We start from the raw sequence: 72089 nt of genomic DNA, 5'->3' as shown, positions 1-72089 counted from the left end.
ATTAGCCTGGATAAGGCAACGAAATATGTTTTCTAATTGTCTTTATTTTTTTCATTCAGATGTAATTGACACAGTGTTATATTAGTTTCAGGTGTACAATATAATGATCCAATGTTCAACCTGATAAGGGTACTCTATATCCCCTTTATCTATATCACCCATCAATGTCCCTCCTCCCCACTGGCAACCACTTGTTTGTTCTCTATGTTTAAGTGTCTGTTTTTTTGTTTGTCTCTTTTTTGTTGTTCATTTGTTTTGTTTCTTCAATTTCACATATGAGTGAACTTATATGGTATTTGTCTTTCCTGCCTGACTTAGTTCACTTAGCATTACTCCCTCTAGATCTATCCACGTTTTCACCAATGACAAGGTTCTGTTCTTTTTATGGCTGAGTAATATTCCATTGTGTGTATACATACACCATATTTTCTTTATCTATTCATCTATAAATGGTCACTCATGTTGCTTCTATATTTTGGCTATTATAAGTAAGGCTGCAATAATTGTAAGGGTGCATATATCTTTTCAAGTTAGTTTTTATGCCTGTTTGCTTTCTTTGGGTAACCCAGCAGTGGAATTACTGGATCATATGGCAATTCTGTTTTTAACCTTTCAAGGAAACTCCATACTCTTTTCCACAATAATGCACCAATTTGTATCTCAACCACTGGTGCAAGAAAATAGTAATTTTTTTTATATCAGCCATAGATACATTTCTCTAAATATATCTCCTCGGACAAGGGAAACAAAGGAAAAATTGAACTATTAGGACTACACCAAAATAAAAAGGTTTTGCACAGGAAGGAAAACACCCACAAACAAAAACTCAGCCTACTGAATGGGAGAAGATGTTTGCAAATGACATACCCAAAAAGGGGCTCATATCCAAAATATATAAAGAACTTATACAACTCAACACCAAAAAAACCAAAAAATCCAATTTCAAAAATGGGTGAAGGATCTGAATATTTTTCCAAAGAAGATACAGATGGTCAATGAGTACAAGAAAGGATGCTAAAGATTACTAATCATCAGGGAAATGCAAATTAAAATACCCATAAGATATCACTTTTCATCTGTCAGAATGGCTAAAATCAAAAACAGAAGAAATAACAAGTGTTGGCAAGGATGTGGAGGAAAAGAAACCTTCGTGCACTATTGGTGTGAATCTGTCTTTAATTTCTAGTGAAGTAACCAATCCCTAGACCATAGACATAATTAATAGAATCGTTGCTGTATATGAACATTCTGTGAATGCAATACTTAGCTCTATTATGACTCTAAACATTGGCATAAATTCAGAGAAAATAGTCAATAGGAATTTGTAATTTTGTTTGTAATATAAAAAACACAAAGGGGATGTAAACATAAACCTGAATGCATTTAATTCATTCTAAAATCCCACAGAAACTGTTTTGATATCTAGTTTTGTATTTTCTATGCTAATGCTTGGATCTTCAGAAATATAGACTTGAATGAATGGATACATATACAATATGGTTTGTATATTAAATAATAACAAATATTGATCTTGTACATTAAATCTCTTGTGATGCCATACATTTATCAATATCATGAGTAAAGGATCTTTGTTATTTAAGTTATTTCTTCATTAATATTATACAAGGAAGTGAGAAGACATAAATTAGAGGGATTAAAAGGTGATAAAATAGTCTTATTCATTATGTATTCGTTCATGAAACATTTATTCCATGACTGTCTCAACCTCAATGGAAAAAATAATACAATTCCTTCGACATTAGTTAGGATTTGGCTTTGATCTTTCTATAGATCTTGGAATTTATGGAAATATTGAGAAATGTAGATTTGTATATTTTTATGTAGTGGAATTTCTTTTTGTTTCTTTTATTGTTGTTCTTTTTTTGTTTTTTGTTTTGTTTTGTTTTTATATTCCCAAAATGCCTTTATTTTTTTCCTAGGATACATAATTTTATCTATTACAAAGAATCTTTTTTTATTATGTTCAGTTACCCACTGTATAGTACATCATTAGTTTTTTATGTAGTGTTCAATGATTCATTAGTTACGTATAACACCCAGTGCTCATCACAGCACGTGCCTTCCTCAATACCCATCACCCTGTTACCCCATCCCCCTGCCCCCGCCCCTCTTGAACCCTCAGATTGTTTCCTGGGGTCCATAGTCTCTCATGGTTCATCTCCCTCTCTGATTTCTCCCTCTTTGGATTTCCCTCTCTTCCCCTACGGTCCTCTGAGCTATTGCTTATGTTCCACATATGAATGAAACCATATGATAATTGTCTTTCTCTGCGTGACTACTTCACTTAACATAATCCCCTCCAGTTCCATCTATGTTGATGCAAATAGTGGGTATTCATCCTTCCTGAGGGCTGAGTAATATTCCATTGTATATATGGACCACATCTTCTTTATCCATTCATCTGTTGAAGGGCATCTTGGCTCCTTCCATACTTTGGCTATTGTGGACATCACTGCTGTGAACCATTGGGGTGCATGTGCCCCTTCTTTTCACTACATGTGTATCTTTGGTGTAAATACCTAGTAGTGCAATTGCTGGGTCATAGGGTAGCTCTATTTTTAACTTTTTGAGGAACCTCCATAGTGTTTTCCAGAGTAGCTGTACCAGCTAGCATTCCCACCAACAGTGTAAGAGTGTTCCCCTTTCTCTACATCCTAGCCAATATTTGTTGTTCCTCTTTTGTTAATTTTTGCCATTCTAACTGGTGTGGGCTGGTATCTCATTGTGGTTTTGATTTGTATTTCCCTGATGGCTAGTGATATTGTACATATTTCATGTGTCTGTTAGGCATTTGTATGTCTTCTTTGTAGAAGTGTCTGTTCATGTCTTCTGCCCATTTATTGACTGGATTGTTTGCTTTTTGGAGTATTGAGTTTGAGAAGTTCTTTATAGATCTTGGATACCAGCCCTTTATCTGTAATGTATTTCCAAATATCTTCTCCAATTCCATGGGTTGCCTCTTGGTTAGTTAACTGTTTTCTTTGCTGTGCAAAAGTTTTTATATTGCTTTCTGGCTTGCCAGGTCTCTGTGGACAGGTCTGATGTTATTTTGATGTTCCTCTCTCCATACGTAAAAAATTTCTTCCTCCTAACTAATCTGATGATAGTTTCCTTGGCTGTAGGATTTGCAAGTTTCATTATTATAAGTCGGGGTGTTGGTCTATTGTTATTAATCTTGGGAGGGGTCCTCTCTGCCTCTTCCATATAAATACTTGTTTCCTTCCCCAGATTAGGGAAGTTCTCAGCTATGATTTGTTCAATTATACCTTCTAGTCCTCTCTAAAATACCATTGGCAGTTTTCAAAGAGCTGGAACAAATAATCCTAAAATTTGTGTGGAACCAGAAAACTACACAGATTGCCAAGGGAATGTTGAAAAAGATAAACAAAGCTGGGGGCATCACGTTGCCTGATTTCAAGCTATATTACAAAGGAGTGATCACCAAGACAGCATGGTACTGGAAGTAAAAAAGACACAAAGACCAATGGAAAAGAATAGAGAGCCCAGATATGGACCCTCAACTCTATGGTCAACCAATCTTTGAGAAATCAGAAAAAATAATCCAGTACTGGGAAAATTGGACGGCCATATACAGAAGAATGAAACCCGACCATTCTCTTACACCATACACAAAGATAAACTCACAATGGATGAAAGACCTCAATGTGAGAGAGGAATCAATAAAATCCTAGATGAGAACATAGGCAGTAACCTCTTCGACATAGGCCACAGCAACTTCTTTCAAGACACGTCTCCAAAGGCAAGGAAAACAAAAGTGAAAGTGAACTTTTGGGACTTCATCAAGATAAAAAGCTTCTGCAGAGCAAAGGAAACAGTCAACAAAACAAAGAGGCAACCCACAGAATGGGAGAAGATATTTGCAAATGACACTTACAGACAAAGGGCTGATATCCAAGATCTATAAAGAACTTCTCAAACTTAACACCCAAAAAACAAATAATCAAGTCAAAAAATGGGCAGAAGGATGTGAGGAGAAACGATGGCACAGGAGTAGGGGACCCTATTTGAACTGGTCCCCGGAATTGACCTGGATATCTACCAGACCATTCTGAGCACCCATGAAATCAGCCTGAGATGTAGAAAGATAGATCTGGATCTCTGCAAACAGAATATCACAGATGGTTGGTTTCAAGGAACCGGAGCAGAAGGAAACCTGGCTGTGGGGATCCTACACCACTGGTGAGCAATAGCTTCCCGCGCTTGAGACGGGACATAGGCTTGCAGACCGGTAGCGGGGGGGAAAGGACTTTACGGCACCACCCGGGACAGAAACCCAGAGCGGCAGGGTCCCACATGTGAACTGGGTGTGGCTGGCAGTTTTAGAAGCACAAAGGGCAGAGACGTGCCCCATCCTGGGGGCAGGACTAGGGGCGCTGCGGAGGGGCACACAACCCAGGATGCTGCACTTTATAACAGCACCTACAGAAACGGGGATAGTGTGGCCTGGAGAGCTCACTGAAGAACAGACTGTGATCTCTCTGCTCTGAGGCAGAGGGTTGGAAATGGTCTCTTCTGCTCAGACTCTCGGAAGAGACATGGAAAGCCACTAGAGAACAAATGCCCCAAACACTGGTTCCCACTGAGCTCATCCCCCACCACAGAGGGGCAGGGCAACTCTGCCCAAACAGGATTGCCTGAGTTACACTGAGGCAGGTCCTTCCCCCAGAGGACAGGCTGGGAGAACAAAAGGCCAGCAACCCTAAAGTACCTAGAAAACAGCTGCATCTTGCTTGCCTTCTGTCAATAATTTGGACTCTATACATTCCCTCATCCACCCATCAACAGAATGACTAGGAGGAGGAACATCCAAAATAGAAAAACTCAGAGATTATGACTTACACTGCAGATTTACAAATGGATGCAGATAAAACCAAGATGTCGGAGATGGAATTCAGGCTAGCAATTGTGAAGACAATGGCTAGAATGGAGAAATCAATTAATGGCAACATAGGGTCTCTAACAGCAGAAATGAAAGGTGAATTGGCAGAACTTAAAAATGCTATCAATGAGATCCAATCTAATCTGGATAATCTAACACATAGGGTAAGTGAGGCAGAAGAATGAATCAGTGACCTGGAAGACAAATTAATAGATAAAAAGGGAAAAGAGGAGGCCACGAAAAAACAACTCAGAATCCATGAAAATAGAATCAGAGAAATAAGTGACACCATGAAGCATTCCAATGTCAGAATTATTGGAATCCCAGAGGGAGTGGAGAGAGAGAGAGGACTAGAAGATATATTTGAGCAAATCGTAGCTGAGAACTTCCTTAATCTGGGGAATGAAACAAACATTCATGTCCTAGAGGCAGAGAGGACTGCTCCCAGATCAAGGAAAACACGCCAACACCCCGGCATGTAATAGTAAAACTCGCAAATATTAGAACAAAGGAAATCATCTTAAGGGCAGTTAGGGGGAAGAGATCCCTTACATACAGAGGGAGGAACATCAGAATAACGTCAGACCTATCCACAGACCTAGCAAGCCAGAAAGGCCTGGCAAGACATATTCAGGGTACTAAACAAGAATAACATGCAGCCAAGAGTTCTTTAGCCGGCGAGGCTGTCATTTAGAATGGATGGAGAGATGCAGAGCGTCCAAGACTGGCAGAAATTGAAAGAATATGTGACCACTAAGCCGGCCCTGCAAGAAATATTAAGGGGGGTTCTAAAAAAGAGAAAGATACCAAGACTGAACTACAACAGAAATTTACAGGGACAATCTATAAAAACAACACCTTCACAGGCAACATGATGACAATTAATTCATATCTTTCAATAATCACTCTCAACGTGAATGGCCTAAACTCTCCCATAAAACGGCACAGGGTTGCAGATTGGATAAAAAGACAGGACCCATCCATATGCTGTCTACAAGAGACTCATTTTGAACCTAAAGATACATCCAGACTGAAAGTGACGGGATGGAGATCCATCTTCCATGCCAGCGGACCTCAAAAGAAAGCTGGGGTAGTAATTCCTATATCTGACAAATTAGATTTTAAACTAAAGTCTGTAGTTAGAGACACAGAAGGACACTATATCATCCCTAAAGAGTCTATCCAACAAAAAGATCTAACAATTGTAAATATCTATGCCCCTAACATGGGCAGCCCCCAACACGGGCAGCCATTTAACCCACTGTAAAACCAAAATAAAGAGTCATATTGATAACAATACATTAATTGTAGGAGACCTCAATACTCCACTCTCAGCAATGGACAGATCATCTAAGCAGAAAATCAACAAGGAAACAAGAGCTTTGAATCATACACTGGACCAGATGGACCTCATAGATATTTACAGAAAATTCCACCCTAAAACAACAGAATACTCATTCTTCTCTAACGCACATGGAAATTTCTCCAGAATAGACCACATACTGGGTCACAAATCAGGTCTCAACCGATACCAAAAGATTGAGATTATTCCCTGCTTATTCTCAGACCACAATGCTCTAAAACTGGAACTCAATCACAAGAAAAAAATTGGCAGAAATTCAAACACTTGGAAGCTAAAGACCACTCTGCTCAAGAATGTTTGGGTCAACCAAGAAATCAAAGAACTTAAACAATTCATGGAAATCAATGAGAACGAAAACACATCGGTCCAAAACCTATGGGATACTGCAAAGGCGCTCCTAAGGGGGAAATACATAGCCATCCAAGCCTCACTCAAAAAAATAGAAAAACCCTGAATTCACCAACTAACTTTACACCTTAAAGAACTAGAGAAAAAGCAACAAGTCATGCCTAAGCCACGCATTAGAAGAGAAATAATTAAAATTAGAGCAGAAATCAATGAATTAGAAACCAGAAACACAGTAGACCAGATCAACGAAACTAGAAGTTGGTTCTTTGAAAGACTTAATAAGATTGATAAACCACTGGCCAGACTTATCCAAAAGAAAAGAGAAAGGACCCCGAATTAATAAAATTATGAATGAAAGGGGAGAGATCACGACTAATACCAAGGAAATAGAAACAATTATTAGAAATTATTATCAACAACTCTATGCCAATAAACAGAGCAATCTGGATGAAATGGAGGCCTTCCTGGAAATCTATAAGCTGCCAAGACTGAAACAGGAAGAAATTGACAACCTGAATAGGCCAATAACCAGTAACGAGATTGAAGCAGTGAGCAAAAACCTCCCAAAAAACAAGAGTCCAGGGCCTGATGGATTCCCTGGGGAATTCTACCAAACATTCAAAGAAGAAATAATACCTATTCTACTGAAGCTGTTTCAAAAAATAGAAACAGAAGGAAAACTTCCAAACTCATTATGAGGCCAGCATTACCTTAATCCCCAAACCAGGCAAAGACCCCATCAAAAAGGAGAATTTCAGACTGATATCCCTGATGAATATGGATTCCAAAATCCTCAAAAAAATCCTAGCTAATAGGATCCAACAATACATTAAAAGGATCATCCACCACGACCAAGTGGGATTTATCCTCGGGATGCAAGGGTGGTTCAACATTCGCAAAACACTCATGTGATAGAACACATTAATAAGAGGAGGGAGAAGAACCATATTGTCCTCTCAATTGATGCAGAGAAAGCATTTGACAAAATACAGCATCCTTTCCTGATTAAATCTCTTCACAGTATAGGGATAGGGATAGAGGGAACATTCCTCAAGTTCATAAAATCCATCTTTGAAAAACCCACAGCAAATATCATCCTAAATGGGGAAAAGCTGAGAGCCTTTCCCTTAAGATCAGAAACACGTCAAGGATGCCCACTCTCATCACTGTTGTTCAACATAGTACCAGAAGTCCTAGCAACAGCAATCACACAACAAAAAGAAATAAAATGTATTCAAATTGGCAAAGAAGAAGTCAAACTCTCTCTTTTCGCAGACGACATGATACTTTATGTGGAAAACCCAAAAGACTCCACCCCCCCAAATTACGAGAACTCATCCAGCAATTCAGTAATGTGGCAGGATACAAAATCAATGCACAGAAATCAGTTGCTCTCTTATACCCTAACAACACAACTGTAGAAAGAGAAATTAGAGAAATGATTCCATTTACAATAGCACCAAAAACCATTAGATACCTCGGAATAAACCTAACCAAAGAGGTAAAGGATCTATACTCTAGGAACTACAGAACACTCATGAAAGAAATTGAAGAAGACACAAAAAGATGGGAAAATATTCCATGCTCATGGATTGGAAGAATAAACATTGTTAAAACGTCTATGCTACCCAGAGCAATCTATACCTTCAATGCCATCCCGATCAAAACTCCAATGACATTTTTCAAAGTGCTGGAACAAACAATCCTAAAGTTTGTATGGAATCAGAAAAGACCCCGAATCACCAAGGAAATGTTGAAAAAGAAAAACAAAGTTGGAGGCATCACGTTGCCCAATTTCAAGCTATAGTACAAAGCAGTGATTACCAAGACAGCATGGTACTGGCACAAAAACACACATATAGACCAATGGAACAGAATAGAGAACTCAGATATGGACCCTCAACTCTATGGTCAAATAGTCTTTGACAAAGCAGGAAAAAACATGCAATGGAAAAAAGACACTCTCTTCAATAAATCATGCTGGGAAAATTGGACAGCCACATGCAGTAGAATGAAAATCGACCATTCTCTAACACCCTACACAAAGATAAACTCAAAGTGCATAAAAGACCTCAATGTGACACAGGAATCCATCAAAATCCAAGACGAGAACATAGGCAGTAACCTCTTTGATATCGCCCACAGCAACTTCTTTCAAGATACATCTCCAAAAGCTAGTGAAAGAAAAGCAAAAATGAACTTTTGGGACTTCATCAAGATAAAAAGTTTCTGCACAGCAAAGGAAACAGTCAACAAAACAAAGAGGCAACCCACAGAATGGGACAAGATATTTGCAAATGACACTACAGATAAAGGGCTGGTATTCAAGATCTATAAAGAACTTCTCAAGCTCAACGCCCAAAAAACAAATAATCAAGTCAAAAAGTGGGCAGAAGGCATGAAAAGACACTTCTCTGAAGAAAACATACAAATGGCTAACAGACACATGAAAAAATGTTCGTCATCATTAGTCATCAGGGAAATTCAAATCAAAACCACATTGAGATACCATCTTACACCAGTTAGAATGGCAAAAATGGACAGGGAAAGAAACAACAAATGTTGGAGAGGTTGTGGAGAAAGGGGAACCCTCTTACACTGCTAGTGGGAATGCAAGTTGGTGCAGCCACTTTAGAAAATAGTGTGGAGGTTCCTCAAGAAGTTAAAAATAGAGCTACCCTAGTGAGAGTAGGGAAAGATGGCGGAGGAGTAGGGGACCCTATTTCAACTGGTCCCCGGAATTGAGCTGGATATCTACCAGACCACTCTGAGCACCCACGAAACCAGCCTGAGATGTAAGAAGATCTGGATCTCTACAAACAGAATATCACAGGCAGTTGGTTTTGAGGTATGAAGCGGGAGCCGTGATTCTGCGGGCAGATATCGGAGGATAAGCGGTGGCGGGAGGGTGCCTGGACGTGGGGATCCTACACCGCTGGTGAGTGACATCCTCGCACGCTGCGGACGGGGCACAGACTCGCAGACCGGTAGCAATCGGAAAGGACTTTAAGGCAGCCCCCGGGGTGGAAACCCCAAGCGGCAGAGTCGCGCGTGCGAACTGGGAGCGGCTGGCATTTTTAGAAGCACAAAGGGCAGAGAAGTGCCCCAACCTGGAGGCAGGACTGGGAGCACTGCGGAGGGGCACACAACCCAGGACGCTGAAGTTTATAGCAGCACAGACAGAAATGGAGACAGTGTGGCCTGGAGAGCTCACTGAAGAACAGACTGCAATCTCTCTGCTCTGAGGCAGAGGGTTGGAAATGGTCTCTTCTGCTCTGACTCGCAGAAGAGACGCGGAAAGCCACCAGAGAAAGGCGCCAGAGAACAAAAGCGCCAAAGACTGATTCCCACTGGGCCCATCCCCCACCACAGGGGCGCAAGGCAACTCCGCCCAAACAGGGTTGCCTGAGTAACAGCTTGGCAGGCCCCTCCCCCAGAAGACAGCCTGGGAAAACAAGAGGCCAGCAACCCTAAGGTCCCAAGAAAACAGGTGCATCTTGCTTGGATTCTGGTCAATAATTTGGACTCTATACATTCCCTCAAACACCCATCAACAGAATGACTAGGAGGAGGAGCCCCCAAAACAGAAAAGACTCAGAGATTATGACTTATGCTGCAGATTTACAAATGGAGGCAGATATAACCAAGATGTCGGAGATGGAATTCAGGCTAGCAATTGTGAAGACAATGGCTAGAATGGAGAAATCAATTAATGGCAACATAGAGTCTCTAAGGGCAGAAATGAAAGGTGAATTGGCAGAACTTAAAAATGCTATCAATGAGATCCAATCCAATCTAGATAATCTAACAGCTAGGGTAACTGAGACAGAAGAGAGAATAAGCGATCTGGAAGACACTATAATAGATAAAAAGGGAAAAGAGGAGGCCAGGGAAAAACAACTCAGAATCCATGAAAATAGAGTCAGAGAAATGAGTGACACCATGAGGCGTTCCAATGTCAGAATAATTGAAATCCCAGAGGGAGTGGAGAGAAAGAGAGGACTAGATGTATTTGAGCAAATCATAGCTGAGAACTTCCCTAATCTGGGGAATGAAACAAATATTCAAGTCCTAGAAGCAGAGAGGACCCCTCCTAAGACCAAGGAAAACAGGCCAACACCCCGGCATGTAAGAGTAAAACTTTCAAATCTTAGAACCAAGGAAACCATCTTAAGGGGAGTTAGGGGGAAGAGATTCCTTATGTACAGAGGGAGGAACATCAGAATAACGTCAGACCTATCCACAGAGACCTGGCAAGCCAGAAAGGCCTGGCAAAACATATTCAGGGTACTAAATGAGAAGAACACGCAGCCAAGAATACTTTATCCGGCAAGGCTTAAATTTAGAATGGACGGAGAGATGCAGAGCTTCCAGGACTGGCAGAAGTTGAAAGAATATGTAACCACTAAGCCGGCCCTGCAAGAAATATTAAGGGGGGTTCTATAAAAGGAGGAAGACCCCAAGAGTGAACTACAACAGAAACTTACAGGGACAATCTATAAAAACAACATCTTCACAGGCAACATGATGACAATTAATTCATATCTTTCAATAATCACTCTCAACGTGAATGGCCTAAACTCTCCCATAAAACGGCACAGGGTTGCAGATTGGATAAAAAGACAGGACCCATCCATATGCTGTCTACAAGAGACTCATTTTGAACCTAAAGATACATCCAGACTGAAAGGGAAGGGATGGAGATCCATCTTCCATGCCAGCGGACCTCAAAAGAAAGCTGGGGTAGCAATTCTTATATCAGACAAATTAGATTTTAAACTAAAGTCTGTAGTCAGAGACACAGAAGGACACTATATCATTCCTAAAGGGTCTATCCAACAAGAAGATCTAACAATTATAAATATCTATGCCCCCAACATGGGAGCCGCCATCTACATAAGCCAACTGTTAACCAAAATAAAGAGTCATATTGATAACAATACATTAATTGTAGGAGACCTCAATACTCCACTCTCAGCAATGGACAGATCATCTAAGCAGAAAATCAACAAGGAAACAAGAGCTTTGAATGATACATTGGACCAGATGGACCTCATAGATATTTACAGAACATTCCACCCTAAAACAACAGAATACTCATTCTTCTCGAGCACACATGGGACATTCTCCAGAATAAACCATATACTGGGTCACAAATCAGGTCTCAACCGATACCAAAAGATTGAGATTATTCCCTGCATATTCTCAGACCACAATGCTCTAAAACTGGAACTCAATCACAAGAAAAAAATTGGCAGAAATCCAAACACTTGGAAGCTAAAGACCACTCTGCTCAAGAATGTTTGGGTCAACCAAGAAATCAAAGAAGAACTTAAACAATTCATGGAAATCAATGAGAACGAAAACACGTCGGTCCAAAACCTATGGGATACTGCAAAGGCGGTCCTAAGGGGGAAATACATAGCCATCCAAGCCTCACTCAAAAAAAATAGAAAAATCCCAAATTCACCAACTAACTTTACAACTTAAAGAACTAGAGAAAAAGCAACAAACGATGCCTAAGCCACGCATTAGAAGAGAAATAATTAAAATTAGAGCAGAAATCAATGAATTAGAAACCAGAAACACAGTAGATCAGATCAATGAAACTAGGGTTCTTTGAAAGACTTAATAAGATTGATAAACCACTGGCCAGACTTATCCAAAAGAAGAGAGAAAGGACCCGAATTAATAAAATTATGAATGAAAGGGGAGAGATCACGACTAACACCAAGGAAATAGAAACAATTATTAGAAATTATTATCAACAACTCTCTGCCAATAAACATGGCAATCTGGATGAAATGGAGGCCTTCCTGGAAATCTATAAGCTGCCAAGACTGAAACAGGAAGAAATTGACAACCTGAATAGGCCAATAACCAGTAACGAGATTGAAGCAGTGAGCAAAAACCTCCCAAAAAACAAGAGTCCAGGGCCTGATGGATTCCCTGGGGAATTCTACCAAACATTCAAAGAAGAAATAATACCTATTCTACTGAAGCTGTTTCAAAAAATAGAAACAGAAGGAAAACTTCCAAACTCATTCTATGAGGCCAGCATTACCTTAATCCCAAAACCAGGCAAAGACACCATCAAAAAGGAGAATTTCAGACCGATATCCCTGATGAATATGGATTCCAAAATCCTCAACAAAATCCTAGCTAATAGGATCCAACAATACATTAAAAGGATCATCCACCACGACCAAGTGGGATTTATCCCCGGAATGCAAGGGTGCTTCAACATTCGCAAATCAATCAATGTGATAGAACACATTAATAAGAGGAGGGAGAAGAACCATAGGGTCCTCTCAATTGATGCAGAAAAAGCATTTGACAAAATACAGCATCCTTTCCTGATTAAAACTCTACAGAGTATAGGAATAGAGGGAACATTCCTCAAGCTCATAAAATCCATCTACGAAAAACCCACAGCGAATATCATCTTAAATGGGGAAAAGCTGAGAGCCTTTCCCTTAAGATCAGGAACACGTCAAGGATGCCCACTCTCACCACTGTTGTTCAACATAGTACTAGAAGTCCTAGCAACAACAATCACACAACAAAAAGAAATAAAAGGTATTCAAGTTGGCAAAGAAGAAGTCAAACTCTCTCTTTTCGCAGATGACATGATACTTTATGTGGAAAACCCAAAAGACTCCACTCCCAAATTACTAGAACTCATCCAGCAATTCAGTAATGTGGCAGGATACAAACTCAAAGCACAGAAATCAGTTGCTTTCTTATACGCTAACAATGCAACTATAGAAAGAGAAATTAGAGAAATGATTCCATTTACAATAGCACCAAAAACCATAAGATACCTCGGAATAAACCTAACCAAAGAGGTAAAAGATCTATACTCTAGGAACTACAGAACACTCATGAAAGAAATTGAAGAAGACACAAAAAGATGGAAAAATATTCCATGCTCACGGATCGAAAGAATAAACATTGTTAAAATGTCTATGCTACCCAGAGCAATCTATACCTTCAATGCCATCCCGATCAAAATTCCAATGACATTTTTCAAAGTGCTGGAACAAACAATCCTAAAATTTGTATGGAATCAGAAAAGACCCTGAATCGCCAAGGAGATGTTGAAAAAGAAAAACAAAGCTGGAGGCATCACGTTGCCCAATTTCAAGCTATATTACAAAGGAGTGATTACCAAGACAGCATGGTACTGGCACAAAAACAGACATACATGGGCGCCTGGGTGGCTCAGTTGGTTAAGCAACTGCCTTCGACTCAGGTCATGATCCTGGAGTCCCTGGATCGAGTCCTGCATCGGGCTCCCTGCTCAGCAAGGAGCTTGCTTCTCCCTCTGACCCTCCCCCCCTCATGTGCTCTCTCTCTCTCTCATTCTCTCTGTCTCAAATAAATATATAAAATCTTTAAAAACAAAACAAAACAAAAACAGACATACAGACCAATGGAACAGAATAGAGAACCCAGATATGGACCCTCAACTCTATGGTCAAATAATCTTTGACAAAGCAGGAAAAAACATGCAATGGAAAAAAGACACTCTCTTCAGTAAATGGTGCTAGGAAAATTGGACAGCCATATGCAGAAGAATGAAACTTGACCATTCTCTAACACCATTCACAAAGATAAACTCAAAATGCATGAAAGACCTCAATGTGAGACAGGAATCCATCCAAATCCTAGAGGAGAACATAGGCAGTAACCTCTCTGACATCGGCCACAGCAACTTCTTTCAAGATACATCTCCAAAAGCTAGTGAAAGAAAAGCAAAAATGAACTTTTGGGACTTCATCAAGATAAAAAGCTTCTGCACAGCAAAGGAAACAGTCAACAAAACAAAGTCGCAACCCACAGAATGGGAGAAGATATTTGCAAATGACACTACAGACAAAGGGCTGGTATCCAAGATCTATAAAGAACTTCTCAAACTCAACACCCAAAAAACAAGTAATCAAGTCAAAAAGTGGGCAGAAGGCATGAAAAGACACTTCTCTGAAGAAAACATACAAATGGCTAACAGACACATGAAAAAATGTTCATCATCATTAGCCATCAGGGAAATCCAAATCAAAACCACATTGAGATACCACCTTATACCAGTTAGAATGGCAAAAATGGACAGGGAAAGAAACAACAAATGTTGGAGAGGTTGTGGAGAAAGGGGAACTGTTGGTGGGAATGCAAGTTGGTACAGCCACTTTGGAAAACAGTGTGGAGGTGCCTCAAAAATTTAAAAATAGAGCTACCCAATGACCCAGCAATTGCACTCCTGGGTATTTACCCCAAAGACACAGATGGAGTGAAAAGAAGGGCATATGCACCCCAATGTTCATAGCAGCAATGTCCGCAATAGCCAAACTGTGGAAAGAGCCGAGATGCCCTTCAACAGATGAATGGATAAAAATGATGTGGTCCATATATGCAATGGAATATTACTCAGCCATCAGAAAAGATGAATACCCAACTTTTACATCAACATGGATGGGACTGGAGGAGATTATGCTAAGTGAAATAAGTCAAGCAGAGAAAGTCAATTATCATATGGTTTCCCTTATTTGTGGAACATAAGGAATAACATGGAGGACATTAGGAGTAGGAAGGGAAAAATGGGCGGGGGGAATTGGAGGGAGAGATGAACCATGAGAGACTATGGACCTGAGAAACAAACAGGGTTTTAGAGGGGAGGGGGGAGGGGGGATTGGTTAGCCCGGTGATGGGTATTAAGGAGGGCACGTACTGCATGGAGCACTGGGTGTTATACGAAAACAATGGATCGTGGATCACTACATCAAAAACTAATGATGTATTTTATGGTGACTAACATAACATAATAAAATTTAAAAAAAAAAAAATAGAGCTACCCTATGTCCCAGGAATTGCACTACTAGGTATTTACCACAAAGATACAGATGTAGTGAAAAGAGGGGGCACATGCACTCCAATATTCATAGCAGCAATGTTCACAACAGCCAAACTGCGGAAGGAGCCAAGATGCCCTTCAACAGAAAAATGGATAAAGAAGATGTGGTACATATGTAGAATGGAATATTGCTCAGCCATCAGAAAGGAAGAATACCCATCATTTGCATCAACATGGATGGAATTGGAGGGAATTATGCCTAGTGAAATAAGTCAAGCAGAAAAAGACAATTATCATATGGTTTCACTCATATGCGGAACATAAGGAATAAGGCAGAGGACAATTGGGGGGAGGGAGAGAAACCGGAGGGGGGAGAAATCAGAGAGGGAGACAAACCATGAGAGACTCTGGACTCCATGAAACAAACTGAGGGTTTTAGAGGGGAAGGGGGCTGGAGGGATGGGGTAGCCAGGTGATGGGTATTAAGGAGGGCACACGTTGTAATAAGCACTGGGTGTTATACACAACTAAGGAATCATTGAACACTACTAAATAAATAAATAATAAATAAATAAATAAATACCATGTTCTAAATGGTAGGTCAGACACAGAGATAAGCCCACAGAAATTATGCATTTAATAGTCTCCCACTAATCTTGCAGGATCCTAGTGAATATTAAATATATACTGAAATGCTGATAGCTGATGTATTCATATTATGTTCAATCCTCTGAAAAACCAAGCGTATTACAAGAAAAGTATATATGTATGTGTGTGTGTATCACTCAGAATATATTTTCTAAATTCAATTAAATATAATTTTAATTACTTTTTAACAAAAAAAAGTAATTATTGATTGGTAGGTATTTATTGCCATTTAATTAAATGTTTTATCATTGTTTCTGGAGATTTTCTCTGATCCTTTATTGCCTTTGTCATTTTTTGGTCTCTCCTTTGCACTCAGAGTCCCCTTTAATATTTTTTGCAGGGCTAGTTTAGTGGTCACAAACTCCTTTAGTTTTGGTTTGCTGGGAAACTCTCCTATTCTGAATGATAGCCTTGCTGAGTAGACTTTTCTTAGTGGAAGATTTTTTCCCATTTGGCATTCTTTTTAGTATTTTTTTTTATTAGTTTCAGAGGTAGAATTCAGTGATTCATCAGTTGCATATAACACCCAGTGTTCATTACATCAAGTGCCCTCCTTAATGCCCATCACCCAGTTCCCCATCGCCCAACCCACTTCCCATCCAGCATTCTGAATATGTCATGCCACTCCATCTGTCTTGCCAATTATCAGTTGAGAAATCCCCAGCTACTATTATGGGTTTTCCCTTGTCTGTTAAGTTCTTTTGTTTGCTGTTTTCAAGATTTTTTCTTTATCACTATATTTTGTGCATTTGATTAGAATATGTCTTTGTGTTGGCCTGCTTTTGTTGATTTTGATGGAAGTTCTCTGTGCCTCCTGGATTTGAATATCTGTTTCTTTCCCCAGATTAGAGAGGTTTTCCACTATTATGTCTTGAAATAAATTTTCTGCTTCCCTTTGTCTCTCTTCTCCTAGGTCTCCTATAATATGAATATTATTACATTTGTTGGAGTCACTGAGTTCCCTAAGTCTATTGTCATCATCTGTAATTCTTCTTTCTCTCCTTTGTTCAGCTTCATTAATTTCCAGTATTTTATCTTCTGTATCACTCCTTCGTTTTCCTCTTCCTTCCAGAGTGCTGTTCATTTCATCAAGCCTGTTTCCAATCTAGTTTATTGCATTCTTCATCTTTGATTGATTCTTTTTTAACTCTTTTATGTCTGTGGTAAGGGTCTCCCCAATGTCTTCCATTTTTTTCTCAAGCCCAGTGTGTATCCTTATGATTGCAGCTTTAAATTCTCCATCAAGCATGTGACTTATATCTGTTTCACTTAGAATCCGGCCGTGACCTTATCTTGTTCTTTCATTTGGTATAAATTCCTGTCTTGGCGTTTTATCTGTCTCTGCTTTCTTTGGTGTGTTAGAAAAGCCAGTTGTGTCTCTTCCTCCCCAAAGTAATGGCCTTATGAAGAAGAGGTCAGGTAGTGCCTAGGGTCTGGGGCTTCAGGGAGGGTCTCCAGTGTGTGCTCCCTGTGCTCCACCACTGTGTTTTGGCTGCTCTGTCCTTCATGCCAGTCATCTGCAGAGGCTCTCCTTGCCTGCTATTGGCAGTATTTGGACCCTGGCCTGAATGTGGTCTGCTTTTGAAATGAGACCTGATACCAACTCCACCAGAACTGATGTCCTGTGGAATTCTCTGTTCTGGAGATGTGTTGTGGGCAGAAGGCTTTGCTGGTCTTCTGGGGGAGGGGGCCTGCCACGCTGGGGCTGAGGCATCCTTGACTGAGAAGGGCCATCCCCCCAGAGCACAGGGCGTGGGGTTTGGTGAGGTAAGTTAGGCAGCCAGTGTGGGTGCTGCCCTGCTTCCCACAGGTGACTCTGTGTTTATGCTGAGGGCTGGGGGAAGGAAGTGGCACTCGCCAGGTCCTTTGTTCCTGGAGAGGCATATCCTGAATTCTGCCTCTCAGGGAAGCACCCCTAGAATAGAGAATTATCTCCCCACTGTGTGCCCCAGATGATTTTCAGATTGCCATTTCCCTGCTGTCTGCACCCAGCTTATTTGACTGCCTTCTCTCCAGGAGCAGAACACTGCCCTCTTGGCTCTATCCCAGCCAAGCCTGCTGACCTTTAAAACTCCAGGCTTTAGAGACATGGCGTGCACAGAGGCCTTGGCTGATCTCAGGGGGAGGGGCCCACCACACTGGGACTGGGGTGAGCTTGTGGGATAAGGGCAGTCTTGCCAGAGTGCGGTGGGGGCGGGGGAGCGCAGGGGGCTGGTGGCTGGTGTAAGCAAGTGGGGCAGCCAGTGTCAGCACTGTGCTGCCTCCTGCAGATGGCTCTGTGTTTACGGGAGGTGTGGGGGAGGGGCGTGGCGCTGGTCAGCTCCCCTAATCCCAGAGTGGTGTCTCTGTGAATATTACCTCCCAGAGCAGAGCGAATCATCTCCCCACTGTGCCGCGGGCGTTTTTCAGACTACTTTTATCCCTGCCCTCTTCCCCAGGGTTGTCTGTCTGCCTTCTCTTCTTGCGCAGCACAGTGCCCTCAGGGCTCTATCTCAGCCAAGCCCATCCACCTTCAAAACTTCAGGCTTTAAGCCCCAGTGGTTGCAAGAACTCATGAACATTAGCCCTTCTCATTTTCCAAGCTATCCTTGGATAGCTATCCTTGTGCATTCCCCTGTGCTCCTCTCTCTCTTGCCCGTCACCATGACCAGGGCTCTCTGCCCTCTCCAGCACCCATGATCTGTTTCTCCCCCAAGTCACTCTCCACACTTCCTACCTTCCTTGATGTGGCCTTGCTCTCCCTCTAGTTGTGGAGTTTGTTCTCTCAGTCTGCAGGTAGATTTCTGAGGTATTTAGGTTGATGTGATAGTTACATAGCCGTGTTCATGAGACAAGGGGGAGGTAGAGTCCTCCTACTATGCTGCCATCTTCGATTCCTCTCTAATACTCAACTTAAACTTAAGATAACACAGATTTAGAAATATGAAGTGATTTTTTTCCTGGGTAAATTGAGATTCAAATTATGTTCCTCTAGGTCCCAGTCTAATGCATTGTTTTCTATATTAACCCTTTTATATGTCTTCACGAATACTGATGCTGTGCTTGAATGTTGATGTGAGACATCAGTCTGAAAAATAACCTCTCTTGAAAGAGAAAATTAGATTTAATTATTATTATTACTTATTATTATCACTTTTTCTTTTTTTTTTAATTTTATTATGTTATGTTAGTCACCATAAAATACATCATTAGTTTTTGATGTGGTGATCCATGATCCATTGTTTTCATATAACACCCAGTGTTCCATGCAGTACATGCCCTCCTTAATACCCATCACCAGGCTAACCAAAGTCATATATTGTCCCACCAGTGTGAGGTCAGGCTGACAGGCTTATAGAAGTACCCATTATTTTATAGAAGCTCAATATATTTGAAGGATTTATTGTAAGTTAACATATTGGTCTGAGTAAATACACTTATTTCAGATGAATAAGTAGGAGATTATTTAAAATGTTGGTGTAGGGCGCCTGGGTGGCTCAGTCAGTTAAGCGTCTGCCTTCGGCTCAGGTCATGATCCCGGGGTTCTGGGATCAAGTCCCACATCGGGCTCCTTGCTCTGTGGGGAGCCTGCTTCTCCCTCTCCTCCCTGCTTGTGCTCTCACTATCTCTGTCTCTCTCAAATAAATAAAATATAAATAAATAAATAAATAAATAAATAAATAAATAAATAAATAATAGTTGGTGTAATTTGCAACCCTAATGCAGAAAAAATTAAAGTCAAAGAAAAAATAGAACTAGACATACACATAAAAACAAACAATTATAGGTATAAAAGGTAATGTTTTCCTCAGTGTACATTGTTAGTATAGTATTGGCAGACTTACTGAAATCAGCAAATGACTTACTATATCTCCTAACATTATTAGTTGTAGATTCTTGCCAAGAGTAAGAAGAATCCTTCCAAATACAAGAGTAATGGGCATGGTGGCTAGACTGTGTTCACCAGGGCCACAGAACTTATATTCTCCCTGTGGTCATTTTTGTGGGCTGGTGAACACTTTCTGAAGGCAACTGTGAAGGAGAAATTGTGTGGATGGAAGGCCACTGACAATATGCTACATCACATTCAATATATATTATGTGAAGCATCTCTGTGTTGTTCTGAGTGGGAAAGTAAAAATTATCCAGTGACTCCCCCTCTTCACACCTCAAGAATTATGAAGTGACAGAGTGTGTCATGCTAAGTGAACTAAGTTAGTCAGGAAAGACAAATACTATGTGACTTCACTCATGTGGATTTTGGAAACAAAACAGATGAACAAACAAACAAAAGAGACAAACAAAAAATAGACAATTAAATATAGAGAAAAAACTAGTGGTTGCCAGAGGAGAGGAGGGTGGTGGATGGGTAAAAAGTACCCTTATCATGTTGAACATTGATAAATGTACAGAATTGCTGAATCATTATATTGTACACCTGAAACTAATATAACACTGTGTCAATTACATCTGAATGAAAAAAATAAAGACAATTAGAAAACATATTTCGTTGCCTTATCCAGGCTAATATTTTGCTATGACACCTGGTTCCTCTTCAATTTTGTAGATTCATGGTCAACTCTCACCAGCTTCCTCAGTGAATTCTTCATGTCCTTATTCCGTAGGGTATAAATGAGAGGGTTGAGACTTGGAGTGATGATTGTGTAAAAGAGGGTGAGGAACTTGCCCTGGTCTTGGGAGGCACTGTTGCCTGGTTGTAGGTACATGTAGATAATAGTTCCATAGAAGATGGACACAACAGTGAGATGAGATCCACAGGTATTAATTGCTTTGTGCTGGCCTGCTTTTGACTTTATTCTCAGCACAGCTTTGGCGATGTAGCCATAGGATATAAGAATAAGGCTGAGGGGTGTAAGGACAATGACAATGCCTAAAGCAAAAACAGACATTTCAACTGTTGTGGTGTCTATACAAGCTATTTTGACCATAGCTGGCAACTCACACAAGAAATGGTCCAGAAGGTTGTTTCCACATCGAGGCAAATTCAGGGTGAGTGTACATAGTACTACAGAATTGGCCAAACTAATGCTCCAGACTGTGATTGCCATCTTGAGACAGAGATGTGGGTTCATGATTACCAAATAATGCAAGGGCTTACAGATAGCTATGAAACGATCATAGGACATAACAGCAAGGAGGAGGCACTCAGTGGACCCCAACCACATATAAACGTAGAGTTGAGTGACACAGCCCACATAGCTGATGGTCTTGTCAGGTCCCCACAAGTTAACCAGCATTTGAGGGATGATGCTAGTCGTGAAGCATAGGTCCAGGAAAGATAAATTCCTGAGGAAAAAATACATTGGCGTGTGCAGATGGGGATCCAGGAGAGATGCAAGGATGATGGCTGTATTACCCACCCATGTAATGAAGTAGAAGATAGTGACAACTCCTGATAGGACCATCTCCAGTTTGGGATGGCCAGAGAAACCAAGCAGAACAAAACCGTGTAGAGAAGTGTAATTGCTTTTGTCCATAGTCCTTTAGTGACCAAGTCCTAGAATGAGAAGAATAGAAGGAGGTGAAGGAGGATGGGGATGAAGAGGAAGAGGAGCAGGAGGAATAAGAAGAAGAGAAGGAGGAGGAGAAGAAATCTGTCAATACAATCTATATAATTAAATGCGGAATTTAAAAAGGGAAATACTTTATGTTAATACTTAAAAATAATGGGTAAAAGTAAATATTAGAGCCAAGTAATCTGGTCTTTGTTTTAGATCCTTTTATGGATCTAAATTTATGTTTAATATTATATTTTTATCTAGGTGAGCTTGGCAAGGTTACTCTTAAAGTCAAGTTCTGAAATTTCTCACATTTAAGTTTGGAAGTTTGGAATAGATCTGGTTCTAAAGTGATGTGACCCTCCGATTCTGTACAAATCTTTTGGCTTGATATAGTGAACACACTCTTTTACTTGGTCAGCAAATTCACCTATGAAATGTAATTATTTTGTGGATGTCAGAACGAGGAAAAGAATGTTCCTCCTTTTTCATATCTTAGTGAGTAGCACTGTTGATATCCCAGTTTCTTATGTAGGAGATATGGCATTTATCTTTGGCACCGTTATCTCTCTCATCCTGGTACCTAACTTATCACCCAAACTGGTAAGTTTGAAAGCAAATTACATGTTAACTGTCCTCGCACTTTTAAAAAGCTTCCACAATCTCTACCCTAATCCAAACCACTATCGTCTCTTCTCTAGATTCTGGCAACTATCTTCATTCCTTATCCTGACTTTTTAAATTCTTTTAAAAAAATTTTTCATAGTTTAAAAAATATTAGTGAAAATACAGTGTAATATTCATTTCGGGTGTAGAATTTAGTGATTCAATCTTCCATAAAACACCCAGTGCTCATCAGAAATGCCTTCCTTAATCCCCATCACCTATTCAACCTATCCCCCTACCCACCTCCCTGCTGGTAACCATCAGTCTGTTCTCTTGATTTCCCTCTCTGTTTTTTTGTTTATCATGTTCATTTGTCTTTTGTTTCTTAAATTCCACATATGAATAAAATGATATGGTATTTGTCTTTCTCTGACTGACTTATTTTGCTTAGGATAATACTCTCTAGCTCCATCCATGTCATTGCAAATATATATACCACATCTTCTTTATCCTTTCACTAATCGATGGGCATTTAGTTTGTTTCCAAAATTTGGCTATCATTGATAATGCTGCTATCAACACCAGGGTGCATGTATTCCTTCATATTAGTGTTTTTGTATCTCTCTGGTAAACGCCTAGTAGTGCAAAATAGAAAACCCAGAGATAACCCACAACTACAGTGTCAATTAACCTCCAACAAAACAGGAAAGAATATCCAATGGAAACAAGAGAGTGTCTTCAACAACTGGTGTTGGGAGAACTGGACAGCAACATGCAAAAGAATGAAACTGGACCCGTTTCTTACATCAGACACAAAAATAAATTCAATACGGATCAAAGACCTAACTATGAGTCAGGAAACCATTAAAATCCTGGAGGAGAACACAGGCAGTAACCTCTTTGACATCGGCCATAGCATCTTCTTACTAGATGCGTCTCCCATGGCGAGGGAAACAAGAGCAAAAATAAACTATTGAGACGCCATCAAGATGAAAGGTTTCTGCATGGTGAAGGACACAATGAAGAAAATTAAAAAGCAACCTATGACATGAGAGAAGATATTTGCAAATGACATATCTGATAAGGGTTAGTATCCAAAATATATAAAGAACTTCTAAAACTCAACACCCAAAACACAAATAATTAAGGAAAAAATACATGGAAAACACGTATAGACATTTCTCCAAAGAAGACATCCAGATGGCTAACTAACACATGAAAAGATGCTCATCATCACTTATCATGAGGGAAATACAAATCAAAAGTACAATGAGATACCACCTCACATCGGTCAGAATGTGTAAAATTAACACACAGGAAACAACAGGTGTTGGGGAGGATTGGGAGAAAGGGAAAGCCTCTGACGCTGTTGGTGGGAATGCAAACTAGTGCAGCCACTCTGAAAAACAGTATGGAGGTTCCTCAAAATTTAAAAATAGAACCACCCTATGATCCAGCAATTGCACTAGGATGTATTTACCCAAAGGATACAGATATACTAATTTGAAGAGATATATGCACCCCGATGTTGATAGCAGCATTATCAACAATAGCCTAATTATGGAAAGTGCCCAATGTCCATCAGTTGATGAATGGATAATGAAAATATGGTATATATCTATATACATAAAGGACTACTACAATATATTCAAATATACTATTACATTATATATATTTACATAAATAATGTATATATATACTGATATGGTTTATATATATACTTTTGGCTTGATATAGTGAACACACTCTTTTACTTGTCAGCAAGTAAGTATATATATATACTTGTATGTATAAGAATGTATATATATTTATATATATAATGTAATATTACTCAGCCATAAAAAAGAATTGAGTCTTGCTATTTGCAAAGTTATGGATGGAACTAGGTAGTATTATGCTCAGCAAAATAAGTCAGTCAGAGAAAGACATATACCATATGATTTCAGTCATATGTAGAATTTAAGAAACAAAACAGATGAATACAGTGGGGCATCAGGGGGAAGAGAGGAAAACTAGGAAATAAACTCCTAAATAGAGAACAAATTGATGGTTACTAGAGGGGAAGTGGGTGGGTTGGGAGAAATAGCTTAAGGGGATTAAAGGGTGCACTTGTGATGAGCACCAAGTGGTGTACAGACGTTTTGAATCACTACATTGTACACCTGAAGCTCATATTACACTGTATGTTAACTAACTGAAATTTAAATAAAAGTTCAAAAAATGAAAAATGAAAGTAAACCAATTATAATCATGTATTCTTTAAAAAATTAACAGCCCTCCATGGTGCTATGTAAGTTTTAAGAAAGTGTCTAGCAAAAACAGACATATAGACCAATGGAACAGAATAGAGAACCCAGATATGGACCCTCAACTCTATGGTCAAATAATCTTTGACAAAGCAGGAAAAAATATGTAATGGAAAAAAAAAAAAAAACAGTCTCTTCAATAAATGGTGCTGGGAAAATTGGACAGCTATATACAGAAGAATGAAACTCGACCATTATCTAACACCATACACAAAGATAAACTCACAATGGATGAAAGACCTCAATGTGAGACAGGAATCCATCAAAATCCTAAAAGAGAACATAGGCAGTAGCCTCTTCGACATCGGCCACAGCAACTTCTTTCAAGATACATCTCCAAAGCCTAGTGAAACAAAAGCAAAAATGAACTTTTGGGACTTCATGAAGATAAAAAGCTTCTGCAGAGCAAAGGAAATAGTCAACAAAACAAAGAGGCAACCCACAGGATAGGAGAAGATATTTGCAAATGACACTACAGATAAAGGGCTGATATCCAAGATCTATAAAGAACTCAAACTCAACACCCAAAAAACAAATAATCTAGTCAAAAAATGGGCAGAAGACATGAACAGACACTTCTCTGAAGAGGACATACAAATGGCTAACAGACACATGAAAAAATGTTCATCATCAGCCATCAAGGAAATTCAAATTAAAACCACATTGAGATACCACCTTACACCAGTTAGAATGGCAAAAATTGACAAGGTAAGAAGCAACAAATGTTGGAGAGGGTGTGGAGAAAGGGGACCCTCTTACACTGTTAGGGGGAATGCAAGTTGGTACAGCCACTTTGAAAAACAGTGTGGAGGTGCCTCAAAAATTTAAAACTAGAGCTACCCAATGACCCAGCAATTGCACTCCTGGGTATTTACCCCAAAGACACAGATGGAGTGAAAAGAAGGGCCATATGCACCCCAATGTTCATAGCAGCAATGTCCACAATAGCCAAACTGTGGAAAGAGCCGAGATGCCCTTCAACAGATGAATGGATAAAAAAGATGTGGTCCATATATGCAATGGAATATTACTCAGCCATCAGAAAAGATGAATACCCAACTTTTACATCAACATGGATGGGACTGGAGGAGATTATGCTAAGTGAAATAAGTCAAGCAGAGAAAATCAATTATCATATGGTTTAACTTATTTGTGGAACATAAGGAATAGCATGGAGGACATTAGGAGAAGGAAGGGAAAAATGAAGGGAGGGAAATCGGAGGGAGAGATGAACCATGAGAGACTATGTACTCTGAGAAACAAACAGGGTTTTAGAGGGGAGGGGGGAGGGGGGATTGGTTAGCCTGCTGATGGGTATTAAGGAGGGCACGTACTGCATGGAACACTGGGTGTTATACGAAAACAATGGATCGTGGATCACTACATCAAAAACTAATGATGTATTTTATGGTGACTAACATAACATAATAAAATTTTTTTTAAAATGTTGACTTTCAGTTCTTCATTTCCAATTTAATCTACATTTCCCTCTTTTATTTCTGCTGGATCAAAATATCTGAAATCACAAATCAAGAAATAGGTTCATGTCCTCCTCTTATAATGGAGAATACACTTAATCTTTCATAATAGAGATAAAAAGGAGAATTTCTCTGCACAGATTTACAATATTTTTTATTCTAAGAATTCTAAAAGAAAACCAGATGAAACAGTCCATATAAGTCTAATTTTTTTTCCTTTTACCACTCACAAGTTGTTTTACAGAGCCAGGCACATTATTTTCCAAGAGATATTAAAGATTAACATTACTGTGATCCAGACAGAGTTCACCTGATATTCTGCTTCTTGACTAGTGAGGATCCCACAATGTGTAGAAAAGTTAAATTTGCTGTCCAGCACTGTGGTTCCTTCACGTCTTCTCTGCAATGCATCTGTGACTTTTGCTGCTCCCCAAGTGGGTTAAGAAACTGAATCTGTACAGGACTCCTCCTTCTTGAACATGTGACTTCACATAAGGGGATGAAACCTATCACAGACTCTTACTACTTGTTCTGACTTTAAATTAACCTGCAAATAGATCTTAGTCCTAGAGACACCTTATAAAAGCAACCATTAATTCAGAATAAGAATTGAACAAAATTTCCCAATGTTGCCCCAAAACCCAGATCCTCAAGATTTTCTAAACCATTGACCTGCATCCAACTGATGTCCATAAAGTGTCATAGAAAATGTCAGTTCATAAAAAGTTTGGACAATTAGACCATATCCTGATGTTTCACTAGGGGACATATAACAGATACAAAAGTTATGCCAATATGAGGGAAAACTATAAGGTGGGCGGTGGGAGTGGGGTGAGGAGAAAATGTATATTCAGAAGTTTTTCGCTAGGTAGTGAATATGTTACAAATAAAATGCACATTTAAATGTGCATTTCAAACTGTAGAATTATAGTATATGCTAATCTATAAGATACTCTTACTATTAATAGAACATATGCTGATTTGCAAATAATTTGGCTGAAGCAGATATCACTTAAAGAACCTATCATAGTTATCTCTGATAGCCAAGTTGAAACAGTTATGTGTGAAAGAGATGTTCAATCTGCGCAGCCCTAAATGATAGGCTGAGGATCACAAGATTTGTATCTTTATTCAGTTCTAATGTGCCTTTGTCTTGATGACCATGATAAGTAACTCACATACTTCAGTGTCTGTAATAGTTTTGTTGTGTCTGAGGTCACTATCTAAACCCAAGACCCTGAAACAAGTATGTATCTGAAGATGTTTATGGGTTGCTTTATGATCGTAAGTTAAAGTTGCATACCACATAAAATACATAAGCATAAACTGACTCATGATACATCTTTAAATGTGGTGACTTCTCATCTCTGAATAATACAACAATTTTAAGTGTCTGCTTCTGTATGATCATAAGCACAGTATTCTACATTTGAGATATAGTACAGTATGATGTCGATGGAGCCAGATGTAATCCTGGTGATTCTAGTTATCAGCTTGTGTGAACTTGGGAAAATTACTTAACTTTTCAGTGCCTCAGATTTCTTGTCTATAAAGGGGGAAGGTAAATAATACATATTTTAAAGGATTAGTATGAGGATTAAATAAATGTAACATATGTAAAATATTGCAATATTGGCTGGCACACAGTAAGCATTCAAATTAGAATTAACTACTACTATTGCAGTCAGTTCAGGGGCCTGTATGCTGTAAATCAATCCAATTATCAATTTTGGGAGAGCTCATACCGGTATTTGACAAAATATCTGGTAAACACTTTCCCCCTTTCAACCACTTCTTTTAGGATTATATATAGAGTATATGTGTATTTGTGTACATGTTCTGTATAAATACTGTTAATGATGATAATAAGAAATATAAAATCAGCCAATGGCACATTTTTATCTATCAAAATTTTCACATATGGATACTTGAAAATATACACTTTGACTAAAGATCTCAATTTTCAATCTTGTGTTTTCTTCTTTTCCCTTTTAGTTTTCTGTAGTTTTCCTTTTTAGTTTTCTATTTTTTATTTTATTTATTTGTGTGTGTGTGTGTGCAAACAGAATGTATATAGTTTTATTTCACCTAACAAAATTTCATTAACATTTTCCATATTTTTACATAATCTGCATAATCAACATGTTTAAGAGTTGCATAATAGCATATCAAGTTATCATTTTTTAACATAATTTTTTATTATGTTCAGTTAGCCACTGTATAGTACATAATTAGTTTTTGATGTAGTGTTCAATGATTCATTAGTTACGTATAACACCCAGTACTCATCACAACACATGCCCTCCTCAATACCATCACCCTGTTACCCCCTCCTTCCACCCTCCTCCCCTCTGAAAACCTCAGATTTTTTCCCGGGGTCCATAGTCTCTCATGGTTCATCTCCCTCTCTGATTTCTCCCCCTTTAGATTTCCCTCCCTTCTCTGATTGTCCTCTGTGCTATTGCTTATGTTCCACATATGAACAAAACCATAATTATCTTTCTCTGCTTGACTTACTTCACTTAGCATAACCCCCTCCAGTTCCATCCATGTTGATGCAAGTGGGGTATTCATCCTTTCTGATGGCTGAATAATATTCCGTTGTACATATGGACCACATCTTCTTTATCCATTCATCTGTTGAAGGGCATCTTGGCTCCTTCCACAGTTTGGCTATTGTGGACATCACTGTTATGAACATTGGAGTGCACGTGCCCCTTTTCTCACTACATCTGTATCTTTGGGATAAATACCTAATAGTGCAATTTTTGGGTTGTAGGGTAGCTCTATTCTTAACATCTTGAGGAACCTCTGTACTGTTTGCCAGAGTGGCTGCACCAGTTTGCATTCCCACCAACAGTATAAGAGGGTTCCCCTTTCTCCACAACCTCTCCAACATTTGTTGTTTCCTGTTTTGTTAATTTTTTTCCTTTTTAGTTTTTTAAAAAACTTCTTTAAAAGTTGTAATTGAATTTCATAAGAGGAAAAAAATATCATATATATATATATATATCCTTGCCTATTACGTTCCCACACAGTGATTTCCTTGTCCCTCACTCCTTATTCTGTGACTATAGTCCATAGATTTGCTATGCTGGACACATGAGAGAAATCATCTACATCCTTTAATTTTTTTTTATTTTATTATGTTATGTTACTCACCATACAATACATCATTAGTTTTTGATGTGGTGATCCACAATCCATTGTTTTCATATAACACCCAGTGCTCCATGCAGTACATACCCTCCTTAATACCCATCACTGGGCTAACCAATCCCCCCTCCCCCCTCCCCTCTAAAACCCTGTTTGTTTCTCAGATATAATGTCCTTTGTGTCTCTAATTACAGACTTTAGTTTAAAATCTAATTTTTCTGATTTCAACCTATATTACAAAACTGTGATCACCAAGAGAGCATGGTACTGGAAGAAAAAAAGACACATAGATCAGTGGAACACAGTAGAGAGCCCTCAACTCTATGATGAAATCTTTGACAAATCAGAAAAAATAATCCAATGGAAAAAGTCTCTTCAATAACTGGTGCTGGGAATATTGGACAGCTATATACAGAAGAATGAAACTCAACCATTCTCTAACACCATACACAAAGATAAACTCACAATGGATGAAAGACCTCAATGTGAGACAGGAATCCATAAAATCCTTTATGAGAACATAGGCAGTAACTTCTTCGACATCGGCCACAGCAACTTCTTTTAAGACATGTCTCCAAAGGCAAGGGAAAGAAAGGCGAAAATGAACTTTTGGGACTTCATCAAGATAAAAAGCTTCTGCACAACAAAGGAAACAGTCAACAAAACAAAGAGGCAACCCACAGAATGGGAGAAGATATTTGCAAATGACACTACAGACAAAGGGCTGATATCCAAGATCTATAAAGAACTTCTCAAACTCAACACCCAAAAAACAAATAATCAAGTCAAAAAATGGGCAGAAGACATGAACAGACATTTCTCCAAAGAAGATATACAAATGGCTAACAGAAACATGAAAAAATGTTCATCATCATTAGCCATCAGGGAAATTCAAATCAAAACCACATGGAGATACCACCTTACACCAGTTAGAATGGCAAAAATGGACAGGGAAAGAAACAACAAATGTTGGAGAGGTTGTGGAGAAGGGGAACCCTCTTACACTGTTGGTGGGAATGCAAGTTGGTACAGCCACTTTGGAAAACAGTGTGGAGGTGCCTCAAAATTTTAAAAATAGAACTATCCTATGACCCAGTAATTGCACTCCTGGGTATTTACCACAAAGACACAGATATAGAGATGGGGGGCCATATGCACCCCAATGTTCACAGCAGCAATGTCTGCAATAGCCAAACTGTGGAAAGAGCCAAGATGCCCTTCAAGAGATGAATGGATAAAGAAGATGTGGTCCATATATACAATGGAGTATTACTCAGCCCTCAGAAAGTATGAATACCCAATTTTACATCAACATGGATGGGACTGGAGGAGATTATGCTAAGTGAAATAAGTCAAGCAGAGAAAGTCAATTATCATATTCACTTATTTGTGGAACATAAGGGAAAGCATGGAGGACATTAGAAACAGGAAGTGAAAAATGAAAGGGGGGAATCGGAAGGGGAGGTGAACCATGAGAGACTATGGACTCCAAGAAACAAACTGAGGGTGTTAGAGGGGAGGGCGGTGAGGGTATTGGTTATCCCAGTGATGGGTATTAAGGAGGGCACGTACTGCATGGAGCACTGGGTGTTATACTCAAACAATGAATCATGGAACACTACATCAAAAACTAATGATGTGTTGTATGGTGACTAACATAAGATAATAAAGATAAAAATCTTCTGCACATCAAAGGAAACAGTCCACAAAACTAAGAGGTAACCCACAGAATGGGAGAAGATATTTGCAAATGAGATTACAGATAAAGAGCTGGTATCCAATATCTGTAAAGAACTTCTCAAACTCAACACCCAAAAAACAAATAACCCAGTCAAAAAATGGACAGAAGACATGAACAGACACTTCTCCAAGAAGACATACAAATGGCTAACAGACATATGAAAAAATGTTCAACATCATAGGCATCAGGGAAATACAAATCAAAATCACAAAAAGACACCACCTTACACCAGATAGAATGGCAAAAATTAACAAGGCAGGAAATAACAAATGTTGGCAACAATGTGGAGAAAGGGGAACACTCTTACACTGTTGGTGGGAATGCAAACTGGTATAGCCACTCTGGAAAACAGTATGGAGGTTCCTCAAGAAGTAAATATAGCTACCCTATAACCCAGCAATTGCACTTCTGGGTATTTACCCCAAAGATACAGTTGTAGTGAAAAGAAGGGGCACATGCACCCCAATGTTCAAAGCAAAAATGTCCACAATAGCCAAACTGTGGAAGGTGCTGAGATGCCCTTCACAGATGAATGGATAAAGAACATATGGTTCATATATAAATGGAATATTACTCAGCCATCAGAAAGGATGGATACCTACCATTTACATCGACATGGATGGAACTGGAGGGTATTATGCTAACTGATATAAGTCCATCAGAGAAGGACAATATTCATATTGTTTCACTCATATGTGTAGTATAAGAAGTAGCACAAAACGCCATAGGCAAAGGAGGGAAAACTAAATTGCAAGAAATCAGAGAGGGACACAAACCATGAGAGACTCTTGACTCATAAACTGACGGTTGTGGAATAGGAGGTTGGTGAGGGATGTGGTAACTGCTTGATGGGCATTAAGGAGGGCACATGATGTGATGAGTACTGGGTGTTATATGCAATGGATGAATCATTGAACAGTACATCAGAAACTAATGATGTACTATATGTTGTCTCATAAAATTTCAATTTAAAAAAAAGAAAGTCAAATCTGGAAGCATCACAATTTGGACTTCAAGTTATATTAGAAAGTTGTAGTCATCAAGACAGTATGGTACTGGCACAAAAACAGACAAACAGATGAATGGAACAGAGTAGAAAACCCAGAAATGGACTGATAATTGTATGGTCAACTAATCTTTGACAATGCAGGAAAAAATACCCAATGGAGGAAAAAAACAGAATCTCTTCAACTGGTGTTGGCAAAACAGGACAACATCACTCAAAAAAAAAAAAAAGAAACTCGACCACATTCATATACCATGCACAAAAATAAATTCAAAATGGATAAAGGACCTAAATGTGGGACAGGAAACCATCAAAATCCTAGAGGAGAACACAGGCAGTAACCTGTCATCAGTTGTAGCAACTTCTTACTAGATATTTCTCCTGAGGCAAGGGAAACCAAAGCAAAAATAAACTATTAGGACTTCATCAAGATACAGAGCTTCTGCATAGTAAAGGAAACAATCAACAAAACAGAAAGTCAACCTATGGAATGGGAGAAGATATTTGCAAATGACATATCCAAAATCTATAAAAAAAAACTTAGGAAAACCAACACCCAAAAAAACAAATATTTCAGTTAAGAAATGGGTAGAAGACATGAACAGACATCTCTTCAAAGAAGACATACACATGGCCAACAGACACATGAAAAGATGGTCAACATCACTGATCATCAGGGAAATCCAAATCAAAACCACAATGAGATACCATCTCACACCTGTCAGAATGGCTAAAATTAATACCTGAGGAAACAGCAGATGTTGGTGAGGATGTAGAGAAAGGGGAACCTTCTTACCCTGTTTGTGGGAATGCAAACTGGTACAACCACTCTGGAGAACAGATAGGAGATCCCTCAAAAAGTTAAAAATAGAGCTACTCTACAACCCAATTGCACTAGGAGGTATTTACCTAAATGATACAAAAGTACTGATTCAAAGAGATGCAGGCACCCTGATGTTTATAGTAGCATTATCAACAATAGCCATACTATGGAGAGAGACCAAATGTCCACCAATTGACGAATGGATAAAGAAGATGTGGCATACAATGGGATATTACTCAGCCATAAAAAAGAATAAAATCTTGCCATTTGCAATGTTGTGGACGGAGCTAGAGTATTATGCTAAGCAAAATAAGTCAGAGAAATACAACCACCATATGATTTCATTCATACGTGGAATTTAAGAAACAAAACAGATGAACATAGGGAGGAAAAAGAAGGAGGCAAATCAAAAAACAAAAAACTCTTAACTAGAGGGAACAAACAATGGTTACCAGAGGTGATGTGTGTGGGGGATGGGTGAAAGAGGTGATGGGGATGAAGGGGACACTTGTCTTGATGAGCATGGAGTAATATATGGAATTGTTGAATCACTCTATTGTGCACCTGAAACTATTATAACACTGTATATTAACCATACTGGGATAGTTTTTATTTATTTTATTTTATTTAAAAAATAAAAAAAGAACAGGTCAGAAAATAAATATTATTATAAAAAATATTACATATAATCTCAGTGGATATGCAGTTATATCATCATTCCTCTGGACTGGCAAGCAGTACTGTACATACAATGTGCCTACAGATTAAATCTGATTTTGACCAGCATGCACTTTTGCTTCATTGTAAAATAATTCCAAAAATTGCTCTCTTTCTCACTCTGAAGAAATATGTATTGAAGCTTATTAACCATATCCACATTTTTCTGGCTACCTTTGTGAGAGCCTTGTGACCTGACACAAGCAGAATCCTGAAAGTCCCTAAGATTCCAAACACAGTGACTGTATGCTTCAGATTATGTTTATTGATGATTTTTTCAACCTTTATCCTTTTTTCCATGATATGACTCCTCAGAGAGGCCTCCTCTGACCAGGGACAACCCAGCCACCACACTCCCCACCCTCCATCACAACCTGCTCCCTGCCTCACTTCCTTAGCACTCATCACAGTCAAGCTCACTGCACTCGGTGCATATTTGTTTATTGCCCAAATAAAAGTAAGATCTGTGGAGGCAGGAACTTTTCTCTTTTGACTATTTTGTTCTTTGCTATACCTCTATTGTTCATCAAGTATGGGTGCTCAGTATTTGTTGAGTGATCATTCAGTTAGAGTGGTAAACGAGAGAGAAGATATATTCTTTGGGACCTTATGTTTTAATTCTAGGAAGATACATGTTATGGAATGATCTTTCTGTCTCCCCAAAATTCATGTATTGACATCCTAACACCGACTATGAAGGTGTTAGGAAGTAAGACTTTGTGGGCTGATTAGCTCATGAGGGTGCACTCTGTGAATGTCATTAGTGCCTTTATAAAGAAGACCCAGAGAACTCTCTTGTCTGACTGCCCTGTGAGGACTCAGTGAGAATATGGCCATCTATGAACCAGGAAGCAGACTTCACAAGACACCAAATCCGCGAAAACCTTGATCCTGGCCTCTTCAGTAATCGCAGTTTTGTTATAGAACTAAGACAATAAGTTTTTTAAGGTTTTTATTTAAATTCCAGTTAGTTAACAGGCAGTAGTGTAATGTTAGCTCAGGTGTAAAATATAGTCATTCAACACATCCATACATCACCCGGTGCTCCTCACAACAAGTGCATTATTTAATCCCTATCACCAATTTAACCCATTCCCACCACCTCCCCTCTGGTACCATCTGTTTCCTTTCTATGCTTAAGAGTCTGTTCTTTTATCTCTCTTTTCTTTGATTCTTTTGTATCTTGAATTCCACATATGAGTGAAATTGTGTAGTATTTATCTTTCTCTGATGGACTTATTTCACCTAGCATTAGATTTCAAATGGCCCCCACAAATAGGGCTAAAACTAGCAAGAAAAACAATGGCAAATAAAAAGGGGAGAGAAAAATATTGTGATTTAGTCAAAGAGGTTCAAAAGACATTATATTATACATGTAAGGCAAAAGCATCTTCTTTACAATCTATGTATGCTCATTCCTGGATAACCAGTGAGAAATTTTTCAAAAATTAAAGAACGTGGGAGAGAGAAAAGATGGTGGAGGAGTAGGGGACCCTATTTCAACTGGTGTCTGGAATTGAGCTGGATATCTACCAGACCATTCTGAGCCCCACAAAATCTGCCTGAGATGTAAGATCTGGATCTCTACAAACAGAATATCGTGGGCGGTTGGTTTCAAGGTCTGAAGCAGGGAGCCGTGATTCTGCGGGCAGATATCAGAGGATAAACGGCAGCGGGAGGGAGCCTGGCTGTGGGGATCCTACACCGCCAGTGAGCGACAGCCTCGTGCGCTGGGGACAGGGCACAGACTCGCAGACTGGTAGCAGTGAGGAAAGGACTTTAGGGCAGCCACCTGGGCAGAAACCTGGAGCGGAGGGGTCATGAGTACGAACTGGGAGCGGCTGGCGGTTTTAGAAGCACAAACAGCAGAGACGTGCTCCGACCTGGAGGCAGGACTGGGAGCACTGCGGAGGGGCACACAACCCAGGACACTGCAGTTTATACCAGCATGGACAGAAATGGGAATACTGGGGCCTGGAGAGCTCACTGAAGAACAGACTGCAATCTCTCTGCTCTGAGGCAGAGGGTTGGAAAAGGTCTCTTCTGCTCTGACTCACGGAAGAGACATGGAAAGCCACCAGGGACAAAAGCCCCAGTAAACTGATTCCCACTGAGCCCATCCCCCACTGCAGAGGCTCAGGGCAACTCCGCCCAAACAGGGTTGCCTGAGTAACAGCTTGGCAGGCCCCTCCCCCAGAAGACAGCCTGGGAAAACAAGAGGCCAGCAACCCTAAGGTCCAAAAGAAAACAGGTGCATCTTGCTGGGTTCTGGTCAATAATTTGGACTCTATACGTTCCCTCAACCACCCCTCAACAGAATGACTAGGAGGAGGAACCCTGAAAATAGGAAAGACTCAGGGATTATGACTTATGCTGCAGATTTACAAATGGAGGCAGATATAACCAAGATGTCGGAGATGGAATTCAGGCTAGCAATTGTGAAGACAATGGCTAGAATGGAGAAATCAATTAATGGCAACATAGAGTCTCTAAGGGCAGAAATGAAAGGTGAATTGGCAGAACTTAAAAATGCTATCAATGAGATCCAATCCAATCTAGATAATCTAACAGCTAGGGTAAGTGAGGCAGAAGAATGAATAAGCGACCTGGATGACAATATAATAGATAAAAAAGGGAAAAGAGGAGGCCATGGAAAAACAACTCAGAATCCATGAAAATAGAATCAGAGAAATAAGTGACACCATGAAACTTCCAACGTCAGAATAATTGGAATCCCAGAGGGAGTGGAGAGAGAGAGAGGACTAGAAGATGTATTTGAGCAAATCGTAGCTGAGAACTTCCGTAATCTGCGGAATGAAACAAACATTCGTGTCCTAGAGGCAGAGAGGACCCCTCCCAAGATCAAGGAAAACAGGCCAACACCCCGGCATGTAATAGTAAAACTTGCAAATCTTAGAACGAAAGAAACCATCTTAAGGGCAGTTTGTGGGAAGAGATTCCTTATGTACAGAGGGAGGAACATCAGAGTAACGTCAGACCTATCCACAGAGACCTGGCAAGCCAGAAAGGCCTGGCAAGACATATTCAGGGTACTAAACAAGAAGAACATACAGCCAAGAGTACTTTATCTGGCAAGGCTTTCATTTAGAATGGATGGAAAGATGCAGAGCTTCCACGACTGGCAGAAACTGAAAGAATATGTGACCACTAAGCCGGCCCTGCAAGAAATATTAAGGAGGGTCCTATAAAAGGAGAAAGATCCCAAGAGTGATATACAACAAAAATTTACAGGGACAATCTATAAAAACAACATCTTCACAGGCAACATGATGACATCTTCCATGCCAGCGGACCTCAAAAGAAAGCTGGGGTAGCAATTCTTTTTTTTTTTTTTAATTTATTCATGAAAGTCAGAGAGAGAGAGGGGCAGAGGCAGAGGGAGAGAAGCAGGCTCTGCACTGAGCAGGGAGCCCGATGCGGGACTCGATCCCAGGACCCTGGGATCATGACCTGAGCCGAAGGCAGACGCTTAACCGTCTGAGCCACCCAGGCGCCCCATGGGGTAGCAATTCTTATAACAGACAAATTAGATTTTAAAGTCTGTAATAAGAGACACAGAAGGACATTATATCATTCTTTTTTAAAAAAAGATTTTATTTATTTATTTGAGAGAGAGAGAGAATGAGAGAGAGCACATGAGAGGGGGGAGGGTCAGAGGGAGAAGCAGACTCCCTGCCGAGCAGGGAGCCCAATGCAGGACTCGATCCCGGGACTCCAGGATCATGACCTGAGCCAAAGGCAGTCGCTTAACCAACTGAGCCACCCAGGCGCCCACATTATATCATTCTTAAAGGATCTATCCAACAAGAAGATCTAACAATTGTAAATATCTACACCCCCAACATGGGAACAGCCATCTACATAAGCCAACTGTTAACCAAAATAGTCATATTGAAAACAATACGTTAATTGTAGGAGACTTCAATACTCCACTCTCAGCAATGGACAGATCATCTAAGCAGAAAATCAACAAGGAAACAAGAGCTTTGAATGATACACTGGACCAGATGGACCTCATAGATACATACAGAACATTCCACCCTAAAACAAAAGAATACTCATTCTTCTTGAGCGCACATGGAACTTTCTCCAGAATAACCACATACTGGGTCACAAATCAGGTCTCAACTGATACCAAAAGACTGAGATTATTTCCTGCATATTCTCAAACCACAATGCTTTAAAACTGGAACTCAATCACAAGAAAAAATTTGGCAGAAATTCAAACACTTGGAAGCTAAAGACCACTCTGCTCAAGAATGTTTGGGTCAACCAGGAAATCAAAGAAGAACTTAAACAATTCATGGAAATCAATGAGAACGAAAACAAATCGGTCCAAAACCTATGGGATACTGCAAAGGCAGTCTTAAGGGGGAAATATATAGCCATCCAAGCCTCACTCAAAAAAATAGAAAAACCCTGAATTCACCAACTAACTTTACACCTTAAAGAACTAGAGAAAAAGCAACAAACGATGCCTAAGCCACGCATTAGAAGAGAAATAATTAAGATTAGAGCAGAGACCAATGAATTAGAAACCAGAAACACAGTAGATCAGATCAACAAAACTAGAAGTTGGTTCTTTGAAAGAATTAATAAGATCAATAAACCACTGGCCAAACTTATCCAAAAGAAAAGAGAAAGGACCCGAATTAATAAAATTATGAATGAAAGGGGAGAGATCACGACTAACACCAAGGAAATAGAAACAATTATTAGAAATTATTATCAACAACTCTATGCCAATAAACAGATCAATCTTGATGAAATGGAGGCCTTCCTGGAAACCTATAAGCTGCCAAGACTGAAACAGGAAGAAATTGACAACCTGAATAGGCCAAAAACCAGTAACGAGATTGAAGCAATGATCAAAAACTTCCCCAAAAACAGGAGTCCAGGGCCTGATGGATTCCCTGGGGAATTCTACCAAACATTCAAAGAAGAAATAATACCTATTCTACTGAAGCTGTTTCAAAAAATAGAAACAGAAGGAAAACTTCCAAACTCATTCTATGAGACCAGCATTACCTTAATCCCCAAACCAGGCAAAGACCCCATCAAAAAGGAGAATTTCAGACCGATATCCCTGATGAATATGGACTCCAAAATCCTCAACAAAATCCTAGCTAATAGGATCCAACAATACATTAAAAGGATTATCCACCACGACCAAGTGGGATTTATCCCCGGGATGCAAGGGTCGATCAACATTCGCCAATCAATCAGTGTGATAGAACACATTAATAAGAGGAGGGAGAAGAACCGTATTGTCCTCTCAATTGAGGAGATGTGGTTTTTTATTAGATTCTCTGCATCTACCCAATGCAGAGAAAGCATTTGACAAAATACAACATCCTTTCCTGATTAAAACTCTTCAGAGTATAGGGATAGAGGGAACATTCCTCAAATTCATAAAATCCATCTATGAAAAACCCACAACAAATATCATCCTCAATGGGGAATAGCTGAGAGCCTTTCCCTTAAGATCAGGAACACGTCAAGGATGCCCACTCTCGCCACTATTGTTCAACATAGTACTAGAAGTCCTAGCAACAGCAATCAGACAACAAAAAGAAATAAAAGGTATTCAAGTTGGCAAAGAAGAAGTCAAACTCTCTCTTTTCGCAGATGACATGATACTTTATGTGGAAAACCCAAAAGACTTCACCCCCCAAATTACGAGAACTCATCCAGCAATTCAGTAATGTGGCAGGATACAAAATCAATGCACAGATCAGTTGCTTTCTTATACACTAACAATGCAACTGTAGAAAGAGAAATTAGAGAAACGATTCCATTTACAATAGCACCAAAAACCATAATATACCTCAGAATAAACCTAACTAAAGAGATAAAGGATCTATACTCTAGAAACTACAGAACACTCATGAAAGTACTGGAAGAACACACAAAAAGATGGAACAACATTCCATGCTCATGGATCGGAAGGCAATAAACATTGTTAAAATGTCTATGCTACTCAGAGAAATCTATACATTCATTGCCATCCCAATCAAAATTCCAATGACATTTTTCAAAGTGCTGGAACAAACAATCCTAAAATTTGTATGGAATCAGAAAAGACCCCAAATCGCCAAGGAAATGTTGAAAAAGAAAAACAAAGCTGGAGGCATCACGTTGCCCGATTTCAAGCTATAGTACAAAGCAGTGATCACCAAGACAGCATGGTACTGGCACAAAAACAGACATATAGACCAATGGAACAGAATAGAGAACCCAGATATGGACCCTCAACTCTATGGTCAAATAATCTTCGACAAAGCAGGAAAAAACATGCAATGGAAAAAAGACAGTCTCTTCAATAAACGGTGCTGGGAAAATTGGACAGCCACATGCAGAAGAATGAAAATCGACCATTCTCTAACACCATTCACAAAGATAAACTCAAAATGGATAGATGACCTCAATGTGAGACAGGAATCCATCCAAATCCTAGAGGAGAACATAGGCAGTAACCTCTTTGACGTCGCCCACAACAACTTCTTTCAAGATACATCTCCAAAAGCTAGTGAAAGAAAAGCAAAAATGAACTTTTGGGACTTCATCAAGATAAAAAGCTTCTGCACAGCAAAGGAAATAGTCAACAAAACAAAGAAGCAACCCACAGAATGCGACAAGGTATTTGCAAATGACACTGCAGATAAAGGGCTGATATCCAAGATCTATAAAGAACTTCTCAAACCCAACACCTAAAAAACAAATAAGTCAAAAAATGGGCAGAAGATATGAAAAGACACTTCTCCAAAGAAGACATACAAATGGCCAACAGACACATGAAAAAATGTTCATCATCATTGACCATCAGGGAAATCCAAATCAAAACCACATTGAGATACCACCTTACACCAGTCAGAATGGCAAAAATTGACAAGGCAAGAAACAACAAATGTTGGAGAGGTTGTGGAGAAAGGGGAACCCTATTACACTGTTGGTGGGAATGCAAGTTGGTACAGCCACTTTGGAAAACAGTGTAGAGGTTCCTCAAAAATTTAAAAATAGAGCTACCCAATGACCCAGTAATTGCACTCCTATTTACCCCAAAGACACAGATGTAGTGAAAAGAAGGGCCATATGCACCCCAATGTTCACAGCAGCAATGTCCACAATAGCCAAACTGTGGAAAGAGCCGAGATGCCCTTCAACAGATGAATGGATAAAGAAGATGTGGTCCATATACACAATGGAATATTACTCAGCCATCCGAAAGGATGAATACCCAAGTTTTACATCAACATGAATGGAACTGAAGGAGATTATGCTAAGTGAAAGAAGTCAAGCAGAGAACGTCAATTATCATATGGTTTCACTTATTTGTGGAACATAAGGAATAGCATGGAGGACATTAGGAGAAGGAAGGGAAAAATGGGGGGGGGATTGGAGGGAGAGATGAACCATGAGAGACTATGGACTCTGAGAAACAAACAGGGTTTTAGAGGGGAGGGTGGAGGGGAGATTGGTTAGCCTGGTAATGGGTATTAAGGAGGGCAGGTACTGCATGGAGCACTGGGGGTTATATGAAAACAATCGTGGATCACCACATCAAAAACCAATGATGTATATTGTATGGTGACTAACATAACATAATAAAATTTTTAAAAAAACTAATGATGTACTGTATGGTGACTAACATAGCATAATAATAAAAAAGATTCTTCCATTCTTCAATTTACAAATTCTGATGTCCAAGAGACACATTTTTAAAGTAAAATGACAAGCAACAAACTGATAGAAAATGTTGCAAGGCACACAACCAACAGTTGAAAGCAATTATAAAGCCCTTAAAAATTAATAAGAAAAACAGGCAATGCCAGAGAACAATTGTTAGAATGAACAAATGGGATTTTCATAGAAAGACAATTATACCTAGCAGTAAGTATATGAAGATGTAGAAACCTCATTAGTTACTAGGAAGATGAAAATCAAGGCCACAGCTAGATAGCATTTATAATCTTTCAGTTGGCAATGATTTAAAAGTCTGCAACACCAGGTGTTGGAGAAAATGTAGATCAATGGAATAATTTACACAAAACTAGGGTAGGATCAATTGATAGAACCACTTTGGAGGAAAATGCCTTGTAAAGTTTGCTTATCCCATAACCAGCAATTTCTGCCCTACGCATACACCCAAAAGACCTTCCTGCACTCAGGACCCAAGAGATATAAACAAAATTATTCATCATAATGCCTTTCATATGAGCCAAGAATGGTAATCAAAAAGTCAACAGACAAAATAATTATAATATAGTCACACAATGGAATATTATACAGTAGTTGAAATAAATGAACCACACTCAACAAAAAAATATTGGATAATCTCACTGACTAAATGTTAGGTGAAAAAAGGAAAGTCCCAAAAGCACATATAAGATATGAGAACTATTGTGGGAGTTCAAATAAACTAATCTTTAAAATACATGCCATTTAGGCATTGACATATACATGTGGGTGGGTTGATATAGAAATTATATTTTAATGCAAGTGTGTGATAAACACAAAATTCAAGATCATGATTTCCCTGGGGATCAGGTGGGAACAAGAAAGAGTGTAAAGGCATAGAGATAACTATAGGCTGGTAGTAAGATCCCAGTTCTTGAGTTGAGTGGTAGCTACAATATGTTAATGGTACTATTTTAACTCACTGAAAATGGAACAATGATGATACTCATTACCCACACAATTACGTTATTTACTAATTTTTTAAAAAGCAAGTATTTCCGGGACGCCTGGGTGGCTCAGTCGGTTAAGCAGCTGCCTTCGGCCCAGGTCATGATCCCAGGGTCCTGGGATCGAGTCCCACATCGGGCTCCTTGCTCAGCAGGGAGCCTGCTTCTCCCTCTCTCTCCCTCTGCTTGTGCTCTCTCTGTCAAATAAATAAAATCTTAAAAAAAAAAGAAAGAAAGAAAGAAAAGCAAGTATTTCCTGCAAGCACAACACCTAGATAATTGCCTATAATTCTCCAATTAGATCGATGCCATACCCACTGGAAAAAAACAAAGTTCAATTAAATGTGTTAATTTTGATAGATATGGTTTACATTAATTTTCAATTTCCAGTAGTAAATTTCATACATAAATAAGTTTATCTCTGAAATTAATTTCCATCGAGGAAATCTAAAAGTAAATAAAGAAAAAAGAACAGGTGAAACCCAATGTCTTAAGGGAATCTTTCCTAAAATTGTTGTTTGGATAAGCCTCTGACCATGGTCTAAGATCTGTTAATCACCTCTGTGGGGCACCAGTCCCCAGATCTACACCACATTAACATACTAGCCTTTGGACTCCTACATAAACACTATTTGGAGCACAAAAAGACCAGGGGAGGGCTCTCCTGGTTTAATTAGGTAGAGATCCACCCACAAATGTATCCAACAGGAGTGTACATGAAAAGACTACACATATCCCATTGAAAGTACATTCAACAAACCAAATTCATCAACTTTTCCACCAGTCCCACAAATAGTTTTTCTCCAACATTCACATTAGAGATTTCACTGAATTGTAGTGCAGCTGTTGCATTTAAACGCAAATGTGATTGTGGTGTTAGCACAGTAGTCGGGGCTAATCAGTATTTCATGGACTCTGTAACTTGCCAAAGAAGAATCCTTCTGAGTACCCGTGAAATGAAGGCTCATCATCATGGGAACATGGGTACCTTTGGACTATTGTAAGAACACAGCAGCTGTGAATTCTTCCCTCCTGAAACGTAAATATGTTCTAATTTTCTTTCTAGTTTACTCTCCACATCATTCTGTACATTCAAATTATGTTTAAATATGTTTGCTTCATTTGTGTTACATTTCATGGGAAAACCTGTTTCAGTGAAAACATCACATGCCTCTTTTTTAGCATCTGTTTCTTCTGATTGTGGTTTCTCCTTTTTCATGTCATGTTCACTTTTAAGTTAAAATTACAATCATAGGGAGCGCCTGGGTGGCTCAGTTGGTTAAGCGACTGCCTTCAGCTCAGGTCGTGATCCGGGAGTCCCTGGATCGAGCCCCGCATCGGGCTCCCTGCTCAGCAGGGAGTCTGCTTCTCCCTCTGCCCTCTTCCCTCTCGTGCTCTCTGTCTCTCATTCTCTCTCTCTCAAATAAATAAATAAATAAATCTTTAAAAAAAAATTACAATCATAGCTAAATTTGTACCCAGGGCTGAAATCAATATAAAATAGTTTACAGCATAAAGGAAAAGTCCAAAATTTGGATTCACAACATAAAATTACATAAAGTGTATTTCCAGCTTAACACTTCCAATGATACCTGAATTCCTATGTGACCCAAAACGTAAACTCAGCTGTTAATGTTTTTCCCCTGATAAACCTAGCAAACATACATTTTAGAAACTGTACATGCCCCATGGATGCTCACTGCCTTCTTCAGTGGTATAGCACACCTAAAGTACTGTGTTCATTTGTCAATTCATAATCAAAGGCATTTGATAAACCATGGTGAGTCCAATGGATAGCAACCAGAAAAGTATACTAATTGAACATCATACAGTATTAGAAGCAGCTGACGGCCATCAAACAGTCTAGGAATATAAATCTAAGAGTATATTTGATAAGAGGTTCTAATACTAAAAGAAACTCAAAAGACATATAAAAAACTTTTAATGAGCCAAACTAAACAATATTGTCTACAGATGCACATTTGTGTAATCAAGCTATTAAATACAATAAGGTGATTACTAGGGGCACCTGAGTGGTGCAGTTGTTTAAGTGGTCAACTTTTGGTTTTGGATCAGGGTGAGATCTCAAGGTCCTGAGACTGAGCCACGCCTCGGGCTCTGCACGCAACTCAGTCTGCTTGAGTTTCTCTCCTTCTCCATCTGCCGCTTCCCCCCAAACTCTCTCTAAAATAAATAAATGTTTGGAGGTGTTTTTTTTTTTTAGATTTTATTTATTTATCTGATAGAGAGAGACACAGCGAGAAAGGGAACACAAGCAGTGGGGAGTGGAAGAGGGGAAGCAGGCTTCCTGCCGAGCAGGGAGCCTGATGCAGGGCTAGATCCCAGGACCCTGGGTCATGACCTGAGCCAAAGGCAGACGCTTAACCGACTGAGCCACCCAGGCGCCCCTGTTTGGTTTTTTTTAACTAGGTGATTACTATAAATATCAGGATAGTGGATAGTTTGAGGGACAGGGAAGTGCAATGATCAGGACCAGTCATGAAGAGAAGTTCCTGGAGATTCTATTTCTTGACCTGCCTGTTAGTTACAAGAATATTCACCTGAACTCATCAAGCTTTTGTTTTTCTGTGTATCTATGTTTTGTTGTATAATAAAACTGTTCTTTATAATGAAGTCATGTTGAATTGACTTACTCCATGTTATTTCCAGAATAAAGAAAAAAAAAAGAAAAAGAGCCAGTGCCTGGATGTTAAAGAGGTATCCCTGAGCTCAACATAAGGAGTGGGGATGAGGCACAGATTAAAGGACAGCTATGAAACTCTGAAAACAGGAGTTGTGTGAACATTCTGTGGAAGATCTCCTTCGTAGGGCAGAAGGCTGGATCATGCTTTCTGAGTCTATTTCAACTCTAAAATTCTATGGCCTTTTAATTCCCAACACTATCCCAACCTTACATGGTCAAAGAATGCCCAGTGCATTTTGTAATCTACACCCGATGAGAGCTAAGTCCTCTGTCCTCTCCTGCCTCTGGGTTTATCAGTTGAGTATGTACATCATGCTTGTGGTCACTTTTGTGTACATGAGTGTCTGTACATTTAAAAAGTTAGGCAAACATAAAAGTTTAACCATTCCAGTTTAGTTCTAGACCATCATGGTAAAATCACCAGTGTGAAAAATGAAGACAGGAAGGAGTGAATAGAATAAAAATAATTTGTGGGTAGGTGAGTACAATTTTTAATTTTGAGAATGAATATGAACCAAACACAATTCCTAGTGTTTTTACAAATACTAACCCTCACCACCTCCCTTTGAGGAATATTATTATCTTCACTGACCATATAAAGAAGCTAGTGTAAAAAAAATTATAAAACTGCCCAGAGACACATTACCTCCATGTAGTGAAGCTGGGGTTTGACACCAAGCTCTGAGTCCAGAATCTTAAGCACTATGCCCAACTTAGCTGACATCCAACCACATAAAAACTTCATATTCATTAATTAAATTAAATTTCCAAGTTGTATTGAGACAAACTATATCCCTATCTCATACTACTTGGTAATAACAGTTCCGTTACATGATTATAACATTTTCATGTTCTAACTAAACTGCTTATGAAAATCATATACTATAGACAATTTAATTTACCTCATTTTACTGTAATGACAGCAACTAAAGTTATTATTTCTTGGTCCCAAACACAGTATGAATATAAAGTACCCTATGTCTGATACTCATAGTCAAAAATTCTATGCATAAAATATTTATAAACCAAGAAATAAAAACTAAAAAATATTTATAAACTAATTCAGTCATCAACATTCCATCTATTTAATGATATGGTAAAGTATTTAGAAATAGTGAAATGTATGTGCTCCTTATCCCTTTTCTGTATTCTCTTAGAATTGAAATGAGCTTTTATCTATAGAGTTCTGAAGCAAGCAGAGGATTGACTCATATAATTGGCAAATTCCATGAAGAAAAACAATTCACTGATTGTTTACTGAGCTGCTTCTTGTTCGAGTTACCTACCTTGCTAATTTTGCAGAATGGCCAGGTGAGTAGGAGCTGACACAGGTGGTTGCTGTGTATATGTGGTAACCACAGGCTTCTGGAATTAGTTCAATTTTTAACTCTGCAACAAATCGGTAAGGCTATTTAAATGCTATAGAGCAGTCATGAAAGGCATTCCAAGAAACACGGGTCCTCTGTACATAGAAATGAAGGCTTATAGGAAAGATGATTTTTCCTGGCATCAAAAAAGGTCAGTAGAGTAGGGAACACCAAAATTTATACAGGAACAGCAGTGTCTATAATGTTGAATAGGAGGGAAAACAAGGAAGGGATTGGTGGTGATGGTGATGATAATGGTTAGAATGAACACATTTGGAAGTGAATATGGAAAGTGATCCTGCTACCAAATAGTGGAGCTTATCCCTAGAAAATGGGTCATTTAACTTTTTACCTCAAATTCCACGTCTTGGATAAGGCAAAAATTTGTCATAACCAAGTATGCTTATGTCATAATTCCAACAAGGAACAACTCTTCCAAATGTATCCCAATCTTAAGTAATATCCTTAAATTTATGGATTCATTACTTAACCAAAATACACAGAACTATAGGTGTCATGGCATAATTAAACCCTTTCAATGATTTACAATTCAGTGTGATTGGGTTTACTATATTATTTTTAAAACCACTAGTTATGAGTAAACACAGAGAGGCTTTCAGCAATGATCACAGCAAAGTGTTAACAAAGGTGTTCCAAATGGGAGAGAGCACACAAACAACTGAATTTGGGATACTCATGGCAAACTACAGAGATTTTTATTTCTACTTAGGGCTGATGCTATTTTGATTACCATGATCTTGTCTCCTAGACTTTCCTAAAGAGCCATGGACACAAACAATGGAAGTTCCACAACAGATTTCATCCTGCTGGGGTTTTCTGATCGGCCCCGATTAGAACGCTTCATCTCTGGGGTTGTCTTCATCTTCTATATTGTGACTCTGGTAGGAAACACAACCATCATTCTTGTATCTTACCTAGACACCCAGCTCCATACTCCCATGTATTTCTTCTTATCCAATTTGTCTTTTTTGGACCTCTGCTATGCAACTAGCATTATCCCCCAGATGCTGGTAAATCTATGGGGTCCAACACTGTCTATTACCTATGGAGGGTGTGTGCTCCAATTCTTCTTTGCCCTTGACCTTGGAGCCACAGAGTGTCTTCTGGCTGTGATGGCCTATGACCGCTATGCTGCTGTCTGTCAACCTCTTCACTACACAGTAATAATGCACCCTCAGCTTTGCCAGAAGATGATGCTCACTGCCTGGTTAGGTGGCCTTGGCAGTGCGTTAATTCTTTGCTCCCTGACTTTGAAGTTACCAAAATGTGGGCACCGGGAAGTGGATAATTTTTTCTGTGAGATGCCAGCATTGATCAAGATGGCTTGTGTCTACTCAAAAGTAATCGAGGTCATTCTCTTTGCTCTCGGAGTGATATTTCTTCTAGTACCTCTATCACTAATTCTCATCTCATATGTAGTAATCACTCAAGCAGTTGTGAGGATCAAGTCAGCAGCAAGGTGGAGTAAGGTCCTTAATACATGTGCTTCCCACCTCACAGTAGTAACTCTGTTTTATGGGACAATCATTTACATGTACATGAAACCACAGAACAGCAGCTCCCAAGATGAAGGCAAGTTCCTCACGCTCTTTTACACAATCATCACACCCACTCTTAACCCTCTGATCTACACTTTAAGAAACAAAGATGTAAAGAGGGCAGTAAAGAGAATACTACCTGTAGGAAAATGGTCAGCCAAGTCATGAGGTAGATGGAAGAGAGCTAAAGAAATAATATTGACCTTTACCAACAGAATATGAATCAACCCATTTATGCAAAGAGTATTTATTGGGGGTTTACCATGTACCAAGAATAGTACTAGGTACTGACTTTGAAAATAAGTATAGGAAAAAATTATAAGGAGATAGAGATACAGACACATAAAGAAACTTCAATTCATACACAGAAATTTTCAAGATAATCAGGGGCTACAGATAAGTAAACATATGAAATGTGATTAAGTACAGTAATAGAGAAATGTACAAGATGTTAAGAAAATATTTCACAAGGAAATTAATTTTAATGTAGGATTACACAAAATGTTGATTGATTTTTTTCTTCCAAGAATTTTCACCTTTATGGGTAATAACACTCGCTTTCATCCACCTGATACTGCCAGCAGGGAAAATATTATACTTTTTTTTCAAGTTTTGATTCCTTTTTTGCAGGTGACTTTAACATTGCCAAGTGTGTAAGCCCTGAGAATAATAATCTGAGAGAGGGTCATGATACCCAAAGACAGGAAGGCCTAGAGACAATATAATCTCTACGGTGCTGTAAGGACTTTGTGAGGAGAATGTACAGAATGGTGACCATATAGACACTGGAAATGAGTATGAACTCTTCTTTGTGAGAAAAGCTAATCCCTAATCTTGCTAAGTAATTTATGACTTATAAACCTTTTACTCCTAAACTCAGTTGATATCTTAATTCAGGAGAGATGTCGTTACAATCTCATCGATCTCTCCTGTGAATTCCCTCCAAGTCCTGTCCTGTCACTATATTGACATTCTCTCATTTTAGATATTTGTCTGTTTGTATGATTGAGGAACAGCCATTGGTGAGATTTTCATTTTTTATTTTTCTTTATTTTTTTATTAGCAGTTCTCTAACCTATATGTTCTTTTTTTATTATTATGTTCAATTAGCATATACTACATCATTAGTTTTTGAGTTAGTGTTCAATGATTCATCAGTTGCATATAACACCCACTGCTCATCACCACACGTGCCCTCCTTAATAACTATCCCCCGCCCCCCACCCTTCTGTAATCCTCAGTTTGGTTCCCTGAGTCCTGAGAGACCCCAGAAATGGACCCTCAACTCTGTGGTCAACTAATCTTCAACAAAGCATGAAAGAAAAGAATATCCAATAAAAAAAGGAAAGTCTCTTCAATAAATGGTGTTGGGCCTCAAACCAGTCAGAATGGCTAATATTAACATCAGGAAATGACAGATGTTGGCGAGGATGCAGAGAAAGGGGAACCTCCCTACACTGTTGGTGGGAATGCAAGCTGGTGCAGCCACTCTGGAAAACAGTATGGAGGTTCCTCAAAAAGTTGAAAATAGAGCTACCCTATGACCCAGCAATTGCAATACTGGGTATTTACCCCAAAGACACAAATGTAGTGATCCGAAGGGGCACATGCACCCCAATGTTTATAGCAGCAATGTCCACAATAGCCAAACTATGGAAAGAGCCTAGATGTCCATCAACAGATGAATGGATGGAGAAGATGTGGTATATAGATACAATGGAATATTATGCAGCCATCAAAAAACCTGAAATCTTAAAGGAAAAATCAAGGGGGGGAAATCGGAGGGGGAGACGAACCATGAGAGACTATGGACTCTGAGAAACAAACTAGGGGTTCTAGAGGGGAAGGGGGTGGGGGGATGGGTTATCCAGGTGATGGGTATTAAGGAGGGCATGTACTGCATGGAGCACTGGGTGTTATACGCAAACAATGAATCATGGAACACTACATCAAAAACTAACGATGTAATGTATGGTGGTTAACATAACATAATAAAAAAATTGTGAAAAATAAAAGAAAGCAGCTGATTTCTGTGTATTGATTTTGTATCCTGCCACATTGCTGAATTGCTGTATGGGTTCTAGTAATTTGGGGGTGGAGTCTTTTGGGTTTTCCACATAAAGTATCATGTCATCTGCCAAAAAAAAAAAAAAAAAAACCCTGAAATCTTGCCATTTGCAATGGTGAGGATGGAACTAGAGGGTATTACACTAAGCAAAATAAGTCAATCAGAGAAAGACAAGTATCATATGATCTCAGTGATATGAGGAATTTGAGAAACAAGACAGAGGATCATAGGGGAAAGGAGGGGAAAATGAAATAAGACAAAACAAGAAAGGGAGACAAACCATAAGATACTCTTAATCTCAGGAAACAAACTGAGGGTTGTGGGAATGGAGGGGGGTGGGAGGGATGAGGTGGCTGGGTGATGGACATTGGGGAGGGTATGTGCTATGGTGAGCACTGTGAATTGTGTAAGACTTATGAATCACAGACCTCTACCCCCCAAACAAATAAAACATTATATGTTAATAAAAATAAAAAATAAATGATGCTGGGAAAATTGAACAGCCACATGCAGAAGAATGAAACTGGACCATTCTGTTACACCATACACAAAGACAAACTCAAAATGGATGAAAGACCTCAGTATGAGACAGGAATTCATCAAAATTCTAGAGGAGAACATAAGCAGTAACCTCTTCGACATTGGCTACAGCAACTTCTTTCAAGACACGTCTCTAAAGGCAAGGGAAACAAAAGCAAAAATGAACTATTGTGTCATCACACACAGAAATAAAGTTCTCAGACAGCAATCTGAGCAGCCATGCAGGGCCGTCCTCTGATAGGGAGAGCAGCCGCAGCTGAATCCTGCACATAGCTTTTATGTTGTTTTTTTATCAGAAAAGCAAGGACAGATGCCTCCAAGCGTGGAAAGGAGTACAAAGGGATGGCAAATATCTTGAAGTAGGCTTGCATTTTCCCCTACGTGTAGGCACGCAGGGAGTCAGTCATGGATAAGGGAGGAGTGAGATGTTTGGGCTAGTAATCACCAGGTGCAGAAAGGTGAGACTGAGGGTTACATTCTTTCATACGTCCTAACTTATGCCCTGCCCCTGGGAATCCTGGGATCCTGCTCCTACTGGGCCATTGCATTCAATAGCCTGAGAACAGAAATCCTGCTGAAGTTTTAGCTGCTTCCACAATCACTCCTTAGGGTTTACAATATATTTTCTAAGAATAACTCCACACTATTGGGACTTCATCAAGATAAAAGGCCTTGCACAGCAAGGGAAACAGTCAACAACACTAAGAGGCAACCCATGGAATGGGAGAAGATATTTGCAAATCACACTACAGATAAAGGGCTGGTATCCAAGATCTATAAAGAACTTCTCAAACTCAACACCCAAAAAACAATGACCCAGTCAAAACATGGGCAGAAGACATGAACAGACACTTTTCCAAAGAAGACATACAAATGGCCAACAGACACATGAAAAAATGTTCCACATCACTAGCCATCAGGGAAATACAAATCAAAACCACAATGAGATACCACCTTACACCAGTCAGAATGGCAAAAATTAACAAGACAGGAAACAACAAATGTTGGCGAGGTTGTGGAGAAAGGGGAACCCTCCTACACTGTTGGTGGGAATGCAAGCTGGTGCTGCCACTCTGGAAAACAGTATGGAGGTTCCTGAAGAAGTTAAAAATAGAGCTACCCTATGACCCAGCAATTGCACTACTGGGTATTTACCCCAAAGATACAGAGGTAGTGAAAAGAAGGGGCACCTGCACCCCAATGTTCATAGCAGCAATGTCCACAATAGCGAAATTATGGAAGGAGCTGAGATGTTCTTCAACAGATGAATGGATAAAGATGTGGTTCATATATACAATGGAATATTGCTCAGCCATCAGAAAGGATGAATACCTACCATTTGCATCAACATGGATAGAACTAGAGGGGATTAAGCTAAGTGAAATAAGTCACAGAAAGACAATTATCATATGGTTTCACTCATATGTGGAACATAAGATATAGCACAGAGGACCACAGGGGAAAGGAGGGAAAATTGAATGGGAAGAAATCAGAGAGGGAGACAAACCATGACAGACTCTGGACTCCGGGAACCAAACAGGGTTGCAGAAAGGAGGGGGCTGGGGGGCGGGGTAACCAGGTGATGGGTATTAAGGAGGGCACATGTTGTTATGAGCACTGGGTATTATGCACAACTAATGAATCGTTGAACACTACATCAAAAACTAATGATGTACTATACAGTGGCTAACTGAACATAATAAAAAAAATTATAAAAAACACTAATGATGTACTGTATGTTGGCTAACTGAACATAATAATAAAAAATAGGAAAAAATATACATTAATATCCTTCTCACTTTGGAATAGAGAGGATTTCTTAAAGAATAATTAAAGATTGTTACAAGATTAAATTTAGAAATCCTAACCAGCAAGGGACACATTTTATAAAGTAAAATGCCAGGTAACAAACTGAGAGAAAATAAAGCAAGGTGCACAACCAACAAGAGAAAAGGAATTATAAAGTCCTGTATAAATTAATAAGAAAAAAAGAGAGGCAATGCCAAAGAACAATTGTCAGAATCTACAAATGGGTTTTTCATAGAAAGACAATTATACATAGCAGTAAGTATATGAAGATGTAGTCAACCTTATTAGTTATTAGGGAAATGAAAATCAAGACCACAGCAACATAGCACTTATGATCTTTCCACTGGCACTGATTAAAAGTCCACAAGACCAGGCATTGGAGAAAATGTTAAAAAATGGAATAATTTATACAAAACTAGGGTAGGATAAATCGATAGAACCACGTTGGGGGAAAATGGCTTGAAAAGTTTATTTATTCCATAACCAGCAATTCCTGTCCTAGACATACACCCAAAAGACCTTCCTGCATAGAGACTACAAGTGACATAAGCAAAATTGTTCATCCTAACACCTTTCATATGATCAAAGAACAGCTGTCAGCAAAAACGGCTATCAGCGAGTAAAGAGACAAAATAATTGTAATATAGTCACACAATGGAACATTTATACAGTAGGGGGAATAAATGAACGACACACACCTATGCAAACAATATTGGATAATCTGACAAAATGTTAGGTGAAAAAAAGGAAAGTCCCAAAAGCACATATAAGATATGATACCTTTTGTGGAAGTTTAAATACATTAAATTTTAAAATACATGCTATTTAGCCACTGACATATGAATGTGAGTGTGTTGACATAGAAATTATATTCTAAGGCAAGTGTGTGATGAACACCAAATTCAAGATCATGATTTCCCTGGGGGTCAGGTGGGAACAAGAGAGAGTGTAAAGGCATAGAGGTAGCTGTAGTCTGGTAGCAAGATCCCAGTTCCGGAGTTGAGTGGTAGCTACAATATGTTCATGGTACTATTTTTAATTCACTGAAAATGGAACAATGATGATATGACTCATGAAATACACAATTATGATTATTTCATAATCTTTTTTAAAAAACAAGTATTTTCTTTCCTGCAAAAATAACACCTACATAATTGCCTATATTTCTCCACTTGACTGATATTTTACCCACTGGAAAAAAAAAACACAGTTCAATTAAATCTGTTAAATTTATAGATACAGTTTAAATTATATTTTTAATCTTCAACAGTAAATTTATTACTATAATAATAGTCATCCTCTGATTAATTTTCACAGAGGAAATCTTTAAGAAAAAAAAAGAATAAAAGACAAGATGAAATCCAAAATCTTAAGGGAAGCCTTCCTAAAATGGTTGTTTGGATAACCCTCTGACCATAGTGTAAGATCTGTTAATCACCTCTGTGGGGCACTAGTCCCCAGGGTCTACACCACGTTAACATACTAGCCTTTAGGGTCCTACACAAATACTTCCTGGAGCACACGTAGACCAAGGGAGGGCTCTCCTGGTTTAATTGGGCAGAGATCCCACCTACAATTGTGTCTAACAGGAGTGTACATGAAAAGACTACACATATTCCATCAAAAATACATTTATCAAACCAAATTCATCAACTTTTCCACCAGTCCCACAAATAGTTCTTCTCCAGCATCCACGTTAGAGACTTCACTGAATCTTAGTTCAGCTACTGCATTTCAATGTAAATGCGATCGTGGTGTTAGCACAAGACAGTGGTGGCTCATCAGTATTTCATGGACTCACTAACCTGCCAAACAAGAATCCTTCCCTGATTACCCATGAAATGAAGGCTCAGCATCATGGGAACATGGGTACCTTGGACTACATAAGAACACAACAGCTGTGAATTCTTCCCTCCTGAAACGTAAATATGGTCTGATTTTCTTTCTCGTTTCTCCTCCACATCATTCTGCACGTTGAAGTTATGTTTAAATATGTCTGCTTCATTTCTCTTACATTTCACTGAACAAAGTAACATGTAAACCCATGCTATACTATTAGAAACTGGATTTCATATCGTGAAAAATGAAAACCTGTTTTGGTGAAAACGTTGATGCTGCTTTCTTAATATCTGTTACTTCTGCTTGTGCTCTGTAGTTTTTATATCACGTCCACGCTTAAATTAAAATTATAATAACAGCTAAAATTTGAGACCAAGGCTTTGAAAAGTCCTATATTTGGATTCACAACATAAAATTACATAAAGTGTAATTTCAGGCTTCACACTTCCAATAGGATACTGGATTCTTATGGGACCCAAAGCTTAAACTGAGCTGGTAATGTATTTCACCTGCTAAACCTAGCTAACATATATTTTAGAAACTGAATGTGCATCATGGATGCTCACAGCCTTCTTCAGTGGTATAGCACACTCTCAACTCACAAGCAAGGCATTTGATAAGTCATGGTGAGTCCAAGGATAGCAACCAGAAAAGCATGGTACTTAAACATCACACAGTGTTAGGAAGAGCTGACAACCATCAAGCACTTAGTATGAGAACATAAAGCTAAGAGTATATTTGATTATAGCTTCTAATATTAAAGGAAACTCAAAACAAATATAAAAATTTTAGTGAGCCGAACTAAACAATATTGTCTAGAGATGCACATTTGGGTAATCAAGCTATAAAATACAAGGAGGTGAATACTATAAATATCAGGATAGTGGATATTTTGAGGAACAGAGAAGGATAATGATTGGTCGAGACACAAAGAGAAGCTCCTGCGGTGCTTGGTAGGGTTCTATTTCTTGATCTGCATGTTAGTTACAAGAATATTCAACTTAACTCCTAGAGCTTTTGCTTTTTCTGTATCTATGTTTTATTTTATACTAAAACTGTCTTTTTAATGAAGCCATGTTGAATTGACTTTTTGCATGTTATTTCCAGAATAAAGAAAAAGTGCCAGTGCCTAGGTGTTAAAGAGGCATCTCTGAGCTCAACATGAGGAGTAGGGATGAGGCACAGATTAAAGGCACAAAGCTATGGGGCACCTGGGTGGCTCAGATGGTTAAGCGTCTGCCTTCGGCTCAGGTCATGATCCCAGGGTCCTGGGATCGAGTCCCACATCAGGCTCCCTGATCCTTGGGAGCCTGCTTCTCCCTCTGCCTCTCTCTCTCTCTCTCTCTCTCTCTCTCATGAATAAATAAATAAAATCTTTAAATAAAATAAATAAATAAAGGCACAAAGCTATGAAGCTCTGAAAACAGGAGTCATGTAAACATTCTGTGGAAGACCTCCTTTGTAGCACAGAAGCCTGGATTGTGGTTTCTGAATCTATTTCAACTCTGAAGTTCTTTTAATTCCCAACACTATCCCAACCTTATGTGGTTAAAGAATGTCCAATGCATTTTGTAATTTAGGCATGTTGGGAGCTAAGTCCTCTGTCCTTTACTGTCTCTGGATTTATCAGTTCAGTATGTACATCATGTGTGTGTTATCACTTTTGTGTACATGAGTGTCTGTGCATTTAAAAAGTTATGCAAACATAAAAGTTTAAGCATTCCAAGTTTAGTTCTAGATCATCAATGTAAAATCACCAGTGTGAAAAATAAAGAGTAAGGAATTAATGGGATAATAATTTGTGGGTAGGTGATTTCAATTTTATTTTTGAGAATTTAAATATGAACCAAGTACATTCCCTATTGTTTTCACAAATACTAACTCTCACCACCTCCCTTGAGTAATATTATTATCTTCAGTGAACATATAGAGAACCTGGTGTACAAACGGGTTGCAAAACTGCCCAAGGACACATTACCTCCAAGTAGTGAAACTGGGATTTGACAACAAGATCTGAGTCCAGAATCTGTGCAATTAAGCGCTATGCTCAACTTAGCTGACCTCCTACCACATAAATACTTCACACTCATTACTTAAATTAAATTTCCATTTTGTGTTGAGAAAAATTATATCCCAATCTCATGCTACTTGGTAGTAACAGTTCCTTCTTCATGATTATAACATTTTCATGTTATAGCTGAACTGCTTATAACAATGATATACCACAGGTAAATTACCTGATTTTACTGTACCTGAAGCAAATACATTTATTATTCCTTGACCCCAAACACTCTATGAATATAAAGCACCTTATGTCTGAAGTCCATGGTCAGAAATTATATGAATAAAAAATTTGTAAACAACCAAAACTAAAAAATATTTATAAACTAATTCAGTCATTAACCATTCCATTTAATGATATACTAAAGTATTCACAATACTGAAATATATATTTTTATTTTTTTATCAGCTTTCTCTATTCTTTTAGAATTGAAATGGGGTTTTACCTATAGAGTTCCAAAGCAACCAGATGATTGACTCATATAGTTGGTAAATGCCATGCAGAAAAACAACTCACTGACTTTAAGGAGCTGCTTTTTGTTCCATTTAACTCCATTGCTACTTTTGCTGAATGGCCAGGTGAGTAGGAGCTGACACAGGTGGCTGCTTGTGTATGTGGTAACCAGAGGCTTCTGGAATTAGTTCAGTTTTTAACTCTGAAACAAATCAGTAAGGCTATTTAAATGCTGTAATGGCAGTCATGAACAGTATTCCAAGAAACGCAGGGCCTCTGTACATGACAATGAAAGTTAATAAGAAAGATGAGTTTTCCTGGCACCAAAATACATGCACAAAATGGGGCAATACAGCGTGGAACGCCAAAATTGATACAAGAAACAGCAGTTGAATGTTTCTACAATGTTGAATAGGAGGGAAAATATGAGGAGAAGGTTGGGGGTGATGTGATGATAATGGCTGGAATGCACACATTTGGAAGTGAATATGGAAAGTGGTGCTGCTACCAAAGAGTGCAGCTTACCCCAAGAGAATGGTTCTTTTAACTTTTTACCACCACTCCTTTGATAAGGGAAACATTTGTCATGATCAAGTGATGCTTATGTCACAGGTTCAAGAAGGAACAATTCCTCAAAATATATCCCACTCTTAAATTATATCATTAACACGTGGATTTATTACCTAACCAAAATACACAGAACAATAGGTGTCATGGCATAATTAAACCCTTTCAATGATTTACAATTCAGTGTGATTGGGTTTACTATATTATTTTTAGAACCACACTGGTTATGAGTAAACACAGAGAGGTTTTGGGCAATGAACACAGGGAAAGTGTTAACAGAGGTGTTCCAAATGGGAGAGAGCACACAAACAACTGAATTTGGGATACTCATGGCAAACTACAGAGATTTTTATTTCTACTTAGGGCTGATGCTATTTTGATTACCATGATCTTGTCTCCTAGACTTTCCTAAAGAGCCATGGACACAAACAATGGAAGTTCCACTATGGATTTCATCCTGCTGGGGTTTTCTGATCGGCCCCGATTAGAACACTTCATCTCTGGGGTTGTCTTCATCTTCTATATTGTGACTCTGGTAGGAAACACAACCATCATTCTTGTATCTTACCTAGACACCCAGCTCCATACTCCCATGTATTTCTTCTTATCCAATTTGTCTTTTTTGGACCTCTGCTATGCAACTAGCATTATCCCCCAGATGCTGGTAAATCTATGGGGTCCAACACGGTCTATTACCTATGGAGGGTGTGTGCTCCAATTCTTCTTTGCCCTTGACCTTGGAGCCACAGAGTGTCTTCTCCTGGCTGTGATGGCCTATGACCGCTATGCTGCTGTCTGTCAACCTCTTCACTACACAGTAATAATGCACCCTCAGCTTTGCCAGAAGATGATGCTCACTGCCTGGTTAGGTGGCCTTGGCAGTGCGTTAATTCTTTGCTCCCTGACCTTGAAATTACCAAGATGTGGGCACTGGGAAGTGGATAATTTTTTCTGTGAGATGCCAGCACTAGTCAAGATGGCTTGTGTACACTCAAAAGTAATGGAGATCATTGTCTTTTCTCTCGGAGTGATATTTCTTCTAGCACCTCTATCACTAATTCTCATCTCATATGCAGTAATCACTCAAGCAGTCGTGAGGATCAAGTCAGCAGCAAGGTGGAATAAGGTCCTTAATACATGTGCTTCCCACCTCACAGTAGTAACTCTGTTTTATGGAACACTCATTTACATGTACATGAAGCCACAGAATAGGAGCTCCCAAGATGAGGGGAAGTTCCTCACTCTCTTTTACACAATCATCACACCCACTCTTAACCCTCTGATCTATACTTTAAGAAACAAAGATGTAAAGAGTGCAGTAAAGAGAATATTGTGTGTAGAAAAATGGTCAGCCAAATCATAAGTTACATGGAAGACAGCTAAAGAAATAATATTGACCTTTACCAACAGAAGATGTATTGATTCATTTATGCAAAGAGCATTTACTGGGTGTTTATCATGTACCAAGAATTGTACTAGATACTGATTTTGTAAATAAGTAGGAAGTAGACAGAAATTATAAGGAAAGAGATACTCAATTCATACACTTAAAAGACTTCAAGATTAATCAAGGGCTACAGATAAGTAAACATAACTATGAGATGTAATTAAGTACAGTAATAGAAATATGTACAAAGTATTAAGAAAATACTTCACAGGGAAATTTATTTTAATGTAGGATCAGGATACTGATTACTTCTTCTAAGACTTACCAATTTTATGGGATATAACACACTCTTAGAGGCACCTGATACACCAGCAGGGCCTTTGTGTTGGAGACCAACTACCCATTGATACCCACTCTATCTTCTGCTTCTAGTTTTAACTGGGCACAGGGCCACCATATCACATTTCTGCATATCACATTTCTGAACCTGGCCTCCACCAACACAATGCCAGAGATTTAATGTGTGTAACTCCTGAGTTATCTTTTCAAACATGAAACCATTTGCTCTCACTCTTCCCCCTCCCTTTCTTCTTGGCTGGAATGTGAATGTGGAGGGTACCTAGCTTTACCAACCCGAAGAGGGAATGGAACAATAAGATGGAAAGAGAACCACCCACCAATAGAGGAATGCCTCCAAACTACTATAGGAGAAGAAGCTTCTATATTATTTAATATTAATTAAGCCACTCTGCTTTGGGGTCTGTCTGTTAGAGTAGCTTAACTTTTACCCTCCGTGGCCTGGTAAGGACTTTGGGCATTTCCTATGAGGTAGTGTGGTCCTTGGACCAGCAGCAACAGCATCACTTGGCACCATATCAGAAATGCACACTCTTGGGCCCACCTCAGACCTACTGACCAATCATCTGAGAATGGACCCAGCAACAGATGTTTTCAACAAACACTACAGGTGATCAGGCTAAAGTTTGAGAAACACTATTATAGGGAGATGTTGAGTTCTAAACAGAAAATTAACATAGTTTTATGGATTTTAATTAATTTCCTCCCTATACACCTGTGAAAGGAGGTGCGTAATCGTTTCTCTAGGTGCTTAGATAAGAGAAATAAAGGAATATGAGGAGTTTCCTCTAAATGAAATCACCACAAAAGGATATTCTTTATTTAATACTATCTTCTTGCTATTTTGTTTAATAGTATTCTTTGTTTTGTTGAATTATGGTGGTAGTAATGGTAATTTTTTGGAAAGGGCCTTGATCTTCTTATTTAACAAAATAAAAATTTAGCAATCTCATATTAGTTCCCCCATTTTTTTTAACTTTTTTTTAGTGGTAAATACATTCTAACTCTGAGAATCTCTATGCTGGAGAGAAAACTACTCCCCTTCTCTACAAGTCAACCATTTCAGAATTGGAAATTCTCTCTGCATGTGAGAGTCCTCACACTGTCAGTGCCCTTGCTTTGTGATTACAAGGCTGAATAAGCTACAATCTACCTGGAGTATCTGGGTGGGGTTATGAGGGTTGTAAGGGTTAATGGTCTTCTCTCTCCTGTCCTCAAACCTTGTGATTCCCAGGATTCCACAGGGAAACATTATACCGTTATTTTATTATTTTTTTTAAGAATTTATTTATTTATTTGAGAGAGAGAGAATGAGAGACAGAGAGCACGAGAGGGAAGAGGGTCAGAGGGAGAAGCAGACCCCCCACTGAGCAGGGAACCCAATGCAGGACTCGATCCCGGGACTCCAGGATCATGACCTGAGCCGAAGGCAGTCGCTTAACCAACTGAGCCACCCAGGCGCCCCAAACATTATACCATTATTTTAAACATTTGATTCCTCCTTGGATACTACATCAAAAACCAAAAAAAAAAACCTACATCAAAAACTAATGATGTACTATATGGTGGCTAACTGAATATAATAAAAATTTTAAAATAAAATAAAATAAAAATTTTTATGCTGCAAAACAAAAAAAATTTTAAAATAAACATCTGATTCCTTTCTGCAGGTAACTTTAAAATTGCCAGGTGTGTAAGCCTTGAGAATAATAAGGAATCTGAGAGAGGGTGATGATGATTCCCAAAGACAGGAAGCCCTAGAGACAATATAACCTTTATGGTGTTGTAAGGACTTTGTTTGGAGAACATTTAGAATGGTGACAGTGTGGACACTGGAAACGAGTATCAACTGTTCTTTGTGAGAAAAGCTCATCCCCAATCTTAATAAACTAGTGATTTATCACTTACAAACCTTTTACTCAACTCTTAAAATCAGTTGCTATCTTACTTTAGGAGAGATATCCTTACAAATCTCATCAATCTGTCCTGTGAATTCCCTCCAAAACCAGTCACTATATTGGCATTATCCTTTTCTATATTTGTTGCATATATGTTTGAGGAAAAGGCATTGATGAGCTTTTCAACAACATAGAACTTCATATTCGTGTGTGACTTTACTGTGTCTGATTTGGCTTCTGACATGATTATATATTCAGTAAATGTCTGGATAATGATTAAGTGACTGAAGAGTTTTTTAAATAAATATACATGAAAATGTTCTTATCCTACAGAATGTAACAAATGTTCATTGGGTAATGAATACTGGAGCTACACCTTCAGGCTTTTAACATTTAGGACATTTGCAACACCTGACACCTAAGAGAAGGGAGGCACAGTACAGTTTTACTTTCACCTGCATTCTAATATAGAATCCTTATAAGTGTGTATCTGGACATGAGAAAAACAAGAGGAATAAAAGAAAAAGTTTCTCATTATCTCATAACCTAGAAATAATGACTGTTAACTTTTTAGTTAATTTCCTTTTAAACTATTCCATTTCCTACTAAAGTTTGGGTCACACTGATTTATTTCTCCCAATGTATGCATTCACATCAGATAAAGCACTCCCAAGGGAGAAAAACTTGGCCCCAGAAGAGTGGAAAAAATCTCAACTAGTACAGTGATTGGTGGCCCTCCAAAGGCCACTGTACATGAACAGACACACCATGTAACTGTGATGTGAAAATGTCACTGGGAGGAAGATGCTGACAATGACAACAAGACTGGAAAAATAATGTCTCAGTGTTATAGCACATGCTTGTCCCTGTCTGCAAAGATGACTGAGATCTCCCCTGGGATAAAATGATGGATGAGGAAACATGTGCAGCCTCTAGCACCTGAGGAAGATGTGAATGGTCTTCTAGGTTAGTGACTGACATCTTGGACTCAGTGATGGCCTCAGCTAATCAAGGTCAAATGCTGGAGACTCCCTGGCATTCTATATAAAAAGCTTGATAACATAATGCATTATCAGGAATTTGGGGAAACAGAAACCTCAGTCTTTCCTGATTGTCATAGTGATCTGCTGCCACATAAACACTTTCTAAAGAAATAAACAGGACTGCTACAAATGACAGACATAGGCTGAAAATCTCTTACCCACAATTCTGAATTTAATCAGTTTGGAAAACTGAAAATGTTCATAACTTTGTTGGCAGCAAACCTAATAGATGTGTCCTAAATAAATGTGAGGCTACTTCTGCTCTTTCAGTTCTGGATTTTTAAAAAGGCAGATTTGTGCTTAAAGAAAATAATCCATTTGTAAGAGAGAATAATATTAGCTATTTGTCATTTGCCAGAAACAGCAGTTACTTCTTATGGAGGACACTAATGACACTCACTGCTTTCTAAAACCATAGTTTTGTTGGGGGGAGGGTTTGAAATTTAGGATTCAAGAGAAATTAGACTCTGATAGGATGCAGTGGTGACATCAAAGGAAATACTGCCAAAGAATAACTTAACTTTCACTTATTTTATCTAATTTTAAATGCACATTTATAGCAGCCACATGAAAAGGATGGGTCACGTTTTACATTCTTGCTACCCAACTAAAATATCAAAAGTTTCTATCCTTTGTATCATTGTATGTTGCTCCTAAGAAATGTTCCATGAACTCTGAGTACACATATGGCCTATTGCTTTTCTGTATCATTATTTTCCAGTTTATGCAATATTACCAGAATGTCCAGTGTCTCCATATTTGGGCTCCGCTTCCCCACGAATGATCTCCAAATTTCAAATCCCAGACGTAACTGCCCCTCAGTGTGCACGCCAACCAGTGTATGTCCCGTACTGAGTGCACTACTGCCAGTTCTGCTTGGTGCCACGGGTGCCGTGGTGTCTACGGGGATGATGCCACACGCGCCAGAGGCCCTACTGGGGGGTGATGGTCCTGCAGGTATAGGCCCTGACCACCCCTATTGTAAGAAGGACCAGTATTCCAGGTCTCTGACCAACCTCAGTGGGCCTTTGAAGGAGGCACACTCCCCTCTACTCCTTTTCATGACAGATCAGTCCCTGTGAGCCCTGCGTTCGGTCTCTGAGTTGGCTGATACCACAACATGATAAAGGCCTTCATGACAAGCCCACAGCTAACAGTGGTTCCAGCACCACTTCTGATCAGTAAAGTACTAGAAGTCCCAGCCAGAGGAACTAGGCAAGAAAAACAATAAAGGCACAGAAATCAGAAAGGAAGAAATAAAATCATCTGTATATGTACGTGAGATGATATCATACATAGAAATCCTGAAGACTCCACCAAAAACCTATTAGATGTTAGAAGTACTGAACAAATTCTGTTAAGTTGCTTAATACAAAATAAATATACAAAAATAGATCATTTGTATAGACTAAAAACAAGCTACCATAAAGGGAAATTAAGAAAATTAATCTCATTTACAACTTCATCAAAAAGAATTAAATAGGTAGGAATAAATTTCACCAAGGACCTGAGAGACCTGTACACTGAAAACTATAAGAGCTGATGAAACTCGACCATTCTCTAACACCATACACAAAGATAAACTCAAAATGGATGAAAGACCTCAATATGAGACAGGAATCCATCAAAATCCTAGAGGAGAACATAGGCAGTAACCTCTCTGACATCGGCCACAGCAACTTCTTTTAAGACATGTCTCCAAAGGCAAGGGAAAGAAAGGCGAAAATGAACTTTTGGGACTTCATCAAGATAAAAAGCTTCTGCACAACAAAGGAAACAGTCAACAAAACAAAGAGGCAACCCACAGAATGGGAGAAGATATTTGCAAATGACACTACAGACAAAGGGCTGATATCCAAGATCTATAAAGAACTTCTCAAACTCAACACCCAAAAAACAAATAATCAAGTCAAAAAATGGGCAGAAGACATGAACAGACACTTCTCCAAAGAAGACATACAAATGGCCAACAGACACATGAAAAAATATTCATCATCATTAGCCATCAGGGAAATTCAAATCAAAACCACATTGAGATACCACCTTACACCAGTTAGAATGTCAAAAATGGACAAGGCAAGAAACAACAAATGTTGGAGAGGTTGTGGAGAAGGGAACCTTCTTACACTGTTGGTGGGACTGCAAGTTTGTATAGCCACTTTGGAAAACAGTTTGGAGGTGCCTCAAAAAATGAAAAATAGAGCTACCCTATGACCCAGCAATTGCACTCCTGAGTATTTACCCCAAAGACACAGATGTAGTGAAAAGAAGGGCCATATGCACCCCAATGTTCATAGCAGCAACGTCCGCAATAGCCAAACTGTGGAAAGAGCCGAGATGCCCTTCAACAGATGAATGGATAAAGATGTGGTCCATATATGCAATGGAATATTACTCAGCCATCAGAAAGGATGAATACCCGAGCAGCAGACAGCACGGGGGATGGACATGGGCACGCAGGGCTCAGGGCACAAGCGACTCCCCAACCGGGAGCGGCTGATGGCGGAGGACAAGGTGCTGAACCAGATCACGCATGAGATGGCGGAGAAGTAGGAGACCTGGATTTCGTCTGGTCTCAGGAATTCAGCTGGATAGGGATCAAACCACTCTGAACACCTACAAACTCAACAGGAGATCGAAGAAAAGAATAGCAACAACTCTCTGAACAGAAAAGCGACCACTTTCTGGAAGGTAGGACTTGCGGAGAAGTGAATCCGAGGCGATATTCAGGAGGATAGATGGCGGGGAAGGGGCCTCCGTCTGCCGCTTCTGGCAAGTGGTAGAGCCACAGAGCACAAAATCGGAACTTTTAGAAGTCGGCTCCACTGAGGGACGTCACTCTGGTGGCTAAGCAGGGTGTGGAACCCTCATGGGACAGTGTGGTCTCAGGACCCTTGGGGTCACAGAAATACCAGGGGTGCCTGAGTGTGGCAGAGCTCCCAGGTATCGGAGCGGGGAAGCCGGCTGCAGAGACGGAGCCCAGGCGCGGGCTCTCAGCTCGGGGTTGCCATAGACTGTGATCCGTGGCACAGTCGGGCCCCTGCTCCTCCAGCAGGGACCCAACAAGCGGCAGATCCGGGGAGACTCACCTTCTTCCCCCGGGAGGAACGGCACAGGAGCGCACCTCAGGGATCTGCTGGGCTTGGAGACTCCACATGGGGTCGGGTGCCAGAGATAGAAATGCGTGGTCACAGGCCGGGTAAGCATGGAGTGCAGCTGGAGACCAGGGAGACGGGAGTGACTGACGGCTTTTCTCTGGGGGCTCACTGAGGAGTGGGGCCCTGAGTTCTCGGCTCCTCCGGGGCGGAGATTGGGAGGCCGCCATTTCACTCTCAGCCTCCAAAGCTGTAGGGAAAGCTTGCAGGGAACAAAAGCTCCCGAGAGCAAACCGGAGTAGATTACTTAGCCTGGACAGGGCAAGGGCGGGGCAATTCCACCTCCGGCAAAGACATTTGGGAACACGGCAACAGGCCCCTCCCCCAGAAGATCAGCGACAACAGCCAGCCAAGACCAAGTTTACCAATCAATGAGAACAGCAGAACTCCAGCACTAGGGGAATACTGCACATAGAATCCATGGCTTTTTTACCATGATTCTTTAGTCTTTCAAAGTTAATTTTTTTTAACTTTTTTTTAAAAATTTTTCTTTTTCCCTTTTTCAATCAACATCTTATCAATCCCTTTTTTTTAAGATTTTATTTATTTATTTGAGAGAGAGAGAATGAAAGAGAGAGCACATGAGAGGGGGGAGGGTCAGAGGGAGAAGCAGACTCCCTGCCGAGCAGGGAGCCCGATGCGGGACTCGATCCCAGGACTCTGGGATCATGACCTGAGCCGAAGGCAGTCACTTAACCAACTGAGCCACCCAGGCGTCCCTTATCAATCCCTTTTTTAAAAAATATTCTTATTTTTCATTTTTAGAGTCATATTCTATCCCTTCATAGTAGTTACCTGTATTTTTGGCATATATATATAAGTTGTTCTCTCTTTAAAATTTTGAGATAGTTTCTTCTAACAAATCAAAATATACCCTAAATCTCTAGTGTATGATTTTTTTCTACTCCCCTGCCTGATCACATACTCTCCCTTTTTTTTTCTTTTTTTTAATCCTCTTCTTTCTTTTTTCAAACAACTTCTTATCAATTCCTTTTATAAAATTTTTTATAATTTCCATCTTTACAGTCATATTCCATGCCTTCATCATATCAACCCTTATTTTTGTACATATATAAGTTTTTCTTTCTTTAAAATTTTGGGAAGCACTTTCTTCTAACAGACCAAAATACACCCAAAATCTAGTGTGTGGCACTGATCTATGTACCAGCCTGATCACATTTGATCATATTCTGTTTTTTTTTTTTTGTCTTGTTCTGTTTTTGTTTGTTTTTATCTTTATCTTTATCTTTTTCTTTTTCTTTTTTCTCTCTTGCCTTTCTTTTCCCACTGCTTCAGGTCTTTTCTGATTTGTTTAGAGTATACTTATTGGGGACATTGTTACCCTGTTAGCATTTTGTTCTCTCATTAATCTATTCTCCTCTGGACAAAATGACAAGATGGAAAAAATTACCTCAACAAAAAGAACAAGAGGTAGTACTGACTGCCTGGGACCTACTCAATATGGACATTAGTACGATGTCGGATCTAGAGTTCAGAATCATCACTTTAAAGATACTACCTGGGCTTGAAAAAAGCATGGAAGTTATTAGAGAAACCCTCTCTGGAGAAGTAAAAAAACTAAAATCTAACCAAGTAGAAATCAAAAAGGCTATTAATGAGGTGCAATCAAATATGGGGGCACTAACTGCTAGGATAAATGAGGCAAAAGAGAGAATCAGTGATATAGAAGACAAAATGATGAAAAATAAAGAAGCTGAGAAAAAGAGAGATAAACAACTACTGGATCGCGAGGGCAGAATTCGAGAGATAAGCAATACCATAAGATGAAACAACATTAGAATAATTGGGATCCCAGAAGAAGAAGAAAGAGAGAGAGGGGCAGAAGGTATAATGAGCAAATTATAGCAGAGAACTTCCCTAATTTGGGGAAGGAAACAGTCATCAAAATCCAGGAGGCACAGAGAACCCCTCTCAAAAATCAATAAAAATAGGTCAACACCCCGACATCTAATAGTAAAACTTACGAGTCTCAGACACAAAGAGAAAATCCTGAAAGCAGCTTGGGAGAAGAGATATGTAACATACAATGGTAGAAACATTAGATTGGCAACAGACCTATCCACAGAGACCTGGCAGGCCAGAAAGGACTGGCATGATATATTCAGAGCACTAAATGAGAAAAATATGCAGATAAGAATACTATATCCAGCTAGGCTGTCATTGAAAATAGGAGAGATAAAAAGCTTCTAGGACAAACAAAAACTAAATGAATTTGCAAACATGAAACCAGCCCTACAAGAAATATTGAAAGGGGTCCTCTAAGCAAAGAGAGACCCTAAAAGCAACATAGGCCACAAATGAACACAGACAATATACAGTAACAGTCACCTTACAGGCAATACAATGGCACTAAATTCCTATCTTTCAATAGTTACCCTGAATGTAAATGGGCTAAATGCCCCAATCAAAAGACACAGGCCATCAGATTGTATAAAAAAACAAGACCCATCGATATGCTGTCTGCAAGAGACTCATTTTAGACCCAAAGACACCCCCAGATTGAAAGTGAGGGGGTGGAGGGGCACCTGGGTGGCTTAGTTGGTTAAGCGACTGCCTTCGGCTCAGGTCATGATCCCAGAGTCCTGGGATCGGGTCCCGCATCGGGCTCCCTGCTCAGCAGGGAGTCTGCTTCTCTCTCTGACCCTCCCCACTCTCATGTGCGTTCTCTCTCTCTCTCTCTCAAATAAATAAATAAAAGCTTTGAAAATAATAATAAAATAAAATAATAAATAAATAAATTTAAAAAATAAAAAAGAAAGTGAGGGGGTGGAAAACCATTTACCATGCTAATGGACACCAAACAAAGCTGGGGTGGCAATCCTTATATCAGACAAATTAGATTTTAAACCAAAGACTGTAATAAGAGATGAAGAAGGACACTATAACCTACTTAAAGGGTCTATCCAACAAGAAGATCTAACAATTGTAAATATCTATGCCTCTAACATGGGAGCAGCTAATTATATAAGGCAATTAATAACAAAAGCAAAGAAACACATCGACAACAATACAATAATAGTGGGGGACTTTAACACCCCCCTCACTGAAATGGACAGATCGTCTAAGCAAAAGATCAACAAGGAAATAAAGACTTTAAAGGACACACTGGACCAAATGGACTTCACAGACATATTCAGAACATTCCATCCGAAAGCAACGGAATACACATTCTTCTCTAGTGCCCATGGAACATTCTCCAGAATCGATCATATTCTAGGTCATAAATCAGGTCTCAACTGGTACCAAAAGATTGGGATCATTCCCTGCCCATTTTCAGACCACAATGCTTTGAAACTAGAACTCAATCACAACAAGAAAGTCAGAAAGAACTCAAATACATGGAGGCTAAAGAGCATCCTACTGAAGAATGAATGGGTCAGCCAGGAAATTAAAGAAGAATTTAAAAAATTCGTGGAAACCAATGAAAATGAAAACACAACTATTCAGAATCTTTGGGATGCAGCAAAGGCGGTCCTAAGAGGAAAGTATATAGCAATACAAGCCTTTCTCAAGAAACAAGAAAGGTCTCAAGTACACAATCTAACCCTACACCTAAAGGAGCTGGAAAGAGAACAGCAAATAAAGCCTAAACCCATCAGGAGAAGAGAGATAATAAAGATCAGAGCAGAAATCAATGAAATAGAAACTAAAAGAACAGTAGAACAGATCAACGAAACTAGGAGCCGCTTCTTTGAAAGAATTAACAAGATTGATAAACCCCTGGCCAGACTTATCAAAAAGAAAAGAGAAATGACCCAAATAAATAAAATCAGGAATGAAAGAGGAGAGAGCACAACCAACACCAAAGAAATAAAATCATAAGAACATATTATGAGCAACTCTATGCCAGCAAATTAGATAATCTGGAAGAAATGGATGCATCCCTAGAGATGTATCAACTACCAAAACTGAACCAGGAAGAAATAGAAAACCTGAACAGACCTATAACCACTAAGGAAATTGAAGCAGTCATCAAAAATCTCCCAACAAACAAAAGCCCAGGGCCAGATGGCTTCCCAGGGGAATTCTACCAAACATTTCAAGAAGAATTAATACCTATTCTTCTGAAACTGTTCCAAAAAATAGAAATGGAAGGAAAACTTCCAATCTCATTTTATGAGGCCAGCATTACCTTGATCCCCAAACCAGACAAAGACCCCATCAAAAAGGAGAATTACAGACCAATATCCTTGATGAACACGGATGCAAAAATTCTCACCAAAATACAAGCCAATAGGATACAACAGTACATTAAAAGTATTATTCACCACAACCAAGTGGGATTTATCCCTGGGCTGCAAGGTTGGTTCAACATCCACAAATCAATCAATGTGATACAATACATTAACAAAAGAAAGAACAAGAATCATGTGATCCTCTCAATAGATGCAGAAAAAGCATTTGACAAAGTACAGCATCCTTTCTTGATCAAAACTCTTCAGAGTATAGGCACAGAGGGTACATACCTCGATATCATAAAAGCCATCTATGAAAAACCTACAGCAAAGATCATTCTCAATGGGGAAAAACTGAGAGCTTTCCCCCTAAGGTCAGGAATGCGGCAGGGATGTTCACTATCACCACTGCTATTCAACATAGTATTGGAAGTCGTAGCCACAGCAATCAGACAACAAAAAGAAATCAAAGGCATCCAAATCGGCAAAGAAGAAGTCAAACTCTCACTCTTTGCAGATGATATGATACTTATTGTGGAAAACCCAAAAGACTCCATCCCAAAACTGCTAGAACTCATACAGGAATTCAGTAAAGTGGCAGGATATAAAATCAATGCACAGAAGTCAGTGGCATTCCTATACACCAACAACAAGACAGAAGAAAGAGAAATTAAGGAGTCGATCCCATTTACAATTGCACCCAAAACCATAAGATACCTGGGAATAAATCTAACCAAAGAGGCAAAGGATCTGTACTCAGAAAACTATAAAATACTCATGAAAGAAATTGAGGAAGACACAAAAAATGGAAAAATGTTCCATGCTCATGGATTGAAAGAACAAATATTGTGAAGATGTCAATGCTACCTAGAGCAATCTACACATTCAATGCAATCCCCATCAAAATACCATCCACTTTTTTCAAAGAAATGGAACAAATAATCTTGAAATTTGTATGGAAGCAGAAAAGACCCCGAATAGCCAGAGGAATGTTGAAAAAGAAAAGCAAAGCTGGCGGCATCACAATTCCGGACTTCAAGCTCTATTACAAAGCTGTCATCATGAAGACAGCATGGTACTGGCACAAAAACAGACACATAGACCAATGGAACAGAATAGAGAGCCCAGAAATGGACCCTCAACTCTAGGGTCAACTCATCTTTGACAAAGCAGGAAAGAATGTCCAATGGAACAAAGACAGTCTCTTCAACAAATGGTATTGGGAAAATTGGACAGCCACATGTAGAAGAATGAAACTGGACCATTTCCTTACACCACACACAAAAATGGACTCAAAATGGTTGAAAGACCTCAATGTGAGACAGGAGTCCATCAAAATCCTAAAGGAGAACACAGGCAGCAACCTCTTCGATCTCAGCCGCAGCAACTTCTTCCTAGAAACATCACCAAAGGCAAGGGAAGCAAGGGCAAAAATGAACTATTGGGACTTCATCAAGATAAAAAGCTTTTGCAAAGCAAAGGAAACAGTCAACAAAACCAAAAGGCAACCGACAGAATGGGAGAAGATGTTTGCAAATGACACATCAGATAAAGGGCTAGTATCCAAAATCTATAAAGAACTTATCAAACTCACCACCCAAAGAACAAAGAATCCAATCAAGAAATGGGCAGAAGACATGAACAGACATTTTTCCAAAGAAGACATCCAAATGGCCTACAGACACATGAAAAAGTGCTCAACATTGCTCGGCATCAGGGAAATCCAAATCAAAACCTCAATGAGATACCACCTCACACCAGTCAGAATGGCTAAAATTAACAAGTCAGGAAACGACATATGTTGGAGGGGATGCGGAGAAAGGGGAACCCTCCTACACTGTTGGGGGAAATGCAAGCTGGTGCAGCCGCTCTGGAAAACAGTGTGGAGATGCCTCAAAAAGTTGAAAATAGAGCTACCATATGATCCAGCAATTGCACTTCTGGGTATTTACCCCAAAGATACAAATGTAGGGATCCAAAGGGGTACGTGCACCCCGATGTTTATAGCAGCAATGTCCACAATAGCCAAACTGTGGAAAGAGCCAAGATGTCCATCGACAGATGAATGGATAAAGAAGATGTGGTATATATATACAATGGAGTATTATGCAGCCATCAAAAGGAATGAGATCTTGCCATTTGCAACGACGTGGATGGAACTGGAGGGTATTATGCTGAGCGAAATAAGTCAAACAGAGAAAGACATGTATCATGTTACCTCGCTGATATGAGGAATTCTTTTTTTTTTTTAAGGATTTTATTTATTTATTTGACAGAGAGAAGCACAGCGAGAGACGGAACACAAGCAGGGGGAGTGGGAGAGGGAGAAGCAGGCTTCCCGCCGAGCAGGGAGCCCGATGCGGGGCTCGATCCCAGGACCCTGAGATCATGACCTGAGCCGAAGGCAGACGCTTAACAACTGAGCCACCCAGGCGCCCCGATATGAGGAATTCTTAATCTCAGGAAACAAACTGAGGGTTGCTGGAGTGGGGGGTGGGGTGGGAGGGATGGGATGACTGGGTGATAGACACTGGGGAGGGTATGCGTTCTGGTAAGTGCTGTGAATTGTGCAAGACTGTTGAATCTCAGATCTGTACCTCTGAAACAAATAATGCAATATATGTTAAGAAAAAAAAAAAGAAAAAGATAGCAGGAGGGGAAGAATGAAGGGGGGGAAATCGGAGGGGGAGACGAACCATGAGAGACGATGGACTCTGAAGAACAAACTGAGGGTTCTAGAGGGGAGGGGGGTGGGAGGATGGGTTAGCCTGGTGATGGGTATTAGAGAGGGCACGTTCTGCATGGAGCACTGGGTGTTATGCACAAACAATGAATCATGGAACACTACATCTAAAACTAATGATGTAATGTATGGTGATTAACATAACAATAAAAAATTTTAAAAAAAAAAAGAAAGG

General features: G+C 39.3%; 4 protein-coding genes across 4 annotated transcripts in view; 3 read left to right on the top strand and 1 right to left on the bottom strand.

Annotated features, from left to right (window-relative positions):
• Positions 1–185, top strand: part of LOC118027297 (olfactory receptor 2W1) — a 1161-nt gene extending 976 nt beyond the window's left edge. The window contains exon 1 of the mRNA XM_035030504.1: positions 1–185. This exon is cut by the window's left edge and continues 976 nt beyond it. The gene's annotated coding sequence lies outside the window, so the exon portion shown is untranslated.
• A 20381-nt stretch (positions 186–20566) lies between these two features.
• LOC118027296 (olfactory receptor 2W1) lies at positions 20567–21615 on the bottom strand. Its single transcript, XM_035030503.1, has one exon. It carries the CDS (start codon positions 21606–21608, stop codon positions 20646–20648), a length of 963 nt encoding a protein of 320 aa, XP_034886394.1. The 5' UTR covers positions 21609–21615; the 3' UTR covers positions 20567–20645.
• A 25408-nt stretch (positions 21616–47023) lies between these two features.
• LOC118027247 (putative olfactory receptor 2W6) lies at positions 47024–47965 on the top strand. The gene has a single exon (XM_035030461.1). It carries the CDS (start codon positions 47024–47026, stop codon positions 47963–47965), a length of 942 nt encoding a protein of 313 aa, XP_034886352.1.
• Positions 47966–57553: 9588 nt separating this feature from the next.
• LOC118027246 (olfactory receptor 2W1-like) lies at positions 57554–58498 on the top strand. The gene has a single exon (XM_035030460.1). It carries the CDS (start codon positions 57554–57556, stop codon positions 58496–58498), a length of 945 nt encoding a protein of 314 aa, XP_034886351.1.
• The last annotated feature ends 13591 nt before the right edge of the window (positions 58499–72089 follow it).

The sequence above is a fragment of the Mirounga leonina genome, unplaced genomic scaffold, assembly GCF_011800145.1.
Source record: "Mirounga leonina isolate KUSES-001 unplaced genomic scaffold, KU_Mleo_1.0 Mir_366, whole genome shotgun sequence".
In the NCBI taxonomy this organism is placed as follows: Eukaryota; Metazoa; Chordata; class Mammalia; order Carnivora; family Phocidae; genus Mirounga; species Mirounga leonina.
The sequence above is the reverse complement of the archived record's forward strand: the minus strand, read 5'-3'. Positions and strand labels throughout refer to the sequence as shown.

Bases quoted from the DNA above. Each gene is read 5' to 3' on its own strand.
- LOC118027246 (XM_035030460.1), top strand. From the start codon at position 57,554: ATGGACACAAACAATGGAAGTTCCACTATGGATTTCATCCTGCTGGGG.
- LOC118027296 (XM_035030503.1), bottom strand. From the start codon at position 21,608: ATGGACAAAAGCAATTACACTTCTCTACACGGTTTTGTTCTGCTTGGT.
- LOC118027247 (XM_035030461.1), top strand. From the start codon at position 47,024: ATGGACACAAACAATGGAAGTTCCACAACAGATTTCATCCTGCTGGGG.